Source organism: Xenopus tropicalis, chromosome 10 (genome assembly GCF_000004195.4).
Source record: "Xenopus tropicalis strain Nigerian chromosome 10, UCB_Xtro_10.0, whole genome shotgun sequence".
NCBI classification, from domain to species: domain Eukaryota; kingdom Metazoa; phylum Chordata; class Amphibia; order Anura; family Pipidae; genus Xenopus; species Xenopus tropicalis.
In genome coordinates, this window is record NC_030686.2 from 45362380 (window position 1) to 45434468 (window position 72089).

The following is a 72089-nucleotide window of genomic DNA, read 5'->3' on the forward strand; positions in this document are numbered from 1 at the left end:
GATCTTGGCAAAGCAAAAACATCCACAGCACGCATGCTGGGAAACTTCAGGGTCCTTAGATAAACAATAAGAGGTGAATAGGGCTGGCTGAAAGGAAATAGTTATATGAATAGAGAAGTGCAGCAAGGTCATGTCTGAAGGAGAATGAAGAGAGTAGCCAAGGGAAAACACAGTGAAAAGGCAGGTTAAAAAAACAAACAAACTAGAATTATATATACACTCAAAGAACTGATAAGGGAGGGAAAGAAAGATACTGTAGGTAAACAAACTGAAGGAGGCAGAGTATGGGGAGGAGGATCTCTGAGATGGAGTATACCGGTTGGGACTGAGGAGCAGAGAAGAGAAGCACAACAATTTGGAAAAGTAGAGGGTTACACAACAGTATCAGAAAAGACAGCAGGAAAAACAACACACAAGGCACTGCCAAAGGGAGAATAAAGACTGAAAAGCATCAGGGCAGCCATGGGATGGAGGAAAGACTATATATACTGTGCCCTTCCATTCCTGTGGCCATAGAATATTAAATATCATAGCTCTTTAAGTCACATGGGGTCCCAAATGCCCTATTTGCAAAAGCCCTAGGGGGTCAAGCAGTGGCCTTGGAGGCCCTAATAACAAGCACAGAATGATATGCAGATATAGGGGGTGGGTGAGGGGATATGTTAATGGAAAATAGACAAGGGGGGGTTAGGAATGAAGAAATAGTTAAGAAGGAGTAAAAGGTGAAAAGGGGAGGGAAGGAGGCTGGGACTGAAAGGGAGACAGAGAGGGAGAGAAGAGGAGGGGGAAGAGGAGGGAGATGAGATGTTTGCACCCTGCCTCAGCCTTCTCACAATGCCTTGAAATATCTTACTTTTGATCAGTTCATTTCCCAGCTGAGAGATTCACACACTCACACACACAAACACGGCACCAGCAGCAGCAGCAATGGGCTCAGCCTGGAGGTCTGACAATTAGACAGATCTCTTTCCAGACACACAATCATAATCCCCCTCCCATCCCGAGCCCAGCTGGGGGGCTCTCTCATTCCTGCTTGGGGGGCTGCGTGTGTTTGTGCCGTTCCTTCTTGACGGGTCCATGGAGAAAGTCCAAGGGGAGAACGACATGGAGCGATGGGAGAGGCTGGAGGAGATAACGGAGAGTGAGCGCGGTGTCATCAAGGAGACCTGGGCACGGGTATATGCCAACTGCGAGGACGTCGGAGTCTCTATACTGATCAGGTAATGCCAGGACAGAGGTCAGCAGAAACAAAATCCTTAATCCTATTAGTGTCACATATACACACACATACAAGCAAAGGATAGCTGTGCACACACATATGCCAGTGTAGTTTGTCAGTGTCACACACATACACAGGGGAGAGGTTCCGTTAGGCTGTCAGTGTTGGACACACACACACACACATAAATAGGAAGGGGACACCGTAGTTTTGTCAGTGTTACACACACACACAGTCTCCAGTGTTGGACACACACATACAGGAAAGGGGTGCCTCAGTTTGTATGTGTTACACACACACAAGGGAGAAAGCACCTTCTGTCAATGTCACACTCAAGCAGGAGAGGGGCTCCCTCAGAGAGTGTTTCCCTCCTCCCTCAGAGTGTCACACTTCACACACTTACACACCTGCAAAGCAGAGAGTCTCCTTAGCTCTGTCGGTGCCACACACACAAGAAAAACTTGTCATGTCAATGTCACACTCATACAGTGGGCGGTGAGACTCCCCTTGATGTTTTGGTGTTACACATATAAAGGACAGGGATCTCCTCTGTCTGTCACTGTCTCATACACACATACACATACAGTAGAGGGGCTTGTTATAGAATAAGAGAAAAGGGTCTGTTGGTGTCACACAATTACAGAGGAATAGGGTCTCTCTGAGTCTGTCAATACAACACATGCAGCAAAGGTGCTCCCTCCCTGTCACACACAAGGGAGAGGGGTTTCCCTGCTTTGTCAGCCCCATATACACAGTAAAAGAACTTCATCAGGTTATCAGTAGCACACACAAGTACAAACACACACACTCTGCAACTCAGTGTCACACACACACACACACACACACACACACAGTACAGGGGTCCTTTAGTCTGTCAGTGTCACACACACACAATAGTCTTCCAGTGTCACACACACACACACAGAGTAGGGGTTCCTTTAGTCTGTCAGTGTCACACACACACACACACCACAGGGTAGGGGTTCCTTTAGTCTGTCAGTGTCACACTTACACGATAGTCTGCCAGTGTCACACACATGTGGTACACACACACAGTACAGGGGTTCCTTTAGTCTGTCAGTGTCACACACAATAGTCTGCCAGTGTCAGACACACGTCGTACGGGTTCCTTTAGTCTGTCAGTGTCACACACACACGCGATAGTCTGCCAGTGTCACACACACAGGGTAGGGGTTTCTTAGTCTGTCAGTGTCACACACACAGGGTAGGGGTTCCTAAGTCTGTCAGTGTCACACACACACAGTGTAGGGGTTCCTAAGTCTGTCAGTGTCACACACACACAGGGTAGGGGTTCCTAAGTCTGTCAGTGTCACACACACACAGCGTAGGGGTTCCTAAGTCTGTCAGTGTCACACACACACAGGGTAGGGGTTCCTAAGTCTGTCAGTGTCACACACACAGCGTAGGGGTTCCTAAGTCTGTCAGTGTCACACACACACAGCGTAGGGGTTCCTAAGTCTGTCAGTGTCACACACACAGGGTAGGGGTTCCTAAGTCTGTCAGTGTCACACACACACAGCGTAGGGGTTCCTAAGTCTGTCAGTGTCACACACACACAGGGTAGGGGTTCCTAAGTCTGTCAGTGTCACACACACAGCGTAGGGGTTCCTAAGTCTGTCAGTGTCACACACACACAGCGTAGGGGTTCCTAAGTCTGTCAGTGTCACACACACAGGGTAGGGGTTCCTAAGTCTGTCAGTGTCACACACACAGGGTAGGGGTACCTTTAGTCTGTCAGTGTCACACACACAGGGTAGGGGTTCCTAAGTCTGTCAGTGTCCCACACACAGGGTAGGGGTTCCTAAGTCTGTCAGTGTCACACACACAGGGTAGGGGTTCCTAAGTCTGTCAGTGTCACACACACAGGGTAGGGGTTCCTAAGTCTGTCAGTGTCACACACAGGGAAGGGGTTCCTAAGTCTCTCAGTGTCACACACACAGGGTAGGGGTTCCTAAATCTGTCAGTGTCACACACACAGGGTAGGGGTTCCTAAGTCTGTCAGTGTCACACACACACACAGGGTAGGGGTTCCTAAGTCTGTCAGTGTCCCACACACAGGGTAGGGGTTCCTAATTCTGTCAGTGTCACACACACACACACACAGGGTAGGGGTTCCTAAGTCTGTCAGTGTCACACACACACAGGGTAGGAGTTCATAAGTCTGTCAGTGTCACACACACAGGGTAGGGGTTCCCAAGTCTGTCAGTTTCACACACACAGGGAGGAGTTCCTAAGTCTGTCAGTGTCACACACACAGGGTAGGGGTTCCCAAGTCTGTCAGTGTCACACACACAGGGTAGGGGTTCCTAAGTCTGTCAGTGTCACACACACACAGGGTAGGAGTTCATAAGTCTGTCAGTGTCACACACACAGGGTAGGGGTTCCCAAGTCTGTCAGTTTCACACACACAGGGTAGGGGATCCTAAGTCTGTCAGTGTCACACACACAGGGTAGGGGTTCCTAAGTCTGTCAGTGTCACACACACACAGGGTAGGGGTACCTTTAGTCTGTCAGTGTCACACACACAGGGCCAGGGGTACCTTTAGTCTGTCAGTGTCACACACACAGGGTAGGGGTACCTTTAGTCTGTCAGTGTCACACACACAGGGTAGGGGTACCTTTAGTCTGTCAGTGTCACACACAGGGTAGGGGTTCCTAAGTCTGTCAGTGTCACATACACAGGGTAGGGGTTCCCAAGTCTGTCAGTGTCACACACAGGGTAGGAGTTCCCAAGTCTGTCAGTGTCACACACACAGGGTAGGAGTTCCCAAGTCTGTCAGTGTCACACACACAGGGTAGGGGTTCCCAAGTCTGTCAGTGTCACACACAGGGTAGGGGTTCCTAAGTCTGTCAGTGTCACACACACAGGGTAGGGGTACCTTTAGTCTGTCAGTGTCACACACACACAGGGTAGGGGTACCTTTAGTCTGTCAGTGTCACACACACAGGGTAGGGGTACCTTTAGTCTGTCAGTGTCACACACACAGGGTAGGGGTACCTTTAGTCTGTCAGTGTCACACACAGGGTAGGGGTTCCTAAATCTGTCAGTGTCACACACACAGGGTAGGGGTACCTTTAGTCTGTCAGTGTCACACACACAGGGTAGGGGTTCCTAAGTCTGTCAGTGTCACACACACAGGGTAGGGGTACCTTTAGTCTGTCAGTGTCACACACACAGGGTAGGGGTACCTTTAGTCTGTCAGTGTCACACACACAGGGTAGGGGTACCTTTAGTCTGTCAGTGTCACACACAGGGTAGGGGTTCCTAAATCTGTCAGTGTCACACACACAGGGTAGGGGTACCTTTAGTCTGTCAGTGTCACACACACAGGGTAGGGGTTCCTAAATCTGTCAGTGTCACACACATACAGGGTAGGAGTTCCTAAGTCTGTCAGTGTCTCACACACTCACAAGAAAGGGGTTACTTGTTATGGCAGCTTTGCCCAGTCGAGTGGCTCTTTTATATGTATATTATATTACAGAAACCATTTAGTATCTTACAGACAGGTAAAAATTACACACATTAACGGTATTTGTGCCCAAAGGCGCTCCTTGCACTTCCAAATAGTGTCGAGCAACCATTGCTTTGTTCTGAAAATTTTGACAGCGCAAATACTGATTGTGGGGAACCCTGAAGTTACTGCCACCCACGAGGGTGAAAATAGCTCCAGGGTTCCAACAGTGGCCTGTGTCTATAAAAAAACACAACGACCATGTGCAGATGTCACTTTGCCCGGAAATGCCAATAAAGATATGTAGTAGTAATACACTGAATCCAGGATTTGGTTCAGGATCTGGCCTTTTTTGTCCTTCGAATACGAATCCTTACAATCATGTGGCCTTTGGTCATGTAAACACGGAATTGAATTTTTTTGTAATTGCATGCAAAGCACTTGCCTCTATTTTACCCTTCAGTAGTCTAGTTAGCATATGGTTCGGTATTTGGCCAAATCTTTAATGAAAGATTCGGGGTTTGGCGGAAATAATTTTCAGCACAACTGCAGCCCGTTAGGGTTAAAGTGCAAGAGCAGTTGCATAGAATGCATTGGTCACGACTGCGTCAGGCACATTTCCCTTTTGTCACTGCAATGGCACTGAAATTCTGGGGTGAGCTTGAACCTGCACTTTGTACCCAGCACTTGTGGCTGTAAATGACCCCTTTAGCATTGAGTGGATAGCAGCAAGTCCCCTTTAATCACTTCTCTCTACCACACTCTTTCTCCTCTCTTGCTGCCTCCTGCTGTTTCTCTACCATCTCCTGCACCATTTGCAAATTAGCAGAGGGCGGCTGTTATAATTATGTAGTCAATTAGTAACTGGAATTACATACTGGCTGCCAGGCCTTGCATTCCCATGTTAAATATATAATATGTTTATGTAATGCATATATAATGTTCATGCACTGAATCTGTTAAGTGGCTCTGTCGCCCCAAGGTAGTTTACCCCTTCAGTGGCCGCTCAGCTCAGAGATGCATGTTTAAGAAGCTTTAAAACACAAAAACTTTGTAGCACAAAATGCCTGTACACACTGTCATTTCTACTCTAAAGCTGGCTATAAGCATATTAGTACTTGTATGGTGGTCCACCGATCCCAGCCCAAAACACCTTCTTTGCAGGTTTATGGTTCGACAGCGGTAAATGAGAATGAAAAATAAAAATCTTAAACTATCTCTAATTTGCCTCAGATTTGATTTGGACTAGTCCCTAGATAAACATGGTATTAAGAGAATAATGTAGGTAGCCTTCTGCTTTCTCACTTATTAAAAAGGCATACAGAGCTTCCTCGAGACTTTATAATGTATTTGCCGGTACAACAGCTTTAGGGAGATAATTCCTCAGTTTAATACCTTTCTCTGTAAAAAAACAAAAAAACCTTTTCACACCTTATAATGAAACCTCCTTTCTGTTAATCTCAATGGAAGCCTTTGTATGGTTTGGAAAGATCCCCTGGTGATTAAGGCAGGAGGTATTATATTCCACAGTTGCTTTATATTATTATTATCCTTTAATTATAGAGCGACAAACTATTCTGGGAACCAGAACCCCTGGAGGAAACCCACAAAGGCGCTTCTTTTTCTATGTAAACAATCCCAACTTGGCCAACCTTCCCTCATATATTTTATACCCGCTAAGTTGCTCTTCTTTGGAGACTAAAACTGCACTGCCTATTCTATCTATTCCTATCCCCTCTTCTTGTTAATGTATACCCATTTTATTACTGGGCAGTAACTTGCTGGCCTTTTTCTTACTACAACATGTTTGTAAATACCCCTATTCATACTGAGCGTTTTACAGACCCTAATGAGTGGTAGGAAAACAACCCAAACCTGTGGCCCTCTAGTTGTTGGGAAAAATATCTCTGTGTATCGGTGACTGGCAACAACTAATGTGAGATAGTCCCCACAGCTGGGGACAATGACATGTTTGATTTATAATTTAAGCCATATTCCTATCAATCACTGTCTTTATCAAACGAGAGTGAATGCCATGCATAAATTCAATCTCTGTCTCCCTACCAAATTGCTATTAAACTGTCTGCGGCTGTACCTCCCTTAAAGCTTGGTGACAGCACAGACAAAAGTGTTGAATTACATGCAGCCTGCCAAGTCCCAAGGTCACTCTACCCTTCCGAATCCCAAATTCGCCGTTGCTTCTGACACTGTCAGTCACTGCCGTCCCTGGGGCTTTCTCTTCTAAGAGCAGGTTATGAATAATAAAGCTCACTGTTGCTTCACATTATTCACTCTCTCTATGAAAAGGCTATGGGTTTGTCACTGCTTCTCTACTCCTCAATTCTTCTCTTGATAAACAAGAGGTTACCGAACTACAGGGCTGAACAACAAGGGGGGCAAAGGACTACTTGGGGGGTCATATTTATGGCTGTCCAGAAACTATATTTTATTTATCTGTAACCCTGTTATAAACTATTAAGTACGTGGGGGTCCAAAGTTTGAAAGGGAGACAAGGCTGAAACTTTCTGTAGCAAACTATATAATTTTAGTTCTTTTATTACCATGTCATAAAACATTTTTTGTTTTCTCCCAGACTTATATTACATTTACTAACAGTCCTCCAGTACTAGTTGTCTCTATTTGTTGTTGTAGATCAGGGATCCCCAACCTCATGTAAAACGTGTTGGTAAGCCACACAAGCATGAATGTTCTTTGGGGATGCCAAATAAGGGCTGTGATTGCCTATTTGGTAGCCTCATGAGGACTGCTAGGCTGCAGGAGGCTCTGCTTGGAGTAAAACTGCATCTCTGTGATTCCAAAATCAAAGTCAGGAATTTAAAAATAAGCACCTACTTTGAAGCCACTGGGAGCAACAGCAAAGGGGGTGGTGAGTAACATGTTGTTCCCGAGTTGCTGGCTGGGGATCACTGCTCCAACTGTTGTGCAGAAAGTCCCATGAATTCAAGTTATTTTGCTAAAGGCCCTGCTAAAAGAGAAGGAAAGGTAAAATCACTGGGGGTGCCAAATGTTAGGTACCCCCCAGTGACTGCAATCACTAACCTAATATCAGGGTTGGTGCTCCAGTTAGGAGAAAACTGCACCAGCCCGGGGTAGCTGCAAACGACCAATCCTCTTTCTCCTGCCTTCTTTATTCGCAATCCCTGTGCCAACACATGTGGGTATAAGGTAAGCTCCTACAATCACTGGGGGGTGCCTAAAACTTTGGCACCCCCCAGTGATTATACAGTGGCTTGCAAAAGTATTCGGCCCCCTTGAAATTTTCCACATTTTGTCACATTACAGCCACAAACATGAATCAATTTTATTGGAATTCCACGTGAAAGACCAATACAAAGTGGTGTACACGTGAGAAGTGGAACGAAAATCATACATGATTCCAAACATTTTTTACAAATAAATAACTGCAAAGTGGGGTGTGCGTAATTATTCAGCCCCCTGAGTCAATACTTTGTAGAACCCCCTTTTGCTGCAATTACAGCTGCCAGTCTTTTAGAGTATGTCTCTACCAGCTTTGCCCATCTACAGACTGAAATCCTTGCCCATTCTTCTTTGCAAAACAGCTCCAGCTCAGCCAGATTAGATGGATAGCGTTTGGGAACAGCAGTTTTCAGATCTTGCCACAGATTCTCGATTGGATTTAGATCTGGACTGTGACTGGGCCATTCTAACACATGGATATGTTTTGGTTTAAACCATTCCATTGTTGCCCTGGCTTTAGGTTTAGGGTCGTTGTCCTGCTGGAAGGTGAACCTCCGCCCCAGTCTCAAGTCTTTGGAGGTTTTCTTCCAAGATTGCCCTGTATTTGGCTCCATCCATCTTCCCATCAACTCTGAGCAACTTCCCTGTCCCTGCTGAAGAGAAGCACCCCCAGAGCATGATGCTGCCACCACCATATGTGACAGTGGGGATGGTGTATTCAGAGGGATGTGCAGTGTTAGTTTTCCGCCACACATAGCGTTTTGCATTTTGGTCTCATCTGACCAGAGCCCCTTCTTCCACATGTTTGCTGTGTCCCCCACATGGCTTGTGGTAAACTGCAAACGGGACTTCTTATGGTTTTCTGTTAACAATGGCTTTCTTCTTGCCACTCTTCCATAAAGGCCAACTTTGTGCAGTGCACGACTAATAGTTGTCCTATGGACAGATTCCCCCACCTGAGCTGTAGATCTCTGCAGCTCCCCCAGAGTCACCATGGGCCTCTTGGCTGCATTTCTGATCAGCGCTCTCCTTGTTCGGCCTGTGAGTTTAGGTGGACGGCCTTGTCTTGGTAGGTTTACAGTTGTGCCATACTCCTTCCATTTCTGAATGATCGGCGGAACAGGGCTCCGTGGGATGTTCAAGGCTTTGGAAATCTTTTTGTAGCCTAAGCCTGCTTTAAATTTCTCAATAACTTTATCCCTGACCTGTCTGGTGTGTTCTTTGGACTTCATGGTGTTGTTGCTCCCAATATTCTCTTAGACACCCTCTGAGGCCGTCACAGAGCAGCTGTATTTGTACTGACATTAGATTACACACAGGTGCACTCTATTTAGTCATTAGCACTCATCAGGCAATGTCTATGGGCAACTGACTGCACCAACCAAAGGGGGCTGAATAATTACGCACACCCCACTTTGCACTTATTTATTTGTAAAAAAAGTTTGGAATCATGTATGATTTTCGTTCCACTTCTCACGTGTACCCCACTTTGTATTGGTCTTTCACGTGGAATTCCAATAAAATTGATTCATGTTTGTGGCTGTAATGTGACAAAATGTGGAAAAGTTCAAGGGGGCCGAATACTTTTGCAAGCCACTGTACATTGCCTTCTCCTTTAATAGTAAGTGTTTGCTACTCATTAGTACTGGATTTTTTATTGAAGGTTAAGTTAGTTGTAGCTGTTTGCTTTTGAGGCCCTATACATTCTTGGTGTTTATAGATTCTTTATGTTTATAGTGGCCAAGGCCAAATGTTGGACCTCAGAGTGGTTTTTGAACCTAATTGGTCTAAAAGTACAATAAATATTTTATAGGTGTACTCATAATTCCTTCTTAGGTAGATGACATTGGGCACATTCTCCACCGGCATTTTAAGCCCAGTTGGAGGAGACTGTAAAACTGCTCCCATTCATTTTTTTATGGGATAGGCAGGACAATGCTGGTAGTAACATTTATTGGCCTGTAAATCATCTGTAGAGATTTTCTATGCTGAAGAACGCCAGTACAAGTGCTGTCATGTTTTTATTATTCCAGTAAATAGGATGCAGAGGTGGTGGCTTAAAGAGCAAGGAAAGGCTTCTACTATAGCACCTAATATGTTGTAGAGCCCCCTTTCCTGTAGCAAATCGCCAACTTTAACTTCACAGTATGTGTGGTCTATCACGGCCGCCATCCTGGATTTCCAAACACCCACGCTCGCACCACCCCCCCGCACACCAAACACCCGCAATCCCCCCCCAGGTCACCCCACACCTGTGCTAGCACATCACCAAACCTCCCCCCGCTACCCGCAGCGCTCGCACATCACCAACCCCCCCCCCGCGTGCTACCCGCAGCGCTCGCCTGTCCTTCGGCTGTTCTGCTTAGCTGTTCTGTTCAGTGTCTGTGTGTCTCAGTTAAGGGGAACGGAGGGGAGCGCCTGCTTTTGTCTATGAAAATCAGCAAAGCGCATGCGCCGCCTACAGTGTCCTGGTCCCATAATCAGTGCAGGAGCATTGCATTATGGGAATCCTCTTTACCCAGCTCAGCGTTTTATCTGCCTGTTTAGCTTCAGATCATCTGAACAGGTGAAATATGGGGAGACTTAAGGGCACTATTGAAACAACTGAAGGTATGCCTGCAGCTTGAGATTAACTCTTTATTAGCCTTTCCTTCTCCTTTAAGGGACTGCTTCTTCATTTGAAATAGGCTGGTGTAGAGTATGCCCAATGTGCCGTCAGTCCCATGTTTGTTTCATCAACATCCAGCAGTTTTCTTTTGAAGCTTCCATTAATCCCAATAATAAGAGGTACTTTCCTAAAGGGGGATATAGCCATGTGCAAGGACAGGGAAACGTTCCCATATAATATTTTTTAAAAGAGTAGTGCAGTGGGATTAGCCAGACTCCCCAAATGTGATGCGGCCACCAACACTGCTTTGCTGCTCTACTTTCTAAGGCAAAGTACGTGGCAGAGGGCAACCATTGGGAAGGTATGTAATGCATTTGGGGTGAGGAAAGGGGGGGGGTTCCTTGTTCTCTGACCACATCTATCTATGTTGCAGCAGAACAAAATATATGTTATTATTGGTGATGCTTTCTCAACTGAATTTATCCGAAAATGTAAATTCAGTATTGTAGTTTTGAAAACACTGATGCAGGCAATCGTAGCTCTGAATCACTTGACTTACAATGAGTACTTCATGCTGAGCTGAATTAAAGCGGCTTCCAACAGTTTAATAACCAGAACCACTGCAGATCAAGTTCTAGCAGATCAAGAGGCACCAGGCAGCAACATGAAATCATTAAAGGGGCAGTATACCCTTTTTTGCAATACTATATTTTTCTTTAAAGAAGCAGTATATGGTAAACTTATATATTCGTATTAAGTTACTGTTCAGGACAGAGCTTTAGCAGCCCTATAACAATAATGATCCAAGCCTTTAAATCTGTCTGTAGCAGCTCCCCCATCTTGGATCTTGTTAGGCCATCTTTTGAGGGTCAGTGACTCTGCACATGCTCAGTGTGAAACAGGCTGCTGTAGAAGGCTGTAAAAATTAATCAAGCAGAAAACTAGGGTCGTTTTTTATAGAAGCTGATGCTACATGGCTGCTTATTTCATTCTGATGCAGAGTGCACTGGTTTCTGAGCTGCCATGTAGAATAAATCTGAATTCATTATTAACTAGCCTTGTATTTTGACTTATATATTATTTATATTATACACTGGTTATTGTGGGCTGGTCCCCAATCTCTGCTAAGTGAAAGCAGAACACCTTCAGAGATACAGATATTCACTGATAAAGGGTGGTGGTTGCCTTGGGCTAGTAAAGAAGCCAAAACCACACAAAACTATGGAAGTGTTTAGACATGAATTGGATGCAATGTCGCTGAAATTAGCTTGGAGTTGGGATGGAGTCATTTCCTGCACTCTACACAACATCAAATTGACATTGGGGCACAAATATGCTGTGCGTGTTGACACAGGCCGCTGTTGGAACCCTGAACTTGAAGGTGGTAGCAGCGTCAGGGTTCCAACTGCGGTCTGCATCAACACGCACACCATATTTGTGCCTAAAGAATCATGCCCGATGTCAATTTGATGTAGGCACACTTGCACGTGATTTGGAAGGAGACAAGATGGATGAACCTGTAGAAAACTATAGCAATATCTTTGGATACAGGTACCGTCCATATGCAAAACCACTGCATCTATTTTTGCGCAACTGCAATGGGGGGCACCTAACATTTTGGCTTTCCCCCAGTCATGGAGCCTTTGCTTCTCCTTAAGGGCTGTGGCACACGTGGAGATCAGTCGCTGCGCGACAAATCTCCCTTGTCACGGGCGACTAATCTCCCCGAAATGCCATCCCACCGGCGAAAATGTAAATGGGGTATGCCATCCCACCGGCGAGTTACATACTCGCCGGTGGGATGGCATATGGGGGAATTTGTAGCAGGCGACTAATCTCCCCGTCTGTCAAAGCCCTTAAGGAGAGATACAGGTATGGGATATATTATCCAGAATGCAGGGGACCTGGGTTTTTCCGGATAAGAGATCTTTCTGTTGGATAACCATACGTTACTAAAAAATCATTGAAAGGTTAAACAAACTAGGTAGGATTGTCTTGCCTCCAATAAGTATTCATTATATCAAATGCAAGGTACTGTTTTATTATTTTAGAGAAAAAGTAAATCCACTTTTAAAATATGAATTACAGGTATGGGATCCCTTATCCGGAAACCCGATATCCAAAAAACCATAAAACAGTGCTTTGTACTTGATCCCAACTAAGATATAATTACCCCTTACTGGGGGCAGAAGAGTCCTATTGTGTTTATTTAATGGTTAAATGATTCCCTTTTCTCTGTAATAATAAAACAGTACCTGTACTTGATCCCAACTAAGATATAATTACCCCTTATTGGGGGCAGAACAGCCCTATTGGGTTTATTTAATGGTTAAATGATTCCCTTTTCTCTGTAATAATAAAACAGTACCTGTACTTGATCCCAACTAAGATATAATTACCCCTTATTGGGGGCAGAACAGCCCTATTGGGTTTATTTCATGGTTAAATGATTCCCTTTTCTCTGTAATAATAAAACAGTACCTGTACTTGATCCCAACTAAGATATAATTACCCCTTATTGGGGCAGAACAGCCCTAATGGGTTTATTTAATGGTTAAATGATTCCCTTTTCTCTGTAATAATAAAACAGTACCTGTACTTGATCCCAACTAAGATATAATTACCCCTTATTGGGGGCAGAACAGCCCTATTGGGTTTATTTAATAGTTAAATGATTCCCTTTTCTCTGTAATAATAAAACAGTACCTGTACTTGATCCCAACTAAGATATAATTACCCCTTATTGGGGCAGAACAGCCCTATTGGGTTTATTTAATGGTTAAATGATTCCCTTTTCTCTGTAATAATAAAACAGTACCTGTACTTGATCCCAACTAAGATATAATTAATCTGGGACCCAAACCCCCCCCGGAAAAAGCAATGGATCAAGCTCATCAACGGAGCCCTACCCTCCATTAAATTGACATACCTTGCCAGAGGATGCCCAGCAAAGTTTGATAAAGTATGGCAACCATGGCTGGATGTGGAAGGGGACACCCTGCCTACAACAGCAGACACCCCGAATTTTCCATATTAACCCCTTAAGTCTCACTAACCCCAATGCGAGCAAATGTGCAAACTCCCTACCAACCCTTCTTCCCTTCTCCTTTTCTCCCTTTTCTCTCCCCCTCTCTTATATTGGTTTTATTTGTTTGGGAAAAAAGGAAAATAAAAACATTTAAAAAAAAAAAAAAAAAAAAAGATATAATTAATCCTTACTGGATGTAAAATAATCCTATTGGGTTTAATTAATGTTCTATTGATTTAGTAGACTTAAGGTATGAAGATCCAAACTACGGAAAGACCCCTTATCCGGAATACCCTTGGTCCCGAGCATTCTGGATAATGGGTTCTATACCTGTATTTGCTTTTAATGGAGTCTATGGGAGATGGCCTTCCTGTAATGCAAAGCCTTCTGGATAACGGGTTTCTCAGGATAACAGACTTTATAGCTGTAAAAAAAAAGGAAGGCAGGTTTTATTAATCTGAACCCATTACTGCTCGAGGCCATACGACGAGCAACTGTTCTGCACACATTGGTAGCCTAGGAAATCTGTCCTTGTTCCAGCCCTGAAACTCACACTGCAGTGACTCTCTTTTCTCATTTCTCTCCCCGCTCCTTGTTGTTTCCCAAATACTTCACCCTCTCTCACAACACACAAAAAAAAGGTTCTTTGTCAACTTCCCCTCCGCCAAGCAGCACTTCAGCCAGTTTAAGCACATGGAGGACCCTTTGGAGATGGAAGGCAGTGTGCAGCTGCGCAAGCATGCCCGGCGGGTGATGGGTGCTGTCAACAGTGTGGTGGAAAACCTTGGCGACCCCGAGAAAATAACTACTGTTCTGTCGATCGTTGGGAAGAGCCACGCTCTCAAACACAAAGTGGACCCTGTCTACTTTAAGGTAAGGAAGCGTGACGGATTCATAGAAACGTCAACCTGCACTATATGGAGACCAGGGTCATACATATGCAACAAAGAGTGGATTAAACCTTGTGTATTCCATGAAACATTTTTTAATGTTTTCAAAAAAACCATACAGCTTTTGGGCCTCTTGTGTCATCCCTTAATTAAGAAAGGAATAAATATTGTCACTATTTTGTTAGGTTTGAAAAGGGTTGTAAGCAGCAGTCCTGCCCTGCTTTATGGCTGAGATTCTAGCTATCTGTATAACAGAGCATTCTGTCACAGTGGCACAGATCCTATCTGATCCCCCCATTGTAAGCAGCAGTCCTGCCCTGCTTTATGGCTGAGATTCTAGCTATCTGTATAACAGAGCATTCTGTCACAGTGGCACAGATCCTATCTGATCCCCCCATTGTAAGCAGCAGTCCTGCCCTGCTTTATGGCTGAGATTCTAGCTATCTGTATAACAGAGCATTCTGTCACAGTGGCACAGATCCTATCTGATCCCCCCATTGTAAGCAGCAGTCCTGCCCTGCTTTATGGCTGAGATTCTAGCTATCTGTATAACAGAGCATTCTGTCACAGTGGCACAGATCCTATCTGATCCCCCCCCCCCCCATTGTAAGCAGCAGTCCTGCCCTGCTTTATGGCTGAGATTCTAGCTATCTGTATATCTGAGCATTTTGTCATTGTGACACAGCTGAGAATTTAGCTATCTTTTAAATTCAATTAATAATTAAATTATAGCAAAGTAACAGAAAAAAATGCATTTTGTTTCTGACCTTATTTAACCCATTTATTCATCTTATATGAAGGATTCAGAATCCAAAGAATTCTAGCACATCTCTATTGCATACTATAATGAAGCATATGTGAAGGTTGATTATATCCCACAATAAATTCCTTTACACAAATATCCTGCAGCGTCCTGTATGTATGAAATAGTCATAGATTGCTGCACATATGTATCAGATAAGAGTACATCATAAAAATATTTTTAACAAATAAGTAACAGCCCTGGGTTGCTAGGTGCAATGACCCTAGAAACTAGACCATAAAAAAATGTATAACAATTAAAGATAAAGACAATCCCCTTCATAAAGGCTTCTGCGTCTAGATGGATTTTCTTTTACACGCTCTCATGTAATTAATAAATCGTGAACAGCATTACACAGAGCAGATATTCTCTAACTCTGACTGTCCCTCTTTAGATCCTGACTGGGGTAATGCTGGAGGTCATTGCAGAAGAGTACGCCAAAGATTTCACCCCCGACGTACAGCTAGCTTGGAACAAACTTCGGAGCCACTTATACAGCCACGTACTGTCTGCATACAAGGAGGCGGGCTGGACACAGTACCCCAGTAACTCTGTGTGAGCCCTCCCTGAATATCCCAATGAAGGCCTAGCTAAGGACTCCTGGCCCTGGCTGTCTCAGACCAAATTTATCTGTGGCAGGTGGAGCGGAGAAGGTTGTAGGGTGGGTGGGATATTAACCTTGTTGCTGCTAGGAGGGTGTAAAAACATAATTGGGGTGTGGGTGGGAGGGGGACAGCAGGGGGTGAGTTAGAATTAAAGGGCAAGGGAGAGATATTTTTTCATATACCAGTAATTTTCTGGCTTTGGGCATACCGTTAGCCACCCACATTTTATTCTACTCCCTTAGTAAAATCAAGTAACGTCATTACACAAAGGCCTGTGAAAATGTGACAGTCTTCAGAGAAAAGGGCAGAGATATATGAATATTCTAATAACCAATAAATATTGATCCTACCTGTTTCTCTTAAGCCGGCCATACACGCCTCGTTTCGTACGATATTCGGTGCGAGTATGGTGGCTCGAAGAGGCGACCGATACCGCAGAAGGCTGCGGATATCGGTCGACTTGTTGATCTGCCAGGTTAAAAGATTTTGATCCGGCGCCATTGAAGGCGCCCAAGCAAAATCTATGTTCAGGGCTGAATCGCCAGGTAGAGGTAGAATTTCTATTGTTTCTACCTCCATATCTGACGATTCAGCCCTCAACATCAGTGGAGGGTGGGAAAGATCAGACCTGCAACATGTATGGCCACCTTTACACTCATGTCCAGTCTGCAGCCGACCAGCCATTGTTTACATGCAGCTTCCAGCATCCTTCAACAGAGATGTCAAGGGCAAAGGGAGATTAGTTGCCTGCCGTTAAAATCGTCTACCGCAGGTGACTAATCTCCCTGAAATGCTTTTCAACCAGCAATAAAGTGAATCGCTGGTGGAAAGGCATCTTTTTTCGAAGTTGCTTGAAAGTACCTGCAGTAGGAAACGTCATGCGACTTTGGAAAAATGAAGCAATGTGTATGCCTTTCCACTGGTGATTCATGGCAGCAGAGATTTAACCGTGGGCAACTAATTTACCCGTGGGACATCGGCATAAGATGTACAACAGCTGGAGGGCTGCATGTTGGACATGCCTGCTCTATTTCATACATTATTCATAGACTAAGACTAAATTACACCATCACCTGATGAAGGTTCCTGTGTGGAACTGAAATGTTGGATTGATTAAACCTCATAAATTGCTCAGCAAAACCAAAAACAGTTTGGGGCAGGATATAATATCTGGAATATAATGGCTGTTACTAGGGTTGCCACCTTTCAGGCTTCCTCTTACCAGCCAGGGCAGGGGGCGGGTCAACGGGGGGGGGGCAGTCCATGATGTCAGGAGGTTGGAAAAGGAGCTGAGAAAGGGGATAGGGAGGTGGCCCGGGGGCAAAGGACAAGGTATTACAAACCTGAAATACCAGCAAGGCCGGCAGATTGGAGGTGGCGCGGGGGCAAAGGACAAGTTATTACAAACCTGAAATACCAGGGAGGCCAGGTGGCAACCCTAGTTGTTATGTACCTGTTAAAGTTTACCTTCCAATTAATTGATACTCCTGATTGGCCATCTCCCCCTTTTCTTTGAGCGACTGTGATGACATCACTGATTGACATCCTTTCCTTCCCTGTGCTGCCGCCAGTTTCCGAGGGACCAAAACTGGAAAATCTTTTACTGAAATAGTAGATAAATATATATAAGAATAAAAGCAGACTAGCAAAACTTGCATTATCTGTGCCAAATTTGTTACAATATTACAAAAAATGGTTGCCTAAAGTTCACTAATGAAGTAGACCACCCCCCCCATTCTGGATTTTCCACTATTGGTTGCTAGAGAGGCTCCACAAGGGGCCATAGAAATTTGTGGGTGGTGCGGAATGAATTAAGTTGTGAATGGGAATTTCTGGGACAGACTCAGTTGTATACATTTCTGGGCTATCAGATGTTGTGTCAAATATGTCAGTCCTTATATATTACTCTGTTTTAATGTAACCTAGAAATAAATATCTATATCTATATATATTATTGGAGCTTCAGCTTTTTTATTTTGTTTGAATTTTAAATGGAGCAAAGAGCTCCATTTGCATAGAATTGGCCTTCAGGCTGGGCCCCCTTAGCTCATAACAAGGTTATAGATATATAGAAACATTGGGGTGACAGTCACCCCGCTATAGTTCCAGGGGTACCCAGGGCACAAATAAGCACTCACCCCAAATCCCCCCCTAACTGGCCTTCAGGCTGGGCCCCCTTAGCCCATAACAAGGTTACAGATATATAGAAACATTGGGGTAACAGTCACCCCGCTATAGTTCCAGGGGTACCCAGGGCACAAATAAGCACTCACCCCAAATCCCCCCTAACTGGCCTTCAGGCTGGGCCCCCTTAGCCCATAACAAGGTTACAGATATATAGAAACATTGGGGTAACAGTCACCCTGCTATAGTTCCAGGGGTACCCAGGGCACAAATAAGCACTCACCCCAAATCCCCCCCTAACTGGCCTTCAGGCTGGGCCCCCTTAGCCCATAACAAGGTTACAGATATATAGAAACATTGGGGTAACAGTCACCCTGTTATAGTTCCAGGGGTACCCAGGGCACAAATAAGCACTCACCCCAAATCCCCCCCTAACTGGCCTTCAGGCTGGGCCCCCTTAGCCCATAACAAGGTTACAGATATATAGAAACATTGGGGTAACAGTCACCCTGCTATAGTTCCAGGGGTACCCAGGGCACAAATAAGCACTCACCCCAAATCCCCCCCTAACTGGCCTTCAGGCTGGGCCCCCTTAGCCCATAACAAGGTTACAGATATATAGAAACATTGGGGTAACAGTCACCCTGCTATAGTTCCAGGGGTACCCAGGGCACAAATAAGCACTCACCCCAAATCCCCCCCTAACTGGCCTTCAGGCTGGGCCCCCTTAGCCCATAACAAGGTTACACATATATAGAAACATTGGGGTAACAGTCACCCTGCTATAGTTCCAGGGGTACCCAGGGCACAAATAAGCACTCACCCCAAATCCCCCCCTAACTGGCCTTCAGGCTGGGCACCCTTAGCCCATAAAAAGCTTACAGATATATAGAAACATTGGGGTAACAGTCACCCCGCTATAGTTCCAGGGGTACCCAGGGCACAAATAAGCACTCACCCCAAATCCCCCCAACTGGCCTTCAGGCTGGGCCCCCTTAGCCCATAAAAAGGTTACAGATATATAGAAAAATTGGGGTAACAGTCACCCTGCTATAGTTCCAGGGGTACCCAGGGCACAAATAAGTACTCACCCCAAATCTCCCCCTAACTGGCCTTCAGGCCCCCTTAGCTCATAACAAGGTTACAGATATATAGAAACATTGGGGTAACAGTCACCCGGCTATAGTTCCAGGGGTACCCAGGGCACAAATAAGCACTCACCCCAAATCCCCCCCTAACTGGCCTTCAGGCTGGGCCCCCTTAGCCCATAACAAGGTTACAGATATATAGAAACATTGGGGGGTAACAGTCACCCCGCTATAGTTCCAGGGGTACCCAGGGCACAAATAAGCACTCACCCCAAATCCCCCCCTAACTGGCCTTCAGGCTGGGCCCCCTTAGCCCATAACAAGGTTACAGATATATAGAAACATTGGGGTAACAGTCACCCTGCTATAGTTCCAGGGGTACCCAGGGCACAAATAAGCACTCACCCCAAATCCCCCCCTAACTGGCCTTCAGGCTGGGCCCCCTTAGCCCATAACAAGGTTACAGATAGAAGCCACCCAGGTAATTTTATTCTTTAATGAAAAACAAAAATTCTTATTGAATCCACAACCCTTATGTATAATTATCAATGAAATTAGATGGATGCTGCAGTTCTGGTTTATCGGCAGCCATGCAGTTTGGATCTGTATAAAACCAAGGAAGGAGGATCAATCCAACTTATATTTACACGTATTTACAGTAAACATAATGTTACAAATGCCTTTTCATCCTTTGTGCTTCACAAGGCTAAGGAATTAACTCTTTCACAGCAGTGTAAGGTTTCTCCCATGGGTGAAAGTGTCAGTTGTGCTTCAGTGACAGCTGGGGAACCCATGCAGAACCAGAGGTGACATGAAGCATCTGTGTGAGCTGTCATATCCCCGGCAGCAGGAGGGAGAGGTCACAAAACAAGACTCACCCATTCACCCGCCTTTCTTTCCTCTCTCACACGCATGGAAGAGCAGAGATTCAGCTAACAGCTGGAGGGACAACTGGGAGCTGAGGCACCAGCACTGGTTTCTGTAGCAAACTGGATAGGATCGGACCAGCTGGATAGGATATGTAAGGCATTATACAGTGTGCTACATACTGCTTGCAGAGCATTAGAAAGCCAGCTAGTTATGCATGTATATCAATGTATTTAGCTGCACATAAGTAACTAGACTACTAAGCACAATTCAGCAGGAACAGCCCCCTAAGTTTGCTCATAGCCTGTACAGAGAGATACCATAAAACTATGGCACATAGGGATCCCCCTGTACTAAGCACAATTCAGCAGGAACAGCCCCATAAATGTGCTCATAGCCTGTACAGAGAGATACCATAAAACTATGGCACATAGGGATTCCCCTGTACTAAGCACAATTCAGCAGGAACAGCCCCCTAAGTTTGCTCATAGCCTGTACAGAGAGATACCATAAAACTATGGCACATAGGGATTCCCCTGTACTAAGCACAATTCAGCAGGAACAGCCCCCTAGGTTTGCCCATAGCCTGTACAGAGAGATACCATAAAACTATGGCAGCATAGGGATTCCCCTGTACTAAGCACAATTCAGCAGGAACAGCCCCCTAAGTTTGCTCATAGCCTGTACAGAGAGATACCATAAAACTATGGCACATAGGGATTCCCCTGTACTAAGCACAATTCAGCAGGAACAGCCCCCTAAGTTTGCTCATAGCCTGTACAGAGAGATACCATAAAACTATGGCAGCATAGGGATCCCCCTGTACTAAGCACAATTCAGCAGGAACAGCCCCCTAAGTTTGCTCATAGCCTGTACAGAGAGATACCATAAAACTATGGCACATAGGGATTCCCCTGTACTAAGCACAATTCAGCAGGAACAGCCCCCTAAGTTTGCTCATAGCCTGTACAGAGAGATACCATAAAACTATGGCACATAGGGATTCCCCTGTACTAAGCACAATTCAGCAGGAACAGCCCCCTAAGTTTGCTCATAGCCTGTACAGAGAGATACCATAAAACTATGGCAGCATAGGGATCCCCCTGTACTAAGCACAATTCAGCAGGAACAGCCCCCTAAGTTTGCTCATAGCCTGTACAGAGAGATACCATAAAACTATGGCACATAGGGATTCCCCTGTACTAAGCACAATTCAGCAGGAACAGCCCCCTAAGTTTGCTCATAGCCTGGACAGAGAGATACCATAAACTATGGCAGCATAGGGATCCCCCTGTACTAAGCACAATTCAGCAGGAACAGCCCTCTAAGTTTGCTCATAGCCTGTACAGAGAGATACCATAAAACTATGGCACATAGGGATTCCCCTGTACTAAGCACAATTCAGCAGGAACAGCCCCCTAGGTTTGCCCATAGCCTGTACAGAGAGATACCATAAAACTATGGCAGCATAGGGATTCCCCTGTACTAAGCACAATTCAGCAGGAACAGCCCCCTAAGTTTGCTCATAGCCTGTACAGAGAGATACCATAAAACTATGGCACATAGGGATTCCCCTGTACTAAGCACAATTCAGCAGGAACAGCCCCCTAAGTTTGCTCATAGCCTGTACAGAGAGATACCATAAAACTATGGCAGCATAGGGATCCCCCTGTACTAAGCACAATTCAGCAGGAACAGCCCCCTAAGTTTGCTCATAGCCTGTACAGAGAGATACCATAAAACTATGGCACATAGGGATTCCCCTGTACTAAGCACAATTCAGCAGGAACAGCCCCCTAAGTTTGCTCATAGCCTGGACAGAGAGATACCATAAAACTATGGCAGCATAGGGATCCCCCTGTACTAAGCACAATTCAGCAGGAACAGCCCTCTAAGTTTGCTCATAGCCTGTACAGAGAGATACCATAAAACTATGGCACATGGGGATTCCCCTGTACTAAGCACAATTCAGCAGGAACAGCCCCCTAAGTTTGCTCATAGCCTGTACAGAGAGATACCATAAAACTATGGCAGCATAGGGATCCCCCTGTACTAAGCACAATTCAGCAGGAACAGCCCCAACCTTGACAGCCAGCATCATAGATGAATTTTTCCATGCCCACCTCCAGGTCATTAATAAACAAGTTAAAAAGGACAGACCCCTGCGGTACTCCCCCAACAACACTGGTTCAGCTAGAACACGATCCATTTGCATAGGATGTGCACAGCTTTGCTCTGGCAGCAGAATATTGTGTAAGGCTGAGCAGTGTGATACACGTACAGTGGTGTGAAAAACTATTTGCCCCCTTCCTGATTTCTTATTCTTTTGCATGTTTGTCACACAAAATGTTTCTGATCATCAAACACATTTAACTATTAGTCAAAGATAACACAAGTAAACACAAAATGCAGTTTTTAAATGAGGGTTTTTATTATTTAGGGAGAAAAAAAATCCAAACCTACATGGCCCTGTGTGAAAAAGTAATTGCCCCCTAAACCTAATAACTGGTTGGGCCACCCTTAGCAGCAATAACTGCAATCAAGCGTTTGCGATAACTTGCAGCGAGTCTTTTACAGCGCTCTGGAGGAATTTTGGCCCACTCATCTTTGCAGAATTGTTGTAATTCAGCTTTATTTGAGGGTTTTCTAGCATGAACCGCCTTTTAAGGTCATGCCACAACATCTCAATAGGATTCAGGTCAGGACTTTGACTAGGCCACTCCAAAGTCTTCATTTTGTTTTTCTTCAGCCATTCAGAGGTGGATTTGCTGGTGTGTTTTGGGTCATTGTCCTGCTGCAGCACCCAAGATCGCTTCAGCTTGAGTTGACGAACAGATGGCCGGACATTCTCCTTCAGGATTTTTTGGTAGACAGTAGAATTCATGGTTCCATCTATCACAGCAAGGCTTCCAGGTCCTGAAGCAGCAAAACAACCCTAGACCATCACACTACCACCACCATATTTTACTGTTGGTATGATGTTCTTTTTCTGAAATGCTGTGTTACTTTTACGCCAGATGTAACGAGACACGCACCTTCCAAAAAGTTCAACTTTTGTCTCGTCGGTCCACAAGGTATTTTCCCAAAAGTCTTGGCAATCATTGAGATGTTTTTTAGCAAAATTGAGACGAGCCTTAATGTTCTTTTTGCTTAAAAGTGGTTTGCGCCTTGGAAATCTGCCATGCAGGCCGTTTTTGCCCAGTCTCTTTCTTATGGTGGAGTCGTGAACACTGCCCTTAATTGAGGCAAGTGAGGCCTGCAGTTCTTTAGATGTTGTCCTGGGGTCTTTTGTGGCCTCTCGGATGAGTTGTCTCTGCGCTCTTGGGGTAATTTTGGTCGGCCGGCCACTCCTGGGAAGGTTCACCACTGTTCCATGTTTTTGCCATTTGTGGATAATGGCTCTCACTGTGGTTCGCTGGAGTCCCAAAGCTTTAGAAATGGCTTTATAACCTTTACCAGACTGATAGATCTCAATTACTTTTGTTCTCATTTGTTCCTGAATTTCTTTGGATCTTGGCATGATGTCTAGCTTTTGAGGTGCTTTTGGGCTACTTCTCTGTGTCAGGTAGCTCCTATTTAAGTGATTTCTTGATTGAAACAGGTGTGGCAGTAATCAGGCCTGGGGGTGACTACAGAAATTGATATTGAAATTGAAAATTGAAATTGATAAACCACAGTTAAGTTATTTTTTTACAAGGGGGGCAATCACTTTTTCACACAGGGCCATGTAGATTTGGAGTTTTTTTTCTCCCTTAATAACGTAAACCTTCATTTAAAAACTGCATTTTGTGTTCAATTATGTTATCTTTGACTAATAGTTAAATGTGTTTGATGAGCAGAAACATTTTGTGTGACAAACATGCAAAAGAATAAGAAATCAGGAAGGGGGCAAATAGTTTTTCACACCACTGTAACTATCAAAATATCCAAACAATGACAGCTTTTTGAGCCATCACAAACTTCATAACAGCCTCAGTGCTCCTTGGCATAGATTTGACAGTTGTTTGAAACTCTGAGGGAATGCAGCGCTGCAGTCGCACACAATATTCAGCAGATTTTCAGTGTTTTTGTGCTCATACCCCCCCATTTGAGTTTTAACATTAGGGTAGAGCCTCATTACCTTATAAATCTCACCCTAAATCAGTGATCCCCAACCAGTGGCTCAGGGGCAACATGTTGCTCCCCAACCCCTTGAATGTTGCTCCCAGTGGCCTCAAAGCAGGGGCTTATTTTTAAATGCCTGGTATGGAGGTACTATTTGATAGCATTACTATTTGAGAGCCTTCTGTATGCTGCCAGTACACATAGAGGCTACCAAATAGCAGATAAAAGCCCTTATTTTACATTACCCAGGGACATTTTTCATGCCTGAGTTGCTCCCCAGCTCTTTTGACATTTGAATGTGGCTCACAGGTAAAAAAAAAAAAGTTTAGGGACCCGTGACCTAAATGGTGTTCAGGCTTGGCTTTCTGAAGTTCTATGCAACTGGCCCAAACTGATTGTAACAAATATGGCTGATGTGAGCAGTATCCTGCCAGGGGCAGGGACGTGCTGTAGCCCACATACAATGGTTAACCGGAATTTTTGTTCTACCAAATGAAAATTTGTAACGTCCCATTTCTAATCACCTTTACTTGTGGGAGAAACTGCTCCAATTTGGGCTCACTTATTAAGGTAGGTGCTAAATTGCACCCATGGAACAGCAACTAATAAGTAGTGACTATAGTTCTGTTGACTAAAAGCTGTACCATTAAAGGAAAATTATACCATATACCTATAACAATGCATAAACCAGCTCATGTGTAAAACCCTGCTTTATTTAAATAAACCATTTTCGTGGAAATACACTTATTTAGTAGTATGTGCCATTGGGTAATCCTAAATAGAAAATTGCCATTTTAACAATTAAGGGCCGCCCCCTGGGATCATAGGATTCACAGTGCACACAAACAAGCCAAGGCACACATACATGCTAGGCCCCATCAGCCAATTAATGGACAGAGTTCTGCCTTTTGCTCCCACACTACTTCCTGTTACAGTTGGAGCTGCATCGCTTCCTGTCAGCTGATCTCTGAGGGAGCACACAGCCCATCACTAAATGGCGGCTCAAGGGAAAGGCTATAAAAGGGCAATATTTACTGATATATATATTCCAGTTTGGGAAGATTCTTTGATAGGTCACTTAACATTATATGAACTATCAGTTGGTTAAGTATTTATTCTGGGGGTATAGTTTTCCCCCAGACTGGTTGCTATGGGTAACTACAAAAGTGCAGTTTAGCCTTTCCAGCCCATTATCCCGAGCGTTCCTTTTACCTAGGTACGTAATATGCAGAGCCCTGCATGGACCATGAAGAGTCAGATCCCATACAGGTGACCTACAGCTAAAAGACACTGCAGAAGCTGATACATGTAATCCAAGGATTTGCAGAGCATCGCACTGGGAGCCTGCGGCGCGCTGGCAACTTATCAGTACAAGTTGTACAAAGTATTGTGTAACTTGCGGCTGTATGAATGTGCCCGTTATGGGCCAGGAATACTGAACAGCTGGCCTTACAACAAATCCGTCTGTCTCTGTGTTACCCATGAAGGGGAAGATAGACTCCCTCCTCCTTCCCTCTGTCCTGTTAGCTTCCTGGTTTCATTCAGTTCCACTTCTCCCTAATGTCCCCATCATTATCCTGAGTGGCCAACTTTTCAATTGGTCTTCATTATTTAAAGGGGTTATTTACCTTTCAGTTAACTTTTAGGATGATGTAGACAGAGAAAGAGAGATTCTGGGACAATCTGTAATTGGTCTTCATTTTTTATGATTTGTGGTTTTTTTAATGATTCATCTTTTTGAAGCTCTCCAGGTTTAATGTCATCAGCTATCTTATTGCTATGGTTCGAAATATCTTAGCAACCAGGGAGTGGTTTGAATAAGAGACTGGTATATGAATAGGATGGGACCTAGATAGAAAAATGAGTCATAAAAATTAATAATAACAATAAAAATGTAAATCATCATAAAGCAATAGTTTTTTTGGCTGCTGGGGTCAGTGACCCCCATTTAAAAGGTGACAGGAGAAGAAGGCAAATAATTAAATGACTATAACATTTCAAAAATGAAGACTAACTGAAAAGTTTCTTGGAATAGGTCATTACTGTATACCAATGATTTACATGTAGATAAAGGGATTCTGTTAAAGATTTATGGTTTATGGTATAATATTTATGGTATAATTTTTATTACTATATTACACTGCTCACATTGCAAATAATTTATTCTACCATTTAAATGTTTTTTTATTATCCAACAAATGTATTTGTAGCTGTAATATTGGTGTGTAGGGGCCAGCGCTACACATTAGAACTGCTTTCAGCTAACCTATTGTTTCTCCTACTCCCATGTAACTGGAGGAGTCCCAAGCCGGACTTGGATTTCTTACTATTGAGTGCTATTCTGATATCTACTGGGAGCTGCTATCTTGCTCCCTTCCCATTGTTCTGCTGATCGGCTGCTGGGGGTGAGGGGGGGATATCACTCCAACTTGCAGCACAGCAGTAAAGTGTTCCTGAGTCTGAGCTTTCAGAAGGAGCCAGCGCTACACATTAGAACTGCTTTTAGGTAACCTACTGTTTCTCCTACTCCCATGTAACTGGAGGTGTCCCAAGCCGGACTTGGATTTCTTACTATTGAGTGCTATTCTGATACCTACTGGGAGCTGCTATCTTGCTCCCTTCCCATTGTTCTGCTGATTGGCTGCTGGGGGTGAGGGGGGTATATCACTCCAACTTGCAGCGCAGCAGTAAAGTGTGCCTGAGTCTGAGCTTTCAGAAGGAGTCAGCGCTACACATTAGAACTGCTTTCAGCAAACCTACTGTTTCTCCTACTCCCATGTAACTGGAGGAGTCCCAAGCCGGACTTGGATTTCTAACTATTGAGTGCTATTCTGATATCTAACATTAGTTGGGGCATGTGAGCATTTTTAGTAATGCAGGTGTCAGGGAGCTGCTGTCTTTCTACTTTCCAATTGTTCTACTGATCGGCTGTTGCTGCTAGGGGGAGAAGGGGGGTGATATCACTCCAACTTGCAGCAGAGCAATAAAAAATGAGTGAAGTTTATCAGAGCACAGGTCACATGACTGAGGGCACCTGGGAAAGTAAGAATATGTCAAGCCCAACTTCAAATGTCAAAACTATATATAAAAAAATCTGCCCTTTTTAAAAAATGGATTTCAGTGCAGGATTCTGTTGGAGGAGCTCTATCAACTGATGCATTGTAAAATAAAACATGTTTTCCAGTGACAGAATCCCTTTAAGAATGTAATTTGTGCTTTAGAAAAGGAAGGGCAACCAGGAGCTTTTTTTAGACGAGTACTTTGGCAAAACCGTCACAGCCCTGGCTCCTACTTGGAGGTCTGGCTTGTCCCCAGTTTTTAGCCCCCCAGCAGTCTTTATTAATAACAACCTGTGCATCCCTTTTCCACCCACGTCTTCTTTCTAATATCCTCCTTGTACCTCCTTCGCTCATCTCCAGCTGTCCCCTGTTAGACCTCACTTCATACATTCCTTATCCTACATTCTTTCTTACTGTGATTTTAAAAGGTAATTAATTTAGTAGTGTGGATTTCAGGGGACGTGGGGAATCTCTGCCAGATGCAGAGTTCAGCCAAGCACCAGGGAGGTGCAAAGTGATGCATTTTGATCTCAGAGTAATAAGAAAACTAGAAAGTCTGTTATTTCAGGACCTTGCAGAGCAAATGAAAGGTTAAAAAACTCTTCAGTTATAAATATATTAGATTTCCAGAGTGCATAAATATTTTAGAGGTACAGGCAGGAAAACAGAAGTATTGAGAGCAAGTGGTTTCCTAGTGAGAGGAAGGTAGCATTAAGGGAAATATATAATTAAGCTTACAGTTAGGTAAAAGCCCCGTGGGTTCTGGCAAATGCCACAGGGGCTGCTGTAAGGTGCCACAGTCACTATTTATTGGGCTGGGGGGGCTGTTTGGGCCTCTGGGTACTTGGAATGCCAGGACCCAGGCCCAGACTGGCAATCTGTGGGTTCAGGCAAATGCCAGAGGGGCTGCTGTAAGGTGCCATAGTCAGTCACTATTTATTGGGCTGGGGGGGCTGTTTGGGCCTCTGTGTACTGGGAATGCCAGGACCCAGGCCCAGACTGGCAATCTGTGGGTTCAGGCAAATGCCAGAGGGGCTGCTGTAAGGTGCCATAGTCACTCACTATTTATTGGGCTGGGGGGGGGGGCTGTTTGGGCCTCTGGGTACTGGGAATGCCAGGACCCAGGCCCAGACTGGCAATCTGTGGGTTCAGGCAAATGCCAGAGGGGCTGCTGTAAGGTGCCATAGTCACTCACTATTTATTGGGCTGGGGGGGCTGTTTGGGCCTCTGGGTACTTGGAATGCCAGGACCCAGGCCCAGACTGGCAATCTGTGGGTTCAGGCAAATGTCAGAGGGGCTGCTGTAAGATGCCATAGTCACTATTTATTGGGCTGGGGGGGGGGGGCTGTTTGGGCCTCTGGGTACTTGGAATGCCAGGACCCAGGCCCAGACTAGCAAACTGTGGGTTCAGGCAAATGCCAGAGGGGCTGCTGTAAGATGCCATAGACACTCACTATTTATTGGGCTGGGGGGGCTGTTTGGGCCTCTGGGTACTTGAAATGCCAGGACCCAGACTGGCAATCTGTGGGTTCAGGCACATGCCAGAGGGGCTGCTGTAAGATGCCATAGACAGTCACTATTTATTGGGCTGGGAGGGGGGGCTGTTTGGGCCTCTGGGTACTGGGAATGCCAGGACCCAGGCCCAGACTGGCAATCTGTGGGTTCAGGCAAATGCCAGAGGGGCTGCTGTAAGGTGCCATAGTCACTATTTATTGGGCTGGGGGGGCTGTTTGGTCCTCTGTGTACTTGAAATGCCAGGGCCTATTCTGAATCCCAGTATGGGCCTGATGAAAGGCTTTAGTAAGGAAGAGAGGGCCCTAATATACACCTCAGTGGAAGCTAAAAAAAACCAGGACTCCTAGGTGCAGCTTTGGTATGAGAGCTACGTGTAGGGTAGTTAGTAGAGCAGTCAGAGGCTTCACCAATAAGAGAAGGGTTAGTAGCCTAGCTATAATAAACCAGTGTAGTGACCTAGTTTTTAGTAAAAATTGTAGCATCAGAGACTGTAATTTGTAATGCTTTGGTCTTTGCTATATAGGTGAATCCTAGTACCTTCCATACCATTACATTATGAACTAATGTGTTTATACTAATGTACACATCTGAGACAAAGGCACAATAGAGGTAGGTTGAACTGTAGTGACACCAGCACACACTACTTGGGGTAGGAGAATCAAACAATCTGGAAATCAAGGGTAAGTTTCATGTTGGAGGGGCTGGAAAAGGGCATTTTGAGGCAGATCTAGTGGACCAGGTGCTATATAAGCAGAAAGGAATAAATGAAGGGAAAACTGGGGGAGTAGAAAAGAACATTAATGATCCAGGCAAGATTGTGTCTTTATCTCTCAGTGGTGGGTTAATCTTCTATTTAATGTCTAATTAACTGTCTGCTTAATGGCCCAGCGATATGTAAAACTTGCAATCTTATTAAATCTCTTTATAGGGGCTCAGCACTTTCTGTTCTGTGGTAAACCTTAAGCTATGTGCCCCTGCCTGAGCGGAGGTAGAATTAAGCACATCTATAGTAAGATTTATAATCAGATTCAGATTCTTTCTTGTTGCCATCAAATAGGGTGGAAATCTATCTTGTGCCAGGAACACTCACAGAATGCCAACACAATATTAATGCTTAGATTGTAAGCTCTGTGGAGCAGGATCCTCCTCCCTACTGTGTTTCTCAGCTTGAGTTTAAAAATCATGTGACCCTCTAGTGCTGAGACTTACACCCACAGGGTTAGTGTGACTTGGGGTTTTTTCAGATAGGTGTAAGTGATCAGTGTCGGACTGGCCCACCAGAATACCAGGAAAACTCCCGATGGGCCCAGGTGTCAGTAGGCCCTCCTGCTCCTCACCATTTGGCCTGCTTCATGGTCATTCCCTATTTCTGAATGGAAAAAAAGAGGAGAAATAGATGGAAGAATAGATAGGAGAATAAAGAAGTTGGGCAATGGTGGGCCCCTGGGGTCCCAGTCCGACACTGTAAGTGATGGCTTGCTAAAGAGCGTGAAATTTAAATGAAACCCCATCAGTTCTAATCACTGGTCCAGGTCAAAATAGGCCCTGGCATTTCAGGTACAGGGGCCCAAACAGCCCTCTGCAGGCCACTGAATAGTGACTGTCTATGGTATCTTCAGCAGCCCCTTTGGCATTTGCCCGAATCCACAGGTAGCCAGTCAACTATGTAGTTCCTTTGGGACAAGTGGGGGCACAGGAATTCTACAGCAAATCAGTTTATATAAACAAAATTTTTATGTAATTTTGGATCCAACCTAACAACACAAGCTATGGAATAGACTGGGGGCACTTCCCTGTATATGCCAATGTCCTTTTAATACACTGCTCCAATATACAGCAGAGATTTTATGTTTTAGAAAGAAAAAAGTAGAAAAGTGATACAGGGCGCCGCCTCAGGCACTTGCTCAGTATGGCAGCAGGTAGTGAAATTTGTCCCATTAAATACTTCAGTTCCCACATTGTAAAAACATTAACAATCACAGCAGCAAACCAATTCTAGATGTGAAAGTTCCCTTTAATTAAAAGAATATTCTGCAAACTTTTTGTAACTATACTCCTAGGACTGAGACGCAGGATATACTGTACTCAGTACACACATTTTCAAGCTTAATAGGCTGACTGTCTGATGCTCCGAGCAAGCAAAATGGAACATTCTCAAAGAAGGGCTGCCACCTAGTGGTAATTCTTTCCAAAGCTCCAGCTAGTGCATTACATGTGGACATGTCTGTACTATGCACTTTTATACAAGTATGGGACCTGTTATATAGAATGCGCAGGGACCTGCTGTTTTCCAGATAATGGATCTTTCCGTAATTTGGATACTAAAAATTATTTAAACAATAAATAAACCCAACAGGATTGTTTAGCCACCAATAAGGATTAATTATATCAAGGGCTATTTGGGCCTCTGGGTACTTGGAATGCCAGGACCCAGGCCCAAACTGGCAATCTGTGGGTTCAGGCAAATGCCAGAGGGGCTGCTGTAAGATGCCATAGACAGTCACTATTTATTGGGCTGGGGGGGGGGGGCTGTTTGGGCCTCTGGGTACTGGGAATGCCAGGACCCAGGCCCAGACTGGCAATCTATGGGTTCAGGCAAATGCCAGAGGGGCTGCTTTAAGGTGCCATAGACAGTCACTATTTATGGGGCTGGGGGAGGGGACTGTTTGGGGCTCTGTGAACTTGAAATGCCAGGGCCCAGGCCCAGACTGGCAATCTGTGGGTTCAGGCAAATGCCAGAGGGGCTGCTGTAAGATGCCATAGACACTCACTATTTATTGGGCTGGGGGGGCTGTTTGGGCCTCTGGGTATGGGAATGCCAGGGCCCAGGCCCAGACTGGCAATCTGTGGGTTCAGGCAAATGCCAGAGGGGCTGCTGTAAGATGCCATAGACAGTCACTATTTATTGGGCTGGGGGGGCTGTTTGGGCCTCTGGGTACTGGGAATGCCAGGGCCCAGGCCCAGACGGGCAATCTGTGGGTTCAGGCAAATGCCAGAGGGGCTGCTGTAAGATGACAGTCACTATTTATTGGGCTGGTTAGGGGCTGATTGGGCCTCTGTGTATTCGAAATGCCAGGGTCTAACTTGAATCCCAGTTCAGACCTGAGTGGTGTAACTACCTTTTGTGAAGGATTCAGGATTCTGTTAAATCCAAAAGCCATGTGTTTGGCAGTGATGTAACTAGAGATGAAACAGACCCCGTGGTCTCAAGGGGCAGGGGGCGGGGAAAAAGGGGTCCTGGACTGCAGGGACTGCTTCCTCTATAGCCGCAGTTATGCAGTTATGAGGGTGTGCATAACTTTGGTGTGCATGTAAGAGCAGGTGGGGAGGGGGCAGCGGCTAGGTTCCTGTCCGTGCTGGCCCCTCCAAAGATTTCTTTTGCAGGGGGGGGCCCAATGCATTATCGGTATGCCGTGTTTGGGTTACTACTCTATTTATTCTCATCCTATCCATAGCATCCTTCAAAACCACTCACTTACCCTTAGGCCAATACTGCATATGTCAATCATAGTTGTCCAAGCAGGAGTTAGGAGCCAAGACAATTTCAAGAGGTTGTCCAATCTGTCGCCCTCTTCTTAGTAATCACTGTACAGTAGCTCACCTAAATTAAAAAAGGCAGAAAAAAGTCCAGTTTGTTGAATATATTCTATTCAGTTTTGGGGAATAAGGCATTTCCCTTTGTTTAACTATTAATAGTATAGATATGTTTCTGACACAAGCTCCATCAATTGCTCTTCAGTTGGTGAAAAAAGCCATGTAAACATTATCTTAACTGCCAAAAATAAATATAAATGTATTTTGTTATTTACACAGACATACAGTGGCTTGCAAAAGTATTCGGCCCCCTTGAACTTTTCCACATTTTGTCACATTACAGCCACAAACATGAATCAATTTTATTGGAATTCCACGTGAAAGACCAATACAAAGTGGGGTACACGTGAGAAAAAGACTGGCAGCTGTAATTGCAGCAAAAGGGGGTTCTACAAAGTAATGACTCAGGGGGCTGAATAATTACGCACACCCCACTTTGCAGTTATTTATTTGTATAAAATGTTTGGAATCATGTATGATTTTCGTTCCACTTCTCACGTGTACACCGCTTTGTATTGGTCTTTCACGTGGAATTCAAATAAAATTGATTCATGTTTGTGGCTGTAATGTGACAAAATGTGGAAAAGTTCAAGGGGGCCGAATACTTTTGCAAGCCACTGTACCTGATTCCACAAATGGCAAGGAAACAATGAAAGCCTACTCTGTACAAGTACATTAGAGGGGATTATAGGCAGATAGGGGGTGTACTTTTTTCCCATAAAAACAATCAGCGCACCAGAGGCCCCCCCTTTAGATTAGAGGAACGGAGCTTCCATTTGAAGCAGCGTCGGGGGGTTCCTCACGGTGAGGGCAGTGAGGTTGGGGAATGCCCTTCCTAGTGATGGGGTAATGGCAGATTCTGTTAGTGCCTATAAGAGGGGCTGGGTGAGTTCTTGAACAAGCAGAGTATCCAAGGCTATTGTGATACTAATATCTACAGTTAGTATTAATGTTTGTTTATATAGTTTATGTATGTGAGTGTATAGATAGGTAAGTATAGGCTGTGTGTGCTGGGTTTACTTGGAAGGGTTGAACTTGATGGACTCTGGTCTTTTTTCAACCCTATGTAACTATGTATGAAACTAAGTGAAGAGAGAGGCTCACACCATATAAAAGTGAGTGGAGACATCCTGGGCACATCAAAGTACCAGAGCAGGAGGATGGAGGCCAGCTTTGATCTTCCAGAGGTCTGGTTTCATGCAGTAATATACTTAGTTCATCTCTGTTGCCCTGTTATCCAGATGTATCCGGAGAAAATGCATTTAGAACCCTGATCTGTTCTCAATTTTATTTTACATGTGTATGTGTGTATATATTGCTGTTGTGCAAAGATATTAAATAGCAAAGGAACCAATTTAGAGTCCCTGCAGTAAAATAATACCAGCTTACAGTGCTTTTATTATGGCATAGAACTGCCATACACTATCATAAGTAAAGCAGCCCTGTGTAGACCGTGCTTTATAGTGTCATAAAGAAAATAACTGGCGCCATATAGTTAACTTAATCACAGTGTACAATCCCAACTGCTACTTACACATTGCATTCTGTGGTTTTGTGTATTTGTGTATCCTCATCAAAGGGCACATCACTGTGTCTGTGTACTAAAGTAGCATTTGCACCAATATTCTCAGCATGGTTTGTGTCACACAAGCCATTTTGCTACTTTTTTTGTTTTTCAATAACGCCCAGTTACACCAATAAAAGGGATTTAAATGTAATATTTTGTTACCCTATACAGATACAGGTTAAGTGGTTTATATTCAAATAGGGTTGTAGGCTAGCGCCACATGTGGCTGATTCTCAGGGTTTTGGGCCGGCCCGCACATCACTACACTATAACAATGCCCACGGCATATTTTAGACATGGTGCATATGGAATTAGCCACCGAGGCGATTAGGATTTTAAAAATCGCAGCAACTAATTGCCCCGTTTGTTTTAGCCCTAACAGGCCAGACCCAGTTTGATAAGAAATACAGGTATCGGACCCCTTATCCAGAAACCCATTATCCAGAAAGTTCCGAATTACGGAAAGGCCATCTCCCATAGACTTAATAAAATAATTCACATTTTTAAAAATGAATTGAATTATAACGACGGGTACAGGCAGTTCGGGTACCGCATCAACGAACCAATGCGGTCCCTGATCCGACTAGATTTTTTAACCTGTCCGACCGATTTCTGCCCGGTTTCTGGCCAGATATCGGTCGGGCAGGCCCGTCGGTAGTGCCCATACACAGGCCGATTAGCTGCCGAATTGGCCTAAGGGACCGATATCGGCAGCTAGAATCGGCCTGTGTATTTTAATGAAATAATTCACATTTTTAAAAATGGTTTCCTTTTTCTCTGTAATAATAAAACAGTACCTGTACTTGATCCCAACTAAGATATAATTACCCCTTATTGGGGCAGAACAGCCCTATTGGGTTTATTTAATGGTTAAATGATTCCCTTTTCTCTGTAATAATAAAACAGTACCTGTACTTGATCCCAACTAAGATATAATTACCCCTTATTGGGGGCAGAACAGCCCTATTGGGTTTATTTCATGGTTAAATGATTCCCTTTTCTCTGTAATAATAAAACAGTACCTGTACTTGATCCCAACTAAGATATAATTACCCCTTATTGGGGCAGAACAGCCCTATTGGGTTTATTTAATGGATAAATGATTCCCTTTTCCCTGTAATAATAAAACAGTACCTGTACTTGATCCTAACTAAGATATAATTACCCCTTATTGGGGCAGAACAGCCCTATTGGGTTTATTTAATGGTTAAATGATTCCCTTTTCTCTGTAATAATAAAACAGTACCTGTACTTGATCCCAACTAAGATATAATTACCCCTTATTGGGGCAGAACAGCCCTATTGGGTTTATTAAATGGTTAAATGATTCCCTTTTCTCTGTAATAATAAAACAGTACCTGTACTTGATCCCAACTAAGATATAATTACCCCTTATTGGGGCAGAACAGCCCTATTGGGTTTATTTAATGGTTAAATGATTCCCTTTTCTCTGTAATAATAAAACAGTACCTGTACTTGTCCCAACTAAGATATAATTACCCCTTATTGGAGCCAAACCCATTCTATTGGGTTTATTTAATGTTTAAATAATTTTAATAGTAGACTTAAGGTAGGAGATCTGAATTATGTTAAGTCCCCTTATCCGGAAAACCCCAGGCCCCGAGCAATCTGGATAATGGGTCCCATACCTGTACTTATCTTGCGATTTATTGTATGAAAAAATCCACTGATGTCTATGCAAAAACCTGAAACTCAATTCATTTTTCTAACCAAGTTAAACTTGGACCTCAGTTTCTATTAATGTGTCTATTTATATTGGAGGCCAGGGTGTAGTGCAACTATACCTCTCTAAGGGCCCAGTGGTTCTTCAACTTAAACAGAAGCCATTCTATTTAACTTAATCCACATTGGAGTATTAATCAGCGATAAAGCAGGCTTTACATATAGCACATGTGCAATGGATATAACAATAGATACTATTCATATAATACTCTGCCCGTCAGGATCAGACAATGAACTCACAAATCAGGATAATGATGGGTCACCCCCAGCTTTCAGGATCTTTCTTCAAGTGGAACCCACGGAAATGCTTTGTCCCAAGGTCTGTACACTTGGTCCCTACTCTGGGCAGCATGGCACCTGGAATACTTATTGCAATAAATCTTGACATTTCCTAGGCCTGACCTGGGCTAGGTTTCACTTAATCCCAAACCTGCCTAAGTTGTCGCCAAGCGAGCAGATCTTCTCCCTATATCCCCCACCTACGGGTGAGCGATATTGGGAGAATCCAGGCTAATTCGATCCCTGGGGCCAAACGATTGAATCATAACGATCGTTTGGTATAGGCAAAGTCGGTCCGGGGACCGCATCAACGAGCCGACGCGGTCCCCGATCTGACTAGATTTTTTAACCTGCCCGATTGATATCTGGCCAATTTCAATATCAATATCAGTCGGGCAGGCCCGTCGGTAGTGCCCATATACAGGCCGATTAGCTGCAGAATTGGTCTAAAGGTCCCCATACACGGGCTGATTATAGCTGCCGATATCGGTCCCTTTTCCCGATTCGGCAGCTTATCGGCCCGTGTAGGGGCAGAACTGAAGGGCCTGGCCGACCGATATCTGGCCTGAAATTGGCCAGCTATCGATCGGCCAGGTTAGAAAATCCAGTCGGATCGGGGACCGCATCAATGAACCGACTGCCCCATTGCCGCGTGCAGAATTCGATCGTTTGGCCCCAGGGCCAAACGATCGAATTCGCCAACATGCCTCCCCGATATCGCCACCCGTAGGTGAGGATATCGGGTGAAGATCCGCTCGCTTGGCGACATCGCCAAGTGAGCGGATCTGCCTGTGTATGGCCAGCTTAAGTGACCAATATCGGCAGCTAGAATCTGCCCATGTATGGGGACCTTTAGGTACTAGGGGACTGTCAGTGAAATGGGGTAACCGTTCTACCAGCCCCCTGCATTTGTAAGCTGAAATGGGCAAAAATTGACTTTAAAATGAATTTAAAAATACACCACCTCTAAGGATGAAAATGTTTCTTATAAAATAAGGCTACTGCCCCACAAAGCACAGACCCCCATATGCCTATATATATGTATATTGCCCTAACAACAACTATTTTATGTGTATGTGTTGTATAAACAGAAGCTGGCCTGCTATACTGTGGCCCTTTCATAGCTGCCAACAATTGATTCTAATTTCCAAACATAATGGCGGCTAAAGTAAAATAGCCACACTACATGCTAGACCCATAACATTTACCACAGCACAACTTCAGCTCTTTCTCACGACTCACCACAGCGCTAAAGAACTACTATGCGCCGCCTACAGTCTAACTCCAGCCAATCGAATACAGCGGTGGGCTGAGCGCATGCGCAGTCGGACGATATCGTAAGAAAAAAAGACTACATTTCCCGGCATGCTGCGCGTAGTCTCGCGAGATTTCGCCGGGTCGGGACGGTATATATAATGATGTAGTACAAACGGAAGCTCTTTCATGCAGTCATGGCTGAAGCTACTAGGTAGGTGAAACGGGAATCCAATGCCATCCTGTTTGTGCGAGGCCGCCTGGGTGGTTGTAAATATAAATGTAAGATTATTAGATCGTGTACAAGTCTGACTGGTAGGGTGGGGCAGTGTTTGTGTAGATGTGGGGTAGATATAAAGGAAAGAAATGCCATGCTCAACTCAATACAGTTCTTAGCAGTGCAACAGGGCCCCTCTCTCCTCCAGCCTGGCCTCCCTTTCCCACAATGTCGTGCGTAGGGTTCTTGCATTTTAAATGATGATCAAAGCATGTAAGGCTCTGTGGCAACTGAAGTCTTGGCCAGAGGAGAGCTGATTATATAGTGGTTCTATACAAAATAAAAGAATGTGGTAGAGGCCTGTCCTTCTGCCAAGGCTACACTTAGCCTGTAAAGTTATATTTATTATATGTAATTAAACTTATATTAAGTGGATGAAAGACTAACCTTAACCAGGGTTAATGCTCCTTTTTCTGTAGCACAATGTATAAAATCTGGGCAATTGGATTTGTCTTCTGTAGATGACTACAGGCCAGGATCATGGCCACAGTCTTGGCAAAATATTGTATAACATCACCCTAACTAGATAAACTTCAGCATCTGACTTGGAAACATGTGCAATGGAAGCCATTAGGCAGCAGTTTTATCCCTACAACATCCATAAATAGACATTTTTTTTTATATATAGTTATTGTGCCTTATGATGAAGTGACCATAAATATAGCTGGAATTACCGGCAGACTGTAAGTGGTGATATTGGTTGCTCTGAGGGCACCCTAGTGTAATGGGCAGATTTCAGTAGTTATCTGTGTAACATAAAATAAACCTTAGCAGCATGTTAGTCTGGACTTACTACAGGTAGGGTAATGGGGCAATGTTAGATCCTAAGAGGCTTCTGTAATCGTTTAAGGGATGTATTTAATCCATAACATGGCATTTGTCCTTTTTTACAGGCCACTGCCTTGTCACGATGGATCCCCTGAAGGAGTGATATTAACACTATGCGAGGTAAGTAACCCATTAAGGGAGAGTCATAGTGGGGGTTTGTAAAGATAAGTTTAAGATGATTAAATCATGTACAAGTCTCACTGGTAGGCTTGGGCGGTGGTTGTGTTGATGTGGGGTAGATATAAAGGAAAGATATGGCATGTATGTTGTTGTCTTTAAAGGTGTATGGTCAGCCCTGTACAGGGAAAACAAAATCAGGTCGGGCAGAATGCGAACATTTAATTCCAATTAAAAGTAACCTCTGTCTGTCCTTTGATAGACTTAATACAGTTTGCAGTAGTAGTGCAATAGGGCCCCTCTCTCCTACAGCCTAGCCTCCATTTCCCACAATGCCTTGTGTGGTTTTCTTGCATTTTAAAGGTTAATCAAAGCTTGCAAGGCACTGTGACAATTGAAGTCTTGGCCAGAGGTGAACTGATTATATAGTGATTCTATAGAAACATAAAGGAAATGTGGCAGAGGCCAGCTTTCTGCCAAGGCTGCACTTAGTCTGTAAAGCTATATTTATAATGTTATAAAGCTTATATTAAGTGGATGACCTTAACCAGGGTTAATGCTCCTCTTTCTATAGCACAATGTATGAAATCTGGCCAATTGGATTTGTCTTTTGATTATTACAGGCCAGGATCATGGCCACAGTCTTGGCAAAATATCGTATAACATCACCCAAACCAGATAAACTTCAGCATCTGACTTGGAAACATGTGCAATGGAAGCCATTAGGCAGCGGTTTTATCTCTACAACATCCATAAATAGACATTTTTTTTATATATATAGTTATTGTGCCTTATGATGAAGTGACCATAAATATAGCTGGAATTACCGGCAGACTGTAAGTGGTGATATTGGTTGCTCTGAGGGCACTGTAGTGTAATGGGCAAATCTCAGTAGTTTATTATCTAACTTAAAATAAACCTTAGCAGCATGTTAGTGTAGACTTACTACAGGTAGGGTAATGGCTATGGTAGATCCTAAGGGGCTTCTGTAATCGGGTAAGGGATGCATTAAATCCATAACATGGCATTTGTCTTTTTACAGGCCACTGCCTTGTCATGATGGATCCCCTGAAGGAGTGATATTAACACCATATGCAAGGTAAGTAACCCACTAAAGGAAAGTCAGTGTAGCTTTGGCTTTAAGGTAACTGTTCCCTGTGATGAATTAACCTGAAAAATAGCTGGAATTACCGGCAGATTGCTGGTGGTGATATTGGTTGTCTGAGCTTTGTATGCAAAGGGTAATTGGGTACAGTTCACCCAGGACAGAGTTTTGAAGTTTTCATTTTTCTTTGCAGGGTTGACTCTGCATAGTAACACAGGTAAGTGTTTGGTGTGTGTGTCTAAGCTTACATTGAACATCGTCGCTGGTAGATAATTTGTGCACTGATCATTGTAGAGCAGCAACACTCTAGCTAAGGTAGCCTTATGAGCTCCTCCTGTACAGTGCTCTGTTCCATTGGCTCTTGCTCCAAAAGGAGATCAGCAGCTCCTACACTTTTGGCAGGCTGGCTAAAAAGTGTCTAATGTTAAACCTCTCCACCAGCATTACAGGGCTAGCAGTCTGAATATGCCCAAACTGGCCAGGCAGTATAGTCAAAATCTGTAAATTTATGACCAATCTTTAGCATGTATAATCCACACAAGGCTACAACGGTGTATGAGCAGTGTTACTGTATTGGTAACCTTGTGCTGATCCAAGGTGGGTCACATACTATAGAGTTCTGGGTTAGGCTACTGACTAGTGCCATGAGCATGATGAAACCAGGATATAGGAAGTGCCGTCAGATGCGATAACTGACGAGAACCTTTTCCTGTTCTGACTTTAATCTGCTTTTCCTTCCCCCCCCTTTTTGTGAGATGTATCACTGCCTCACTCATACTTTCTGTTGCAGGGTAATCAAGCAGCAGCAAGGATGTAAAGAGACCATAAACTGGTAGGTATCATTTAGCTGTAGTGATAAGGGGTATAACTTCTATTATTTCTCTATTCCTGCTTGCTTTGAGTCCTGTACAGTCTTTCCTACAGCCTGTGATGTTGTGTTATCCCTGTCTGAACTACTGTGAGGGACATTTCTTTTTAACTGAGGCTTTCTCCTTTGATGCTTAAAGGGAATGTTTGTTAGGATAAATAGGAAATATACTGCTTATATCAGCCAGTTGATAAAATGCTCATGCCCATGGAGGCAGCTGCAGATATTTAATCTGTTTTGAATGCTGTGTGCCTTGATATTTGTGCCAACCTTGCCAATACAGCAACATTGGGAGTATACCCTTTCCTGTATATTAAGTGTCACTACCTGACTTGGGGTTGGGTTTTTCACTGCTAGGTATAACCCAAATTTCTAGTGCTGGCTTGCTGCTGTTGGCCTTAAGTCTGAGTTGGGCCAGAAGTACTTTTTTTTTTTTTTTTTTTTTTTTTTATTGAAATATGTGAGCAACTGAACTAGTATTAGTCTACATGCTAGTTGTAGTACAGGCATGTAACAATATGTTGGCCTGGATTTGCCGTTAACTTGTCAGAACTGTTTTACAGGGCTTTGCTGTATGATGAAACCACTGAAGGAGGTTACACTCTTAATACCAGGTAAGTCGGAAACTTGTGTAGTGGAAGCCAGTGGGCAGCCATTTTTCCCATAAACATCTTTTTAAACATAGCATTTTATGGCTATTCTGCCTTATGATGAAGTAACCATAAATATAGCTGGAATTACCGGCAGACTGCAGGTGGTGATACTGGTTGCTCTGAGGGCACTATTGTGAAATGGGCAAATCTCGGGTGTGTTAACTGGTAAAAGTATCTTTTGAAATAACTGCAGCCAACTGGCTTTAATATAATAGAAATATAAGCTATTTGGGCAGCTTATGACTGCAACCCTTGTATTGTGTGGTGATGCTGGCTCGGATTTGACATGAGTGCTGTTAGCATTAATTACATGAAGCTAACCTAGAATAATTTAAAGCTGTAGTATTGCATCTACAACATGGGTATAGTTCTGGTGGTTAAAGGTGTTTGGTTAAGTATTTCAGTGGGCTGACTTGTGGGGCAGTTTGCTGTATGAACCGTACTTTTTTTTTTTTTTTTTTTTTAGGGATGCTTACCCTGACCTAGGGTATTACACAAAGAATATTGTGTAACAGTCATGGCGATGTTCAGTGCACCCACTCACATAACTTTTCTCTTCACTGGCCTCAGTTTGGCTAAATTGTGGTGCTCCCTGCATATATGGAAAACTTAAAGGTAAGCCACTAAAGCTGAAGAAAATGTGTACTCACTAGGGGCACTCTGCAGGCATTCCTTATCTTGTTGTTGGTGTCCCTACTTTTGCAATTCTGGTTACTATGTTGGCCAGAAAGTAAACATGATGAAATCTGGATATAGGAAGTGCCGTCAGATGCGATAACTGACGAGAACCTTTTCCTGTTCTGACTTTGTAGGGCAATTAAAGCTCCAACTAAACTTTATTTTGGCAGTGGTGCAGTGTCCCCACCCATATACTACTTTACCCCCAAGTACCAGCACATGTATGTGCTCCCCTAGTAATGAGAGCAGTGCAGAGCTTTGCACTGGCTGCACTTAGCACCTCTCGTGCTCTTTGCTGCTTTTCTAATTGTGAGCTGGCCTGTCCCAAGTTGATTTAATTTAGGAATTGAGTATTTACTTGTGCCTCACTCATCCTTTCTGTTGCAGGTAAAACTGGTAGTGACTGCAAGAAGGCTGGAAACCTTTAGAGCCCATAAAGCGGTAGGTATAATGTTAAGGAAACTTCTCAGCATTCATCTTCCAGTTTGCTTGTGAGGGATGCTGGGAGTTGTGCCTAACATGGCCATTCCTGTTCTACAGCCTGTGATGTTTTGTTATCCCTGTCTGAAATCATCTGAGGGAAAAAATTTTTTACTGAGGCTTCCTACATAGTTGGCACGCTTCCATGCAATATTACCCAAATACTGTGACATTATTTTGGCATTTGGATTAGTACACTAGCATTCATTTGGTTATTTTTTTTTCTCACCAGATCAGTATTCATTACTTCAAGGGATAAAGTGCAGCTGAAGAGGACCCATCCCTGAATTGTTACATTACTGGAATGACTTCTGCTCCCTTGGAAGTTTGGCTTCAATATGTGCCCTGTTCATCATAGCAAGAGACTGGGTGGAAATGTCATTGCTCTTCAGTTTCTCTTGGGTATCTGTGTTTTCTGTTTTGAGTAATTTTAAGAACTGGAAATCCAAGCTCAAGAGTGCCTTGATTTGCTGCTTTTATACTTGGTTGTAGCAACACTGCATAGAATAGTAGTTTTACTGTTTCTTGCTCGCTGCCTTTGGAGTGTTTCTTGTCTTTGATCATTGTGAAATCTCATATTCTGGTCTGGAGACACTGCCTGTTTAACTGTAATAAATGTGAATCTTTATAAATTGTCTAGTTTTTATGCTTTTAAATAAAGGGGCTTATTGTATATTTTAAATCACCTTAATTTAGATTAAACCAAACAATAGTTGATTTCAGTCGGTGCTTCTGAATGCCACCGTTGCAGCTTCCAAAGAATTTCTAGTGCCTGGTACAGTCCAAACTCTGCACTGCTCATTTCGCCACTTGGCATTTGCCTCTGCTACCTACCCTTACTACTACAATGTTATGTACACTGGCTTATAAAAGAATCAGCATAGTGGAGTTGGGCATAGCACCCAACAAGTTGTCACCACCAGTGGAATACACCCCTTTATTTTAAGAGGGTGGAGGTGAGCAGTTTCTTATTACCCATGTTGGGAGTTTGTTGGCCAATGTAACATTACAGGGGTTAAACCTGAGCACAAAAATTAGGCCGTGAGAATGGAATGAGTACTATTTGTTGTTAAGCGAACAAGAGTTAAGGAATTCAGAATTTAAATAGCACTCTAATCTCTGGAGAGAAAAGGCCAATAAGGTAACAAGCTTTCTTGCATTGGCTGGGATTTCTGCCTAGTAGTTTCACCAGAAGCTCTTGGCATGTAGGGAGGGCCCATTTAACAAGAAAAGCTGTTCATTGTGTTTTAAAAAAAAACAAACCTGATATTTTAGAAGATAAAGGTATATGCAAGGGAAAAAGTATGGGGCTACATAAAAATGTCACTTCTTCAAAAATGTATTTTTATATCTATGTGCTGAATGACCAGGCAAACATCTGCGCATGAAGTTTTTACTTCATCGGTCTTAAACTATTGTTCCACACCCAACCAAAGTAACCCAGGAATATATACATAACATGTTCTCAGGTCAACACATGCGGCTTAGTGAGCAGGCAAGAAATAGCAGAATTCTGTCCAAGTCTTAAGAGGGGATTTTGTTCTTAAATTGAAGAAAAAAAACCCACTAATCCTTCTATTTGTTCTAGGGGCTGCATTTTATGTAGTGCTAACACCCATCTGGGGGAGTCATTTGCAAGCCAAGTATGACTTAAATCGGTTATTTTTTTTTTCCATAACCAGAAAGTCTGAGCCCATCCCTTCTACTCAAGGGCATGGAGTAGTTAAGATACAGTGACGGCTGAAACATTACTCACTGAATGAGGTTTAAATGTCTTATAGAGCCTTGTTTCCAAAAACTCCTTTCTCAGATTCCATGGTAAAGTGCATTTTGGGAGAAATATGCAAGCAGTTATGGATGAGAGACTATCATCATGATAAAGTAGTATATACATTGCAGTGACCCACATTACTGAAGCTTTAATCCCTAGGCAGCCACGAGGGACAATCCCATCAGGGGCCAATTAAACACAGGAAGAACATACAAACTCATACATAGGCAACACAAGACAATTAAAATGAATAGACCTTTGCAGGAGAAGGAGTGTGCATTATGGGAATTTGAGTCTTTCCTGGAGAACAGTTTTCCTGTTTCTTCGCATGGCAGTGGGCACAACTGGGACCACCCTGTCAGGTGATGGCAATCTATCAAGCAAACCCCTAAGAATCCATCTCATTTCATGTCAGGTGAGTTCACCCCAAAACCAGCAGGGTCTCTGGCCTCTACATGCTGAAGCTACAGGAACGGGTACATTTACCTGTGTGAGGGTTTGATTTAGACCAGGGATCCCCAACCTTTCTTACTCGTGAGCCACAGTCAAATGTAAAAAGACTTGGAGAGCAACACAAGCACCATAAAAGTTCATGGAGGAGCCAAATAAGGGCTAAGATTGGCTATTAGGGGCCTCTATGCACCCTGTCAGCTTACAGGGGCTTTATTTGGTAGGAAATCTTGTTTTTATTCAACCAAAACTTGCCACCAAGTCAGGAATTCAAAAATAAGCATCTGCTTTGAGGCCCTGGGAGCAACATCCAAGGGGTTGGTGAGCAACATGTTGCCCCCAAGCCACTGGTTGGGGATCACTGATCTTTCTAGACTATGGCCATCGGTTGCCACAAATCACAGTAAATCGCAAAGCCATGTGCACTAACTCGATGTTCCATCCATGAGGTAAAAGAAGCGCATATAAGGTCTCTCCTCACTATGCACTCCATTGATAGCTATCAGTTACTAATGGCCAATTTCTGGATGTCTAGAGTGTTTTTACTTTGTCTCCTCTGGTAATGGTAATGGCTACTGGGGGGAGTAAAGAAACAACAGTGCCTGTTGGAGAGGAGTGTGTAAGTTCAACTTCTCATTTTCTAACAACCTGTATTGGGCTAATGCTACACCATGCGTATGGCGTATATCAGTGCTGTCCAACTGGCGGCCCGCGGGCCGCATGCGGCCCTCGACCCCCCTCTGTGTGGCCCCCCACCTGTCTGGCTGCTTTGATGGCTTACCTTTGTGTAAGCTTTAAATGGTATCAGTACTGTGGTTAACTGCCCCCCCTGCATGGTTCTCACCTCAGATTCAGGCTGTAATCACCCTGTATTGTTTAAAAATGTAATCCCCTGTGTTGTTCACACCTTTTAATCCCTGCATTGTTCACCCCCTGCAGTGTTCACACCTCAGGCTCAGGCTGTAATCACCCACATTGTTCCCCTGTTCACACCTCAGACTGTAGGAACAGTAGAAACCCACAAATAAACCCTGCACACTACAAAAAGAACATATACTGAGGTGGTACTGCAATAAAAAAGTTTTTTAATATATAGTTATTGTGCAGACTGTAGGAGCAGTGCCAGCATTGTGTCACTATAGGCTGCCTGTGTGTACCATACATAGGGCAGGCAGAGTATGGCACACACAGGCAACATAGGACAGGCAGAGTATGGAACACACAGGCAGGGTAGGGCAGGCAGAGTATGGCACACACAGACAGCATAGGGCAGGCAGAGTATGGCACACAAAGGCAGGGTAGGGCAGGCAGAGTATGGCACACACACAGGCAGCATAGGGCAGGCAGAGTATGGCACACACAGGCAGGGTAGGGAAGGCAGAGTATGGTAGGTTTTTGCTGTACTACAACCATTAATATGGGTATGGTCATGTGATAACAGGGGTTTGGTTTCAAGTGGGTGTAGTTTAAAAGGGGGAGTGGTCAAAACTGGCTTAAATTATCGGCCCTCCACCACGTAGGCCGGAAAAATTCCGGCCCTCGGTACCCCAGAAGTTGGACAGCACTGGCGTATATTTTCAGCAAGCCGAAAAACACTTGCCAAAAATACGCATCATACGCCCAATTTGCTCCTACCTGTGCCTGTACCCGAATGAATGGAATACGCTTGGGTGCAGGCACATGTAGCCGAAATGCGCATAAAAACGTGAGAGACTGCAGAGTCTCATGTTTTTATGCGGATTTCGGTTACATGTGCCTGCACCCAAGCGTATTCCATTCATTCGGGTGCAGGCACAGGTAGGAGTGTATGGCACGTATTTCGGCAAAAGCTTTTTTTTTGGCTTGCCGAAAACATGCGCCATATGGATGGTGTGGCATTAGCCTTATATGCGGCTGTGCTGCATAACCAGTTCTGCATTTGGCCCTGCAGATTATTCTGCAGTTATCAGTGTTTATATGCACTGTGATTGAAAGCTGCAAGAGCCTAAAGAATCAGGTTATCTAAATATTCAGTTCCCTTTAGACTGATGCCGCACTCAGCGTACGGCGTATATTTTCAGCAAGCCGAAAATAGTGCCATACACTCCTACCTGTGCCTGTACCCAAATGAATGGAATACGCTCGGGTGCAGGCACATGTAGCCAATATCTACTGAAGATGTGATCTTTTTTGGCGGATATCGGCTACTTGTGCCTGCACCCGAGCATATTCCATTCATTGTGGTGCAGGCACAAGGTAGGGTAAAACTACAGTAGTGGGGCATATTCTTGGTAAGTGTTTTTCGGCTTGCCAAGAATACGTCCGTGTGGCATCAGTCTTAAGGACGGCTTCTATTGCAAAAAGAGGCTTACACAGCCTAATTAACAACCACCTTATTATGTAGGGGCCTGAGCGGATGAAACAGCAAGTGGGAATATTCCCAATACAAAAACAGGTGAAGTCTGTGCAGCCTAACTGCTGGTCAGCCTGTTATAGCTGTATTGGTATCCCCTGCAGCCTGGAGGTAGGTTATGTATTGAACTTCTTAAGATGGAAAAACAAATACATTATTTCGCGACATTAAGAAGAATGTAAGTGCCTAAAGAATCAGGTACGTTATCTAAATGCAATTTCAGTTAAGAGGAAAATGAGTAATTGTCTAACCACGCCACTAAGAAATAAGGCTCTTAATGCGAGGTGATTATTATTCAGTCTGTCTTGGCTTTACTGGATTCACCTGTTCATGGGTTAATTTGGAAATGTTACAAAGTTGAACGTGTATCTTTGGCTTTGGTTTGTGAGTACATACATACATACATACATACATACATTTTTAAAAATAAAAAAAAACAGGGCTTTAAAAGTGAGCAAAACTTTAGCTTATTAAAAAGTAATTCGTCTGAGACCTGTTCAATATTTTGTCTCTTTCTGGTAATGCTATGTCATACTTTTCAATACCTTATTTTTCCGCTCCTAGGTTCATGATGCAGCATAGTGATTAAATATCTCAACCGAATACTACCGACCTCTAACAATACATGCTGTAATATTCTACATTTATCTCACTTTGTAACATCAACCACTATTGTACATTATTTGCTAAAGTTTTTAATGGGTGTCACTGCAGTGGGGTGGCCTGGGCCTGGGCGTTTGGGGTGCATATGAGAAATCTGGCTGTGCGGCTGCTCTGTTTGCAGTTTTAGATGCGCTCAGGGTGCCCTTGCAGCATGTTGTTGGATGGTCCCTGGGGTTTGAGTGATCTTGTCACCCTACACTGCGGTTCATCATTGGCATAAGCTGCATTACCACAAGATAGTACTAACAACAGAGTATTATTATATGTTGTAAATCAATATATCACAAGTTTTAAGTTACTAAAACTTTTCTACTATGATGCCTTTTTTTTATATTTAACGCTTGGGATTTTGTGTTTTTTTCAAAAAATTACCAATCTGTCACTAAACAGGTTAAAGTTTCTGACTATCATCACCTCAAACTGTAAGTATTCTCCTTTTAATGCTGAGCATCTAATTTTTTACCTATGACAGGGATCCCCAATCTTTTAAACAAGTGAGCCACATTCAAATGGAAAAAGTGTTGGGGAGCAACACAAGCATGGAAAAGGTTCCTGGGGGTGCCAATAAGAGCTATAATTGGCTACTTTATAGCCCCTATGGGGACTGGCAGCCCACAGAAGGTGCTGTTTGGCATTAAATTTGGTTTTTATGCAACCAAAACTTGCTTTCTTACCGGAAATTCAAAAATAAGCACCTACTTTGAGGCCACTGGGAGCAACATGTTGCCCCTGAGCCACTGGTTGGGGAACACTGGCCTACTGTATTAGACATGTGGGTAAGTTATGGGGCTTCTGACCTTTTGGGTTGTTGGTTCTTTGCTCAGCAGTGTTACTATATCCGTTCAGTGTTTCTTGATTCAGTATGGAAGTTTCTTCCAATGACTCCTGCAATAGCACTCTGCCCTTGTTAATAAGGGACATTTGTTTGTGCAGGTTCAGTCATGGTTATGGTCCAGCTTAACTAGCTTAACCACAGTAGTAGGTTGCTGTTACTGTTGCTCTGGTTAGTGGGGTACAGTAACGCATACGGTGGGATAGTTTGTGCCCACTGCCATGCGAAGGAACAGGAAAACAGAAAAGCAAATCCTACTTACCGAGATTTTCTTTTCCTGGACTGTAGCATGGCAGTGGGCACAGGCTTCCCAACCCTACTGGGGAGAGCTCTCTGTTTACAGTCACTGAGATGGATTCTTGGGGGTGGAGAGCCAAATTAATTGTTTGCTTGATAGATTACTGTCACCATAAAAAAAGGGCATTGACTCAAGGGATGAAAACATATTTTTGCCTCTTTATAGGTCCCTGGTAAGGCCTCACCTGGAGTATGCAGTGCAGTTTTGGGCTCCAGTCCTTAAGAAGTATATTAATGAGCTGGAGAGAGTGCAGAGACGTGCAACTAAACTGGTAAAGGGGATGGAAGATTTAAACTATGAAGTAAGACTGTCAGGGTTTGGGTTGTTTTCTCTGGAAAAGAGGCGCTTGCGAGGGGACATGATTACTCTGTACAAGTACATTAGAGGGGATTATAGGCAGATGGGGGATGTTCTTTTTTCCCATAAAAACAATCAGCGCACCAGAGGTCACCCCTATAGATTAGAGGAACGGAGCTTCCATTTGAAGCAGCGTAGGGGGTTTTTCACGGGGAGGGCAGTGAGGTTGGGGAATGCCCTTCCTAGTGATGTGGTAATGGCAGATTCTGTTAATGCCTATAAGAGGGGCCTGGGTGAGTTTTTGAACAAGCAGAAATTGTGATACTAATATCTACAGTTAGTATTAGTGGTTGTATATATATAGTTTATGTATGTGAGTGTATAGATTGTTAAGTATAGGTTGTGTGCTGGGTTTACTCGGATGGGTTGAATTTGATGGACAATGGTCTTTTTTCAACCCTATGTAACTATGTAACTATGTATGTAACCTGATAGTGGACCCAGTTGTGCCCACTGCCATGCTACAGTCCAGGAAAAGAAAATCTCCATAAGTAAGATTTGATTTTCTGTTATCCACTGATTCATTGTTTCACTGTTGTATCATGTAGTCAGAACTGGCAGTGAAGAGAAGAGCAAAGAAACATTGTTCTTTTAAGGGCTCTGGAACATGGGGAGATTAATCGCCCGCGACAAATCTCCCTGTTCGCGGGCGACTAATCTCCCCGAATTGCCATCCCACCGGCGAAAATGTAAGTTGCCGGTGGGATGGCACACGTGGCGGCGCGATTTCGGCAAAAATCGCCTGCGCAGCGTGTGCCATCCCACCGGCGACTTACATTTTCGCCGGTGGGATGGCAGCTGATGGCAACTCGGGGAGATTATTCGCCCGCGAACAGGGAGACTTTTCGCGGGCGACTAATCTCCCCGTGTGCCAGAGCCCTAAAAGCAGAGCTTGGCTGAAAGAGTCGGGTGGCCAAGGCAGCCTGGCACCAACCTCCACCCCTCTTTCTCAATCCATTGACACCAGATACAAACCTCTGCTGCAAGGCCATCCAACCCCAGTCCTTGTAGAATCGAGTTGTAGGAACTGCAGAGTTTCCCTCCCCATAAATTGCATCTACGATGGCACACCAGGTGCTTTCTCTGCAGGTATGCTGGCTCTTTAGTTACTGCTCATCTGATCAATTAGGCCATCTGCCCAAGAGATAAAATAACCTTTATGGCCATCTAACGTTGGATTTGATTGGTCATGCATCATGGAGAAGATGAAGATTGAACCCGAGAGCATCAGTTACAACTAATAATAAAAAAAAAGCTGGCTGTAGCCTAACAAGATTGTAAGGCAGATATTTGTGTGAGGTGAGGTCAGCCATAAGTATGCACACATAACTTAATTGTGCATCTGGCTGAAACCCATCTCTTAAATGGCCAATCACAATGGCCATGCTGTAGCACATTCAGGTTAGTCCTACAGGCCAGAAAAAGAGGCAGCTGGCACCTCAGGAGTTACTGTAATGCACACAGTTACAGTTGCAGCTGCAACAAAACACATGCAGTTGTCACCAGTTGCTTTGCACAATGGACAACTATATTCACCCCACGTATTGAACCAGGCTCGACTGCTGCTTGGAAGTGCGGACAGATTTGGCAAGTTTAGTTGTAGAGAGGAAAGTCAAACTTACTGAACACTGGCAGATATTGAGGTGTGATATTTGTAATGGTTGATTCTTTAGTCTATAACGTCCTCCACCTTGCAATGGCTGTCCCCTTGTGCATATATAACTGATATTATTCCAGTGCCTGAAAATACCTTGTATTCAAGGCTACTGTAAGTGCAGGCTATTTCAAAGTAATTTATCTCTCGTTCTTCTTTAAGGTTTTTGTTTCTCTTTAATATCCGGATTTGTGTCATCTCCTACCTGCTTGCCCTCCCCTTGCCCACAGAGAAACACGTTTGGCTTGAGATAGTAATTAGGCTAAGTGGCAGCGGGTTTCAGGTTCCTGTGCATTGTGTCTCTCACCATCTGTCCTTCTAAACAAGAGCTTGAAAATGGTTGTTCCCTCCATGACCTTGTCTGGGAACTTATGGGCTTGTTTTAACATTGGCATTTGTATGCAATGGCTGCTACTCTGGTTTCACCCAGTGACAATTAACGTCTTAGGCTGCATCTGAACAGTGTTTAAACCTTGACCTCTGAAGGTCACTCAAATTGGCATTAAAGGGCGGGTATGGGCAACCTGCCGCTGTTCAGTTGTTACATTGAATTTAGTGGATGCTGAGAGTTGTTGTTTACCGTATAGATTGTTCTTTTAGGTCTCAAGCAAACAAACACATTTTAGCCAATTTAAGAAAAAAAAATGTTCATAAAAATGTCATTAAATATTCATTTTAATATCTATGTGCTGAATGACCGGGCAAACTTGTGTTCCATGTGACATTTTTACTTCATAAATCATAACTATTGTTCCACACAGAGTAAACACAGGTGATGCCTGACCATGGCAACCCAGGAATATATTACATGGACACAGATAAACATGCACAGCTCAGTGAGCAGGCAAAGAAAAAAGAAAAACAAACGGCGAAAAGTAACCTTAACTAGTTCGGTTATATCATGTGACAGAATGGGTACATGGGCGGGAGGGGTTCTTTAAAGCTAGGGGTATCTTCCCTCACTGAAACAATAATACTATATAACAGATATACACAGAATGGTGGGTAAGTGGGTGGGGTCTGCATCAAGTTTATATAAGACATTTCTTATTTCTGGGTGTTTTCTTCATTCACTGACTGGGAAAGGACGTGACATATATAAATGGAATTATGGGTAAGTGAGACAATTAGTTTATATCAGGTGTTTCTGATATCTGGGGTTGATTTTGTTCACTGGCACAGCTATGTAATTGGACAAATATATAGACCATGATAGTTATGTGAATGGGGCCTTTAGCAAGTAATATACAGAAGGTGTTCCTCATATCTAGGGCCTTCATGACACAATTATACCATGTGACACATACACAGCATGAGGGGTAAATGGGCGGGGTCTGTAACAAGTAGTTCATATGAGGTGTTAATTGTATATATGTTTTCATTCATATAGTTTGCAGTAGTTTATATGAGGTTTTCCTTTTATATAGAGAAATTTCTCCTTGACTGAAACAGTAATACCATGTGAAACATATAATATAATGGAGGGAGTACTTTATATGAGGTATTCTTATATAGGGGAATTTTCCTTCACTGAAACAATTACACCATGTGATACATATGAACAGAATGATGGGTATGTGGGTTAGGCCTGGAGGCAGTAGTTTATATGAAGTATTCTTATATAGGGGAATTTCCCTTCATTGAAACACTTACACCATGTGACACATATCGACCGAACGATGGGCAAGTAGGTTGGGCCTGGAATGTGTGTGCAGCTCCTGTTTTACTGTTTCTGCATGTGAATGGTGATTAGGTACCCTGTTGGTCACACATATAGTTTACAGGATCAGTAACACCAAAAAATGAAAATGTATCAAAGTAATATATTATGTACTGTTGCCCTGTACTGGTAAAATTTGTATAGTTTATATAAATAACCCGCTGTGTAGCCTCGGGGGCAGCCATTCCTGCACCGGTACAGCTGGGGTGTTTGCTACAGAAACCCTACTATAGTTTATATAAATACCCCGCTGTGTAGCCCCGGGGGCAGCCGTTCCTGCACTGGTACAGCTGGGGTGTTTGCTACAGAAACCCTACTATAGTTTATATAAATACCCCGCTGTGTAGCTCCAGGGGCAGCCATTCCTGCACTGGTACAGCTGGGGTGTTTTCTACAGAAACCCTACTATAGTTTATATAAATACCCCGCTGTGTAGCCCCGGGGGCAGCCATTCCTGCACCGGTACAACTGGGGTGTTTGCTACAGAAACCCTACTATAGTTTATATAAATACCCCGCTGTGTAGCCCCGGGGGCAGCTGTTCCTGCACTGGTACAGCTGGGGTGTTTGCTACAGAAACCCTACTATAGTTTATATAAATACCCCACTGTGTAGCCCCGGGGGCAGCCGTTCCTGCACCGGTACAACTGGGGTGTTTGCTACAGAAACCCTACTATAGTTTATATAAATACCCCGCTGTGTAGCCCCGGGGGCAGCCATTCCTGCACTGGTACAGCTGGGGTGTTTGCTACAGAAACCCTACTATAGTTTATATAAATACCCCGCTGTGTAGCCCCGGGGGCAGCCATTCCTGCACTGGTACAGCTGGGGTGTTTGCTACAGAAACCCTACTATAGTTTATATAAATACCCCGCTGTGTAGCCCCGGGGGCAGCCATTCCTGCACTGGTACAGCTGGGGTGTTTGCTACAGAAACCCTACTATAGTTTATATAAATACCCCGCTGTGTAGCCCCGGGGGCAGCCATTCCTGCACTGGTACAGCTGGGGTGTTTGCTACAGAAACCCTACTATAGTTTATATAAATACCCCGCTGTGTAGCCCCGGGGGCAGCTGTTCCTGCACTGGTACAACTGGGGTGTTTGCTACAGAAACCCTACTATAGTTTATATAAATACCCCGCTGTGTAGCCCCGGGGGCAGCCATTCCTGCACTGGTACAGCTGGGGTGTTTGCTACAGAAACCCTACTTTTTTAAGCGCAATCATTCTATATTTAAACGAGTATAAGGCACTTGTATATTCTTAATTTTAACATATGTCTCCTTTAAAGGGCCTAGTGCAGGGGAATGATGGGAAAGGCACTTGCAAGCCAATCTGTTTACAGCTGTTGGACAAGTTCATCAGAGTTTAACCCAAGGTCTGTGACATGATACTCGTTTGTTTAGCTAAGCAGTTTCTATGATGTACTTTGGTGCCTTCCTTCTTGCTTAAATGGTTCCACTTAACAGAGAGGTATGTGACCGCATTATGGCTGATGATATTCAGTTATGTGAGAGTTATCATTTGCAGCTTCACAACAAACAAGTACATAAAGGAATGCATGTTATGGTTCATTTTGTTTACACATAATAACAGTACTCTGAAAATTTTAAAATCAACTGCATAGGTAATAAGAAATGCCAGATCCGCATCACAAGTTGTTTATGTATTAGTGACAGAGGCTTCCCTGCAGTACGTGACAGGCAGCTTGGTGGGGATGGCTACTGATGTCCTTGCTCGGGCGCCATTACTACTTGAACTGGCTCGGAACAGGGGTACTTTGAGCCTACTAGCACCTCAGCATATGGCCTCTTGATCATGCACGTTGTTATTGAGTTTACTGTTTCAAAATGGCTGCCATGGCATCCTGTCCATAGGTCAAGTTCTTAATGGCCAGACTGCTTTGGTCATCAGTAACATGATCTATTTTAAAACCACTAGATTTCCAATATTATAATGTTACAAAGACCCTCCACTCTGGATAAGGAAACTATAGTATTTATCAGAATAGACCCCAACCCTCATAAGAGCTATGCCCCCCTGCTCATGGTGTGGACATCCCTGCAGGTCAAAGTGTCCTATGTCACATGCGTGTTCATAATGTGCCCCAACATTACTATGCACAACAGTAGCGCTCATCCAACCTTTCTTTAAGAAGAAAACAAGTTTGTTAACTGCTTACCGAAGTGTTTCCAAGTGCTGCTTCAAAAATTCCTTGCCTCAAGTTGATATTTTTGACTAAAGCATTTGTATGCGTACGTGTTTTTAAGAAAATTCTTTACATAAAGTACAAAAAGTGTTCCATCATGGAAACTGGTGAAATGGCACTCAACTTCAGAAATAAACACATTCCTTGCAGTGTCTGAATCAATGAAATAGTTTTATGGTATCTCTCTGTACAGGCTATGGGCAAACTTAGGGGGCTGTTCCTGATGAATTGTGCTTAGTACAGGGGGATCCCTATGTGCCATAGTTTTATGGTATCTCTCTGTACAGGCTATGAGCAAACTTAGGGGGCTGTTCCTGCTGAATTGTGCTTAGTACAGGGGAATCCCTATGTGCCATAGTTTTATGGTATCTCTCTGTACAGGCTATGAGCAAACTTAGGGGGCTGTTCGTGATGAATTGTGCTTAGTACAGGGGGATCCCTATGTGCCATAGTTTTATGGTATCTCTCTGTACAGGCTATGAGCAAACTTAGGGGGCTGTTCCTGCTGAATTGTGCTTAGTACAGGGGAATCCCTATGTGCCATAGTTTTATGGTATCTCTCTGTACAGGGTATGAGCAAACTTAGGGGGCTGTTCCTGCTGAATTGTGCTTAGTACAGGTGAATCCCTATGCTGCCATAGTTTTATGGTATCTCTCTGTACAGGCTATGAGCAAACTTAGGGGGCTGTTCCTGCTGAATTGTGCTTAGTACAGGGGATTCCCTATGCTGCCATAGTTTTATTGTATCTCTCTGTACAAGCTATGAGCAAACTTAGGGGGCTGTTCCTGCTGAATTAATATGCTGATTAATATAATCAAACTGTACAATGGCTGAAAAATGTAGGTTATTCCCCAGGCTATATATTTATCTTTATTCGTATGAGCAGTACATTGAGACACTGATGTATAAACAAGGGATGGGCAGTCTACTTTAGATGTTGGTCATCTCTAATTTGCAGCATGGGCCTAACAAGCATCCCCTGCCTGTCCCAATTCTACATCAATATTTGCGTGAGCTGAGCAGAGTATAATGTCCCTTTGCAAGCATTACATCGGTAATCACCATAGATGCCGCTGGAATATTTACAATTGTCCATTATACAGATGTGTGAGTATAAGGATATACAGTCTATTCCCCTGATAACTATATGCTCCTGAGGGCGCAGTGTTCTGAGCACCTGACACTCTGGAATCTGCAATTCGTTGGGCCACATATTAAACAGAACAAACAGAAAAGAGTTAGTGACGCTGTGTCGAAACTGTTCTGCATTCTTATGGGTGCTGTAAGCACAGACTTTTTTAAAGGCCAACTAAAAGCTGCTCTACTGTTTTTTGTTTTTTTGGCAAAAAGCATTGCTTTTCACTTATGGGTTTCTCCGTTGTGGCCCACCCTGTGCTGCAAGGTTAAAGTACTGTTCCCCTAAGGGCTAACTATAGACTTCCCAATATATTGTCCCAGTTTAGTAACAGCCACTTTTTATAATATCTAGAATTTATGCTTTCAAAAGCACACAGAGTATTTGCACTTTTAGCCTAGTTTAAGCTTTGGCTTAGGATGGGAGGACATAGCCATAAACTTATTATCTTCCAGCTATGGTGATTTCTATTTATGGCTTTGTTTGACTGGCTATACCCTACTTATACCTAGAATAATGGAAAATAGGAAGGATATCCTCATATCCTTCCTATTTTGCAGTATTCTAGGTATAAGTAGGGTATAGCCAGTCAAACAAAGCCATAAATAGAAATCACCATAGCTGGAAGATCTAAAGTGCTTTTCTAACAGGCTGTACATAGAGATGCCATAAAACCAGGGGTGGGCCTAGCCAACGGGGCAACCTGACCGGCCACCTCACACTTGGGGGTGCTCTGCATTGACAGTTGGTGGGGGCAAGGGAGCACTGATAGGCAGAAGAGGTACCTGCCTGGCGCCCCCCCAAATTTGCTGCCTATGCAGTTGCCTCTTCTGCATAGGGCGCAATGGGCGCAATAGTCTCCATAGTCCCAGCCCTGCATAAAACAATGACAGCATAAATATTCCTCTGTACACAATTCTGCAGGAACAGCCCATAAAACTATACTAGCATAGTTATTTCTCTGTACTGATCCTAAAAGAATCATGATCCTGAATGCCACCCCCCATGTCCTACTAGCATCCTAAAAGCAAAATGGCACCATTACTACACAGGCTATACGATAACATCATTTTGAAAAACAATCTATAATAAGGTTTATTTATTTGTTCTTGCTAATGTTGCACAGTGTTGTGTGATCTTATATTGTACATTTTGGTGGATCCACTCGTTGGTCTTCCAGAAAAGGAGACCTATTTGCCAAGTTTTTATCTATATAGGAGATTCGCCTCCATCCTCTGACACCCATTGCCTTTTTACACCTCTTATATTCATTGCCCCCCAGCTAATTGCCCTGCTACTTTTGAATGTAAGTTATCCATCCATTTAGATTGTGAGGTTCTTTGTCCAGAAATGTTTTTACTCCTGCTTCTCTTGGCAGCTGGCACATCAGCTGTGATGTTATAGCCTATACTTGTTTATTATTTATTTTCATTGTATTGTTTTTCCCCCCAGTTCTATTAATATATTGTAAGGAATGTGCAGCTCTATGTACTTAAGTTGAGCAATGAAAATAAAAATATACCTACACACCCTGTAGCCATATCAAATTGCAAGCAAATAATCATACACAACTCTTCTATTGTCTGGCATTATTAAAGCTTGTATGTCATAGACTGAGGAGCCCATTGGTTCTGTCTGATCATTTCTCTCCACATCTCCTACCAGTTGGGGTGTTTTAGTGTCTTGGAATCCAGTACCCACCTTGCCTCATAGGTGGCATAGTAAAGCCTTATGCATAGTCATACTGAACGTGCAAGGGAAAGTAGGACAGATCCCCGAGACCAGAGGGAAGGAGATTTCGTCATCAGCATAGGAATGCATTAGTTATTGTAAGCATTATACGATTATGGAATTCAGTATCTAAAGAATTTAAATTGATAGGTTTATTGGGGGTCCAAAAATGTCAGGAGGCTTTTCTATCAGTATTTTAGGATATTGCTGATTTTCCTTTTCTTTCTCATTTTTACCTTTCTCTCTCGGATCTGGTTTACCTAAATTCTTGCTTCTATGAGCAGAAGTGCGTGCGATTTTATCGTCTTTTGCAGGATTAAATGTTGCTGTTACGCTAATGGGAAAGTGCTTGTACCAGGGGAGATTCTAATCCTGTGTCACAAAGTTATTTAGGCTGAAAAAAAAGTCTTGATGTTTGACCTTCGAAAATATGTTAAAAAGTAATTTAGTAACCGGCAGTGTTAAAATGAAGTGCAGAGGAATGTGACAGGAGACATGTGGCCCATATATAGTTACATAGTTACATAGTTACATAGGGTTGAAAAAAGACCAGTGTCCATCAAGTTCAACCCATCCAAGTAAACCCAGCACACCTAACCCACACCTACCAATCTATACACTCACATACATAAACTATAAATACAACCACTAGTACTAACTGTAGATATTAGTATCACAATAGCCTTTGATATTCTGCTTGTTCAAGAACTCATCCAGGCCCCTCTTATAGGCACTAACAGAATCTGCCATTACCACATCACTAGGAAGGGCATTCCACAACCTCACTGCCCTCACCGTGAAAAACCACCTACGCTGCTTCAAATGGAAGCTCCTTTCCTCTAATCTAAAGGGGTGACCTCTGGTGCGTTGATTGTTTTTATGGGAAAAAAGAACATCCCCCAACTGCCTATAATCCCCTCTAATGTACTTGTACAGAGTAATCATGTCCCCTCGCAAGCGCCTCTTTTCCAGAGAAAACAACCCCAACCTCGACAGTCTCACCTCATAGTTTAAATCTTCCATCCCCTTTACCAGTTTAGTTGCACGTCTCTGCACTTTCTCCAGTTCATTAATATCCTTCTTAAGGACTGGAGCCCAAAACTGCACTGCATACTCAAGGTGAGGCCTTACCAGGGACCTATAAAGGGGCAAAATTATGTTCTCATCCCTTGAGTCAATGCCCTTTTTTATACAAGACAGCACTTTATTTGCTTTAGTAGCCACAGAATGACACTGCCTGGAATTAGACAACTTGTGATCTACAAAAACCCCCAGATCCTTCTCCATTAAGGAAACCCCCAACACACTACCATTCAGTAGATAGTTTGCGTATATGGGTCAGCCCAAGGCCCTTAGTACAAGGCAAGTTGCTGGCATTTGGTCTGCCCTCTATAAATACCCAGCATGCAAGGCTGATGGCACACGTGCTGTATGTAGCCTGGGCGGATCAACATGAAGCCATAATCATTCTGATTTCCCAGCTGGGATTGTTGTATGGTCTCTAAGTTATATAATTATCAGTAGAAATAAGCAACCAAGGAAACAGCACCCCAAGTGGCCTTCTGTGATGCTTGCTGCTACTGGCTAAAGGCAATAGGGTTTATTTACTCTGACCCCAAGTACAAGAGCACTAAGGGGTATAAAAGCAATTGGACCCCAGGTCTGGTTATGTTCTGCTCCTAGGGCCCATTCATAGGGGGACTCACAGCTATTCTTCTGCATTCAGGGCAGGGTTCAAAGTGCTAATAGTGTGCCCCTGTTTATTTTGCACTTACTGCACTAAATGATTCCCATTGTCTCATCTATAACAAGCAATATAATATATATTACCATCTAAAGACCACACCAGAAATTTTAACAAACTTTTATTTAAAAACAATATTTCCATATTTCAAACAGATAGAAGTAGTTATCATCGCTTTTACTGCTAGAAGTTCAGAGAACACAATTATATCTTTAGCAGGGGAAGGGTTAAAAAGGCACAAGCCAATAGAAGACTGCGGAACACTGGCATCACAGTGGTGACATTAGCACCTCTCAAACAGAACATTTACCCTTCATTTAGTTTCACTGCTATTCTTCTGTCACTTCTAAATCCTAACCGCTGCTTGGTTGCTAGGGTAAATTGGACCCTAGAAACCAGAGACTGAGCCGCTGGACAAAAGGTGTAATAATTTAAAACCAAAAACCGCTTGCAGATTGTCTCAGAATTTCACTGTCAAATTAAACGTTTAAATAATTCGAACACCGTTAAACGCGTAGGTCAGCGGCTAAACAGAACGCCGCTGTCTACATCGTACTAAATTGTTACTTCCCCTTTAATTCTAAGGAGGAATACAAAATTTCCCAAAAAAACCCCATCGGATTAAAGGTACAAATTTTGCAAATAGTTACATAGTTACGACATATGCTACAGTCACAGTATAAAGGTTATTCCGTATCTTCTCTGGCCAAGTTCACATTGTGTCAGTTAGTGCAGCAAGTGTCGGGGTGATTGCACCCCAGTAAAGGCAACGCAGGGTGAGTCGGAATTCAGCCTTGCCTTCTTCATCAGGCTGAAATGTTTTGCCCCAGAGCAACAATTTAAATGTCAATAAGGCCACTCGAATATGAAGTAATCAGTGGTTATAAACCCAGTTGTTCAGCTTGATGCCATTTTTCCACACATGTTGACATAATGGTCCAACCAGGGAAAGCCAAGCCGCCCTCCCATTTCCAGTGTTCTAACAAGAGGTATATTATCTTGTCAAGTGCTCTGCACCCCAGTTGCTGAGTTCCACAAGGGGGACAGGAGAGATATGAGGACCCAATTGCTACGCGGGAATGAACCTTCCTCCTCTCATCTCTTGTACAGTTTGATGATCCCTCTGTCGTGCAGCCTGCCCCACAGCTGCATTTCCATAAGCATGTCGTGATTGGCGTAGAATTCTAGGGGTACCTTCTGCCGCTCGTAATAATGGTCTGAATAGCGGTTGTAATCTGGAGTGATGAAACCGTAGGCGCTCACCTGGGGCAAAGAGAGAAAGGTATGAATTTGCTGCAGGACACCTGCAATGGAAGGGCAGTTCACTGGTAGGTACCAGTTTGTTGATTGTTCTGGCCAGGGACAGTGAAAGGAAACAGTAGGAAGATAAGGTGGCAGCAAGACAATCATTCAAAAAGTCCCCACTCCTAAGCAGGCCCAAGTTTAGCGAATAGGTTCACTAGGGTCGCCTAACAAAGTGGGACCCCTTGTCCTTCAAAGTAAGAGTGTTTAAAAGGACAGTATAAACTTACCCTTTATAAAAATGAACACAATTCAAATCACTATCAACCTTTGAACAAACAAATCCCTCCCTTATTGAAGCATCAGAGCAACCATTATCAGGGGCTCCTCTGTGGACTGGTAAATTTATTTTTCTAAAATTTTGGATCAGGAAGTACTAAGGGCTGTGGCCCGCGACAAAGCGACTAATCTCCCCGAAATGCCATCCCACCAGCGAAAATGTCAGTTGCCGGTGGGATGGCATATGCGGCCGCCGCAATTTACTGAAATTGCAGAAGTTTCCTCTCAAGGCAACCTCTGCGATTTCGGGGAATCGCGGCGCTGCGTATGCCATCCCACCGGCGATTTACATTCAAGCTGATGGGATGGCATATTGGGGAGATTAGTCGCCCGCAACAAGGGAGATTTGTTGCGTCTACCATGGCCCTAAAGGGGCAAACTATTGATATTTTTTTATTTGAAACAATAGGCTAGAAAGTATGCCAAGCACAAGCCCTATTCGCTGAGCTTACATTGCGATGAGGTGTATAACCCCCCCTTGAAGTCTAGTACTAAGAAGCCCCATGTATAAAAAAAAAAAAAAAAAAGCAAGCCAAGCCATTAACAGAGGAAATGGGGGCTACCTTACCTGGTCACAGCTGTGCAGAGCAGTCAGTAGCATCAGCCCCCCAGTACTTGGCATGTACAAGCTGGCATATTCCGTATTTAATATGTCTGATTTCAAGAATCTGGTAGGGAAACATAAAGGATGATATTAATAACAATAACTCCCGTTCCTGCCCCCCAACTTTGCCACCCCCTTGGACAATACATGTACAACATGAAGGTGAATCTGTGAGAATAAAGAACAGTCAGTCAAAACAAATGGTTTCTATATTTACCTATCCCTTGTATACAGCAGGAAATCTGGGTGAAGCATTTTGAACTTCTTGGGAGAAGGTTTGGGTCCAAAGTATTCAGAGGGTCTGAAAAGAAATCGCAAATAAATAAAGTGCCGTATTCCGCAAAGAATGAAGGAAAGGCCATAGTACCATCTACTTACTTATCCCCTTCATCATATCCACTGGGCACCTTGACTCCCAAGATCCCAGAGCGCAGCATGACATAGTCGCGCAGGTCAGAGGGAATGAAGATGTAATGCAGATCCTGAAGGGAAAAACATGGATTGTTGAAGTTGTTAGTGGAGAATAAGATGCCAAACTGCACTCGGGATAGACATCTGTCCCAACTAGGAGACAGGAGAGGCAGCTCCCTAGTGACTAGGAAGGAATGGTGGCAGCAGGAAGGGGGCAGTGACGAGGGTTGCCTTGGGTTCTGTTATAACTTGGCCCACCAGTGACATCATGAGATAGAAGCCTAACAATGGGATTTATTACCCTAGATCAGATATCTCAAGCCTTCAACCCTTTAGATAATTTCCAGACTATAGGGCTGAGGGCAAACAGAGGTACTAGAGGAAAAGCCCAAATGCCAAGGGTAGGGTAAGCTTTGTGTGCAATGTCAATTTGCTCTCTTAGCTACAAAGAAAAGTCCGGACAAGGGTCAGTTAGGTTGGGATAAGGGGTCAAACCCTGATATTTTGACTGATGTTGAACTTTTAATGCATGTTGCTTTAATGGCCTAAGAGGGGCCCCAACCAAATGCTGGAGTTAGGGGGTTTAAGGAGGATACCTTTGGCCAAAGCACCCAAAATGCCCCATCAAGCTATATTCTTTGCTCATTTATAAAGCCTTTATCCACTAGGGGAGAACCAGGAGATGACAATAGAAGCAGCTGATGGTAGACTTATGCATATGCAGCTCTTCCCTATGGAGCTAGTTAGTTATGTATGTGCTTACCTTTCCTTTCGGTGTCTCGGTGAAGCCATGCTCTTGGTAAGATATCAAAGAATTCTTCATGGTGTTGACCGTGAAACCATAAAATGACGTCTTGGTGCCAACATCTTTCTCGAATCCCTTTATGACAGCCCCATTCAGCCTTAAGTACAGTATAGAAAGAAAAGATGGTGTTAGGGCAGGGATCCCCAACCTTTTATACTTGTGAGTCACATTCAAATGGAAAAAGTGTTGGGGAGCAACATAAGCATGGTAAAAGTTCCTGGGGGTGCAAATAATGGTAGTTATTTGGTAGCCCCTATGTGGACTGACAGCCTATAGAAGGTTCTGTTTGGCTTTACACTGGGTTTTTTGCAACCAAAACTTGCCCCCAAGCCAGAAATTCAAAAATGGGTAATTACTTTGAGGCCCCTGGGAGCAACATCCAAGGGGTTGGAGAGCAACATGTTGCTTAAGGACCACTGGTTGGGGATCACTGTGTTAGGGGAAGGGGCTGCAATTGTTGGATAGTTTGTAGAATAAGGCAAAATGTTATTCAGGGAAGGGACTATAGTGTGCATAGAAAGCCAAATGGTACCAGGAGAAGGAAACTTATATCAGAATTGTCCAACCTGTCACTTCCTGCAGTTCTTGAACTACAAATCCCAGCAACCCAAATATAGTACATTAACTTCTAATAAGACTGCATTATGTTCAAAGGGTGAATTGGGTCCTTTGTGTAGGCAATGCTCATCAAACCGCTTCCTGTTTATCACATGTACCTAAAGTACAGTTAGTGAGAGAGAGAAGTATGTGGTCACACAGCCCCCAGTGCAGCGGAAAGGGGGCAGAAGGGAAGGAAGTGGTGATCAGGGAAGGGTTGCACAGCAGTGATTAAACATGCACCTTTCTATCCATGTGAAAGCAAAACAATGCTAGACACGTACTTTATAATTTATATATATATATATAGTTCTTTATATTCTTGTTGCTTGGCTTGGGGTGGGAGAAAAATCTAGCATTTTCTGCCTCTGGCTGCTAGTGAACTAAATCCCACAGCGACTTGGTAGTAAACATAAATGTTGAAAGTCAGGGTGTTACAGTATGTCTGATTAAGTTGTGGTAGGGCCATAACAACTTTATATGAGTTGTCCCTATCTAGGTGTTTTTTACTTATACCATGTAACCATGGCCATCTTCAGGGGCAGTAGAGAGGGTACTGTAGTCAGGGACCAAAGGGTTGAGGGGGGCCATGAGATGAAAAGGCATTATGTATGGGCCACAAAAGGGGCATGGCCTGTGGAGATTGGGCAGCATCATGGGTTAAGGGGGCCACATACAACGGGCCTGCCTGACCAACATCTGGCCTGATCTCGATTGGGCAGGTTTGATTTTCTCATTGGATTGGGGGCACATCGGCTTGTTGATGTGGTCATTGAACCAAAGGCACCTATGCCCGCCATTCTAATTCGATTGTTTGGTCCCAGGGCCAAACAACCGAATTAGCCCGATATCGCCCACCCATAGGTGTGAAGAAGATCCACTTGTTTGTGACCTTGCCAAATGAGCGGATCTTGCTGTGTATGGCCACCTTTAGGGTTGGTGAAGGTTTGGCATAATTGTGATCTGACCAGGGCATATTAGAGGTGTGACAGACATTTTTTTTTTCATTGGGGCTCCATTTTACTTGTTGGCAGGGTCCACTACTCAGGGGGCCCTGGGACTAATGGGCTAATAATTGGGGGCCCAGGAAGGAGGGCAGCAGTATGGGACTCTATGATTACTGATGGTGGCCATGCATGTAACACATATAAACACAATGATGTGAAATGGGTTGGGGCCTGTAACAAGCTGTGTATAGCTGGTGTTTTACTGTCCCTAATTCAACTACACTACGGCACATTTTTTTTAAAGTAACAGTAACACCTAAAAGTGTTTTAAAGTAATTAAAATATAATATAATGTTGCCCTTCAGGGCTCTGGTACACGGGGAGATTAGTCGCCCGCGGCAAAACTCCCTGCTCGCGGGCGACTAATCTCCCCGAGTTGCCTTCCCCCTGCCATCCCACCAGCGAACATGTAAGTCGCCGGCGGGATGGCAGACGCGGCGGCGCGATTTCGCGCAAATCGCCGAAAAAGACTCGCGAGGCTTTTTCGGCGATTTCCCGAAATCGCCCCGCCGCGTCTGCCATCCCGCCGGCGACTTACATGTTCGCCGGTGGGATGGCAGGGGAAGGCAACTCGGGGAGATTAGTCGCCCGCGAGCAGGGAGTTTTGCCGCGGGCGACTAATCTCCCCGTGTACCAGAGCCCTCAGAAACACTACTATAGTTTATATAAACAAGCTGCTGCTATCAATGGGGTTGAAGTAGGGCTAAATGGCACAGGTTAAATAGCAGATAACGGATAAGCTCAATCAAACATAAATATATATACATACAGCATCTTATCTGTTATCTCTTAGGTAACCTGAGCCTTTTGGCTGCCCCATTGCTACACAGCAGCTTATTTACACAAGCTGTAGTAGTGTTTCCGAAGCACACAAACCAGTTTTACCAGTGCAGGGCAACTGTACATTATATTTACACTACTTTTAAAACACTTTCATTTTTTGGTGCTACTGGTTCTTTAAGAACATAAGGACAGACATTTGTAATAAATGACAGTCAGGTCATGCCAATGGTTGCCTGACAATTCATTTCCCTGCTTACCTGAATACATAATCGTGCCCATCAATCTCTTTTCCCTTCTTCGACCCATTCAGTATGCCCCCATTCCCCACCACGGCACAACGGATGCACTTTTGGGGGCCCTGCCTCTCGAACATGGCCTTGTTTGCAGAGTCATTGAGCAGCTTGAGTGCGGAGGCCACATCTGAAGAAAGAATTATGATGAATGGGTGTAGTATAATTGCTAATATTTATCCGTTTTCCTGCCAACAACTTAAGGTGCCCATACTCCTTCAGATCTGCTTGCTTTGCGATGTCGCCAAGCGAGCGGATCTTCTCCCGATATCCCCACCAACGGGAGAATCCAGGCTAATTCGGTCATCTGGCCCTGGGGCCAAACGATCGAATTATCACGACGGGTATAGGCAAAGTCGGTTTGGGGACCGCATCAACGAGCCGATGCGGCCCCTGATCCAACTAGATTTTTTAACCTGCCCGATCAATATCTGGCCGATTTCAGGCCAGATATCGGTCGGGCAGGCCCGTCGGTAGTGCCCATACACGGGCCGATTAGCTGCTGAATCTGTCTAAGGGACCCATATCGGAAGCTAGAATCAGCCCGTGTATGGGGACCTTTAGATCCTATGTTGTTGACCAGGCGATAAGAGAATCTGCATTCCCTTCAAATCAAGGGGAAAAAAAGCTTTTTGCCTAGAAATATGCTGTTGCCAGAGCGGCCGCTGCCAAACAAAGGGCTTATGTTACAGCGCAAACCAGTTAGTGGCATAATCACCAAATATTTGCAGAGTAAAGATGTTTTTAATCAAGTGTCAGAAATCCCTCTCATAACAGTATGCCAAGTCCAGGTTGATTTAGTATTGAATTACTAATTCCACCTCATTTAAAAGGCGTTTGTCTTCTGTTTGTATTTTTAGCTTGTAGACTTCCTTTCCGATGATCTAAAGCTGGAAATGCTGTAAGGCTTGACATGTAAATATAAGAACAATATACACACGAGGAAATGAGATACTGTTATTCACAGTTCACAGCTGTCTCTGAAGCCAGCAGTTTCTATTTTAGGGCTGTGATAGACGGGGAGATTAGTCGCCCGCAACAAATCTCCCTTGTCGCGGGCGACTAATCTCCCTGAAATGCCATCCCACTGGCTTGAATGTAAATCACCCGTGGGATGGCATATGTGGCGCCGCGATTTGCCAAAGTCGGCCAAAGTTTCCTCTCAAGGCAACTTCAGCGATTTCGGGAAATCGGGGCGCCGTGTATGCCATCCCACCGGTGATTTACATTTAAGCTGGTGGGATGGAATTTCGGGGAGATTAGTCGCCCGCGACAAGGGAAGTATGTTGCGGGCGACTAATCTCCCCGTCTGTCACAGCACTTAAGGCTGAAGACACACGGAGCTACTAGTAGCAGCTACTGAAACAGACAATGCTGATCATTTACTGATAACTGTCTTTACGTCTGTTTCAGAAGAGGCAACTCTCAGTACTGGCAGGGTATTCTCTGGCGTTTAGTAGCCGTGACAAGTAGCTGCTACTAAGTAGCTCCGCGGGTCTTCACCCTAATAATGTAATGTCACAATTACCCACATGCAAAAGGACGGTGATTATAGCTATAGAAGAGCATTAGCTCTGTTAATGTGCAATAAACAGTGCCATCTTCTGCAGCGCTGAATGGGTTACACTCACTCAGACACCCAAGCTCTTGCTTTCACTGTGGCCCAAGCAAATTAGGTCGCACGTAGGCGCGCTTGGTTCTGCCGAAAAAGAACGAGTCCCATTGTACCAGACACTTGATCTGCCCAAGCAGCGAAACATTCTCTATTTCACTCTTATAAAGCCATTGTGCTATAGAGAAGCAGTGGGAAGGGACCCAGTTGAGTCACTGGTGTGATTGGAACTTTCCAACTGGGGGGGTGTCAGATCTGTAACCATCCTGGTGCTGTTAACTCCCAGCATCCTTCCGGGCAGGCGCTGAAGGTCACAATGGATATTAGGATGTAGGTTTATTTTAGGCAAGTTTTTTTACAAAACAGAAGTGGAAGATCAAAATAAGAAAGGGTGGGTGTACAAAGGACATGTCAATACCAAAAATAATTTTTTGCCTAATAAAAAAAACATAAATTCAATCAACTTTCCAATGTAATATGTCTGTAAAGATTCTCATTCATCCAGTTTTTCTTGAAAATGTCTCACCAAGTGGCTTCTTCTGTTCAAATGACTGGGAATTTCCCCAGCATTTAAACCCCTGAGGGTGGCACAGTCAAGGACACCCGTATGTTACTTTTGCAAATGTCTCCTGCAGCGAGTCAGGTCTGTCAGGCTGCTGCTTTGTGTTACATTGTTTCAGTCAGAGCCCCCAGGGCAGGGGATAGTAAAGGACCGTCAAACACTGCTTCTAATAGCAATTATATATACAAATAAGTAAAAAACCATTGCAAATTTGAAATGAATGTATATTGCAGAGTTGCTTAGAATTATGCTTTCTTTAATTAGACAAAAATATTTTGGGTTGACTTGTCCTTGATTTGTTATACTGTATGCTTAGAGTAACTCTACCTTCCCGGGGTAGATCTTTCCAGCCGTAGGGGACTGGCCTCTTGCTGAGGGTATCCCAGTTGTTCTCTGTCAGGTGACTGTTCCACAACAGCAGGGGCACCTCAAAGTTAAAGATGGTCTTGAAATAGGAATCATTCTTTACCCGCAGCTGCAGCGAAGTTGGACATGTGCCGGGTACCTGCTCCGTGGTGGAAGATAAGGAATTATATTAGATTCATTGGAGCAAGGGATTGGAACAGTATAAACAGCAGTATGAGGAGCAAGATGAAAAAAGGATAAAGGACCCTGTGGATAAAGTAGTAAAATACAGAGAATGTTGAGGAGAAGGGAGAAGCCAGAGCATTGGGCAGGAAAAGGATTGGGAAAAAAAGAATGGGGGGGTGGTGTTTGGAGAAAGGAATGGAGATGGGGGTAATGAAGGAGAGAAATAAGGCCTCAGGAGCATATGCATGGTATCTGGGGTGGGGTACAGAGGTGCCATTACCTTACTTGGTCTCTGCACTCTCAACGTCTCAGCCAACTCCCTGTTCCTGAAAGGAAATACTGACATCACTTATCTGCATAATTCCCAAATTCCCCACTGAAATCCCATTTTATTAATCTGTAAGATCAGACTAAGCCAAACATCCCAGCAGCCCTTACCTTTCCCGTCCATGTGGAACAGCTGGGATCCACTCCAAGCCCTTACTTGGAAAGTCATACCCTACGCCTCCCTGTGGGGACCTGCATGGGGCAAAGAGAAAGTTTATTATTTATTATATTATAACTCATTTATACACCCTTCAACACAATCATTTCTGTGTCGGAAATACTTCATCTCCAGCTGGTATCGGCTCCTATAATGTACAATACTATGACATGTGTCCAGTGCCCTTTTAATGAATCTGTTCTTTGGTACAAAACCATTTCAGCTAATCTCAGGGCTGACAATCAAACAGTCCAGTAAACAGTCTGGCCTCTGTGTATGAGAGCAGCGGCAGGGCTAAGGGTGGGGGGCTAGGGGCGTTGGCAGGACGCACAAGCCAAACAAGAATTCAGAAGGGGACAGCAGGACACAGAGCTGTGACATTTGGAACCCCGCAGGAACGTGCAGAGGGTGAATTACGGCACCCATCTGTTTGGGATTCTGTTGCGCCCTGTGCCTTTGAACTAAACCAGGCTATTAAAGAGGGAAAGGGGGGGACCAAGAGAGAGAGGGGAAAGAAATAGAACAGAAAATGACACAACAAGATGTGCAAGCAAACTGTAAAGAAAAAGTCTGCTAAAGAAATTACGAAATTGGGTGTTGGATTTAGAAAGGCTTACAAAAAATATGGCACTTTGGAGCCAAAAAGATTCTCTATGAACAAATGTGTCTGCCTGTACACGTGGCAGCTAAAAGAATTGCATTTCTACATCTACATTTCTACAATATTCAATGCTCACTTAATAGAAGAAACAGTACTGAAAAACTGGGTATGGCCGAACCATCCTAACACTTGTGGGAATAAAAACAAACTCTGTGACTTAGGGACAGGCCCGACAGTGCATGTAGGAGAACACTGCCACTGTATGTGCCACTAAAGGCAAAGAAAAGCTGTTCCATGGGCTCAATCCCTACTTCATATTCTCATATTAACCATGCTCAGCCAACTGCTTCTGCATTGCAAAGGGCCTATGATAGAGTCCTGCAGTGGTTTGAGTATCTGCAAACTTGTGGATACCTGGTGGCTTTGCATGTAAGAATTGCGTATACGGGTGCTGGACAGCATGTCAAGGAATTGGCCCGTTATAATGAAAGGGAGTAAACCATACACTGGCAAAATGGTGCTAAACTGATATGCATTAAAGGAGGGAAACTGCAAAAGTACTCTCCAGGCTCAGACGGGAAATTTGTAGACTTTGGCAAATGCCAGAAGGGCAGCTGTAAGATGCCATAGACCAGTGTTTCTTAGCCAGTGGCTCAGGGGCAACACGTTGCTCCCCAACCCCTTGGTTGTTGCTTCCAGTGGCCCCAAAGCAGGTGCTTATTTTTGAATTCTTGGCTTGTACATTTTGGTTGCATAAAAATCCATGTACTGCTGAACAGAGCCTCCTGAAGACTGCTTGTCCACATAGGGGCTACCGATGGCCAATCAGAGCCCTTATTTGGCACCTCCAAGAGCTTTTTGCATGCTTGTGTTGCTTTTAAAACTTTTTTTTTATATTTGAATGTGGCTCATGGGTAATAAAGATTGGGGATCCCTGCCATAGACAGTCACTATTTAGTGGGTTGTTGGAGGATGCTTAGGGTCTCGTGTTGGGTCTCATTTGGGTCTCGCGCTTGTGTGCTTGAAATGCTAGGGCCTATTTTGAATCCCAGCCCAGATTCTTTCTTATTCTCAATTAGCCACCACGGTTTTGTAACTCCTCCACTCAACAGCAATGACCAATCCCTTTAATCCTTCCATTTCCATCCCCTCCATACAGACATGCACTAATCTATAGTATGTTATAAAGAATCTCTCTCGGCCTAACCTACAAACCATATCACTGCTGCTGGTGGGCCTTGTAGCCATCTGTTTGCACTATCCCTCGTATATCCTCTTCTTGATCCTCTATAATCTGGTCTTTGTCCAAAATGTTAACTAAAAGCAGTGTAACTAAACTGTCTAAAGCTGGCCATACATATAATAATAATATCATAAGGTTTGTACAGTTATTGGTACCTGTATGGGGCTCACCAATACCAACCAATATTCCTATGTTATGGTTATCAGTCGTTTGTGAATTGGGAAATACATATGAGCTGCCAGTGCAACATGTCGGCCAGTAAATGGTGCATCGGTATTGGAGGACAGGGGGGCTGGAGATTCTCTTGCTGATGTTTTAATTTGTCTCTCTGCACCAATGATTGGAATTAAAGAATGTAGGCCATACTGTGTGTGGTGCCTTGTATGCTCTCCATCCCTACGGCCCATGGGTCATTTGGTGGCGACTCAACCCAGTCCAACCATATCCTACCAGGCTCACTGTCAAGTTCAAATCTTTACAGTTACTTTTTCATTCTGATGTTACCATTTATTTATGTGATTTCAGGCAGGAGCAGCACAACAGTTACATTGCCAGGTAGGCCACAGACCCGAACTCTTAAGGTGGTCATACACGGGTCGATTCTAGTTGGTCCCTTAGACCGACTCGGCAACTTATCTGCCCGTGTATGGGCACTAATGACGGGCCTGCCCGACCGACGTTTGGCCTGAAATCGGGCAAATATTGATCAGGCAGGTTTAAAAATGTATTCAGATCAGGGACCACATTGGCTCGTTGATGCGGTCCCTGAACCGACTGTGCCTATACCCGTCGTTCTAATCTGAATTAGCCTGAGTTAGCCTGATATCGCCCACCCATAGGTGTGGATATCCGGAGAAGCTCCGCTCACTTGGCGACCTCGCCAAGCGAGCGGATCCTAGGGATCTTAGGGTGTCATGGTGTATGTGGCAGATTCTGGACCTGTGATTCTTAAATTAAAATTTCAGCTCTTCTAGTGCAGAGAGCGCAATTGTGCCAAACACTGGGCACATGGGGGCATCATTGAAAAGTCAGCAACGAATCGCTGCTGGTGCTGATTCAAGCATGGGGGCACCAAACACAAATATGTACCCAGGGCTGCCAAGCATGCTGACATATTGTAATTACTGAATAATCAGAAACTATCCATTCATGATTTGCCTTGTGTTACACATGTACATCCAGCCTGGCTGAGGGCCTATATATACACAGAGTAGATAAATAATCATGCGTATATGCAAAAAAATACAGGGGTGGGTATGGGTAAATATCCGAAGCACCTTATCTATGCATGGGTTTTCTGTGCATATATTTACATTTGCTGTCTGTCAGCTGTTGGCAGCCCATGAGCTATTGCCCTCTGGCAGGCAATTAACATCTGGTCACCCTTACGGCACCACAGGGGTGTAATCAAATGGGAAACCTGCAGCGTTTGTTCAGATGAAAAAATAGCTTTGGTTTCACAACTAAAAAAGAAGAGAAAAAACACATGTCCAGGGGTGTAAATAAATAGAAAAATCTTCTTTGGGCCCCCAAAACGTTAGAAACAAGACATTTTTCCTAAATATATACTGAAATTGCTTATCAGCCAGTGTCCCTCTGGGCTCCTGAGGAGTTGGGGGTCGGCGTAGATTCAAATAATGGGCACAGTCTCCTGTGTGGCTAGTCCCTAGTGCTCTGGATGCATGCTTCAGGTGTGGCCCCTTAATTTGTGCCACCGAAGGCCGGGGCCTTTTCACAAATACGGGCCTCTATATATAGCAGAAAAAAGCTTGTCATTTTCTTTTACATGTGGCCAAAACTCACGTGATTCAGTTCAGCCTGGAACTCGGATTCAGTGAATCCTGCTGAAAAGGGTTCGGATTCCGGAACCAAAACTCCCTCCCCTACACCTGCTAAAATTAAGTGCTTAATACTAGTAATGAGTTCATTTTTTTTTTTTGCCAGGCATGGATTCGGAGCAAAATTCCACATTTCACCAC

General features: G+C 43.9%; 2 protein-coding genes, 1 long non-coding RNA gene and 6 other non-coding genes across 12 annotated transcripts in view; 8 read left to right on the forward strand and 1 right to left on the reverse strand.

Moving 5' to 3' along the window:
- Positions 1-901: 901 nt before the first annotated feature.
- On the forward strand, positions 902-17798 carry cygb (cytoglobin). Its single transcript, NM_001006869.1, is given in 3 exon segments — positions 902-1220; positions 14189-14420; positions 15634-17798. Coding segments are annotated over 3 exon segments (540 nt in total). The 5' UTR covers positions 902-1077; the 3' UTR covers positions 15799-17798.
- A 19397-nt stretch (positions 17799-37195) lies between these two features.
- LOC100497165 lies at positions 37196-42676 on the forward strand. 2 transcript variants are annotated; one of them, XR_001168873.3, is made up of 9 exons: positions 37196-37252; positions 38209-38263; positions 39303-39359; positions 39559-39582; positions 40156-40197; positions 40797-40847; positions 41353-41501; positions 41952-42005; positions 42277-42676. It is a non-coding gene; the product is annotated as an uncharacterized LOC100497165 (long non-coding RNA). The 2 variants fall into 2 exon arrangements; XR_001168874.3 differs by lacking the exon at positions 37196-37252 and adding an exon at positions 37268-37320.
- LOC116408109 lies at positions 37954-38026 on the forward strand. The gene has a single exon (XR_004220743.1). It is a non-coding gene; the product is annotated as a small nucleolar RNA SNORD65 (small nucleolar RNA).
- LOC116408110 lies at positions 39052-39124 on the forward strand. Its single transcript, XR_004220744.1, has one exon. It is a non-coding gene; the product is annotated as a small nucleolar RNA SNORD65 (small nucleolar RNA).
- Positions 39416-39487, forward strand: LOC116408106. The gene has a single exon (XR_004220740.1). It is a non-coding gene; the product is annotated as a small nucleolar RNA SNORD65 (small nucleolar RNA).
- LOC116408100 lies at positions 40012-40085 on the forward strand. The gene has a single exon (XR_004220734.1). It is a non-coding gene; the product is annotated as a small nucleolar RNA SNORD49 (small nucleolar RNA).
- On the forward strand, positions 40939-41011 carry LOC116408108. Its single transcript, XR_004220742.1, has one exon. It is a non-coding gene; the product is annotated as a small nucleolar RNA SNORD65 (small nucleolar RNA).
- On the forward strand, positions 41619-41692 carry LOC116408101. The gene has a single exon (XR_004220735.1). It is a non-coding gene; the product is annotated as a small nucleolar RNA SNORD49 (small nucleolar RNA).
- A 16427-nt stretch (positions 42677-59103) lies between the features above and the next one.
- st6galnac2 (ST6 (alpha-N-acetyl-neuraminyl-2,3-beta-galactosyl-1,3)-N-acetylgalactosaminide alpha-2,6-sialyltransferase 2) overlaps positions 59104-72089 on the reverse strand; it is a 21745-nt gene continuing 8759 nt past the window's right edge. For 2 of the 3 annotated variants that reach the window (XM_031894018.1, XM_031894017.1), the window contains exons 2-10: positions 68221-68301; positions 68063-68108; positions 67579-67759; positions 65045-65207; positions 62359-62497; positions 61563-61666; positions 61402-61485; positions 61149-61248; positions 59104-60262 (exon numbers count right to left, since the gene is read on the reverse strand). In XM_031894018.1, coding sequence (XP_031749878.1) covers positions 60095-60262; positions 61149-61248; positions 61402-61485; positions 61563-61666; positions 62359-62497; positions 65045-65207; positions 67579-67759; positions 68063-68108; positions 68221-68301 — 1066 coding nt within the window. In that variant the 3' untranslated portion in view covers positions 59104-60094. 3 annotated transcript variants of the gene reach the window in all.